We start from the raw sequence: 68,603 nt of genomic DNA, 5'->3' as shown, positions 1-68,603 counted from the left end.
CTTGGGTTTCTCTGCCCTCCACTTTTCCTCATCTCCTTTCTGTCTTTTGCTTTTGCCTCCTTTTTGTTTCCCTCTGTCTCCCTGCATTGGTTCCCATCCCCCTGCCATATTAGTTTAACTCCTCCCCAACAGCACTAGCAAACACTCCCCCTAGGACATTGGTTCCAGTCCTGCCCAGGTGCAGACCGTCCGGTTTGTACTGGTCCCACCTCCCCCAGAACCGGTTCCAATGCCCCAGGAATTTGAATCCCTCCCTGCTGCACCACTGCTCAAGCCACGTATTCATCTGCGCTATCCTGCGATTCCTACTCTGACTAGCACGTGGCACTGGTAGCAATCCCGAGATTACTACTTTTGAGGTCCTACTTTTTAATTTAGCTCCTAGCTCCTTAAATTCGTTTCGTAGGACCTCCTCCCTTTTTTTACCTATGTCGTTGGTACCAATGTGCACCACGACAACTGGCTGATCTCCCTCCCTTTTTAGAATGTCCTGCACCCGCTCCGAGACATCCTTGACCCTTGCACCAGGGAGGCAACATACCATCCTGGAGTCTCGGTTGCGGCCGCAGAAACGCCTGTCTATTCCCCTTACAATTGAATCCACTATCGCTCTCCCACTCTTTTTCCTGCCCTCCTGTGCAACAGAGCCAGCCACGGTGCCATGAACTTGGCTGCTGCTGCCCTCCCCTGATGAGTCATCCCCCTCAACAGCACTCAAAGCAGTGTATCTGTTTTGCAGGGGGATGACCACAGGGGACTCCTGCACTACCTTCCTTGCACTGCTCTTCCTGCTGGTCTTCCATTCCCTATCTGGCTGTGGACCCTTTCCCTGCGGTACGACCAACTCGCTACACGTGATACTCACGTCATTCTCAGCATCGTGGATGCTCCAGAGTGAATCCACCCTCAGCTCCAACTCCGCAACACGGTCTGTCAGGAGCTGGAGGTGGATACACTTCCCGCACACATAGTCGTCAGGGACACTGGAGTCGTCCCTGAGTTCCCACATGGTACAGGAGGAGCATAACACCCGACCGAGCTCTCCTGCCATGACTTAACCCTTAGATACACTTAAATTGGCAACAACAATGTTAAAGTTTACTCACTGTTATAGAAGAGAAAAAAGAAAAACTACTCACCAATCACCAGCCAATCACTTACCCCCTTGGCTGTGACGTCACCTTTTGATTTCTTTCTACTTCTTTTTTGCCTTCTCTCCCCGCTGCAGCTCACCGGTACGCCTCTCGGACTGCCGCCGCCTTTATAGGCCTCACCAACGCCAGGAACTGTTATATATGTAAACCTGTAAATACCTTATTTAACCACCAGAGGGCTCATCCCCTGGAGGCCCAAGGGATCCCACAATCCCTTGGGAGCACCTGTATATAAGGAGGCCTCACAGGCTGGAGAGGCACTCTGGAGACCTGTAATAAAGGATTACAGTCACACATTGCTTTGAGCTTACAGTATCTGGTCAGATTCTTTATTCAAGACATAATATAATCGATACCTGTTAACTTCCTGCATGTGTTTTTTTTTAAATGGCATTAATTTCCACATAAGGACTTGGTTTTGTTTTGGTTGCAAACATGAACGAGATGGTTAAAATCAGCTGGGGTTGTCCCTCCTCACCTGTCCAGTGAATTATCCTACATCCGGGCCAGGGTGTCTTTGGAGATGGAGCACGCAGTGTCCACCGGTACGCTCGCGGCCTTCCGCGAGAGGTGGGCGCCAGAGGGACTGGAGTGCATCATCACCCCTGGCAACCAAATTTTAATTTGATTTTATGTTTTAAAGTTTAATTTGTTTTAATTGCCGGGTTTTAGTGTCCCCCTCCCCTTTTATAGGGGGCACTTGTAAATTATATGATTTTAATGCCCAAAAAAAATCACAAAAGGAAAAAAAAACACAAAAACCCCCCAAAAACCCCCCAAAAAAACAACAAAAAAAAAGAGGGCAGTTATAAGTGTCTGGAGTGTCCCCCAGATCGGGGGGGCACTCGATCTAATGTTTATTTTGTACTCCCCAAAAGAGTTGTCCAGTGAATTATTCTATAAATTAGTTGGCTTAAAAGCTACTGATTGTGCACACAGCATGTACTCACTGCAGAGCCTGCCTTCAGCTAATGGTTACTACTCTGGGTAAAAATACTGAGTTGAAGTATAGGATTTTGGGAGAGAAGAGACTCTCAAATAAAAACTTTGATGAAGGTATTAAAAGAGACAAATAATTCAAATGATGCCGCAGGGCTCAGTGCTGGGACCCCAGCTATTTACAATATACATTAATGATTTGGATGAGGGAATTGAATGTAATATCTCCCAAGTTTGCAGATGACACAAAGCTGGGTGGCAGTGTGAGCTGTGAGGAGGACGCTAAAAGGCTGCAGGGTGACTTGGACAGGTTAAGTGAGAGGGCAAATGCATGGCAAATGAAGTACAATGTGGATAAATGTGAGGTTATCCACTTTTGTGGCAAAAACACGAGGGCAGAATATTATCTGAATGGCAGCAGATTAGGAAAAGGGGAGGTGCAATGAGACCTGGGTGTCATGGTTTATCAGTCATTGAAGTTTGGCATGCAGGTAACAGCAGGCAGTGAAGAAAGCAAATGGTATGTTGGCCTTCATAGTTAGGGGATTTGAGTATAGGAGCAGGGAGGTCTTACTGCAGTTGTACAGGGCCTTAGTGAGGCCTCACCTGGAATATTGTGTTCAGTTTTAGTCTCCTAATCTGAGGAAGGACGTTCTTGCTATTGAGGGAGTGCAGCGAAGGTTCACCAGACTGATTCCCGGGATGGCGGGACTGACATATGAGGAGAGGCTGGATCGATTGGGCCTGTATTCACTGGAGTTTAGAAGGGTGAGAGGGGATCTCATAGAAACATATAAAATTCTGACCGGGATTGGACAGGATAGATGCAGGAAGAATGTTCCCGATGTTGGGGAAGTCCAGAACCAGGGGTCACAGTCTAAGGATAAGGGGTAAGCCATTTAGGACTGAGATGAGGAGAAACTTCTTCACTCAGAGAGTTGTTAACCTGTGGAATTCCCTGCCGCAGAGAGTTGTTGATGGCAGTTCATTAGATATATTCAAGAGGGAGTTAGATATGGCCTTTACGGCTAAAGGGATCAACGGGTATGGAGAGAAAGCAGGGAAGGGGTATTGAGGTGAATGATCAGCCATGATCTTATTGAATGGTGGTGCAGGTTCGAAGGGCTGAATGGCCTACTCCTGCACCTATTTTCTATGTTTCTAGGTTTCTATTTATCCCCTTGCTTTCCGAAAAGAGGGATATCAGTGGCTTATGGTCAGTTTCCAATTCAAATTTGAGCCGAAATAGATATTGATGCATTTTCTTTACCCCATAAACACACGCGAACACTTCTTTTTCAATCATGCTGTAGGCTCTCTCAGCCGTAGACAGACTTCTGGATGCATAAGCAACCGGTTGCAATTTCCTAGATTCATTAGCTTGTTGCAATACACACCCGACACCGTATGATGACGCATCACATGCTAGTACCAAACGCTTACATGGATCATACAATACAAGCAATTTATTTGAGCATAACAGTTTTCTAGCTTTTACAAAGGCATTTTCTTGGCTTTTACCCCATACCCATTTGTCTCCTTGACACAGTAAAGCGTGCAGTGGTTCTAACAGTGTGCTGAGACCCGATAAGAAGTTACCAAAGTAGTTCAGGAGTCCTAGAAACGACCGTAGCTCCATCACGTTCTGTGGCCTCGGTGCGTTCTTGATTGCCTCTGTCTTCGAATCGGTGGGCCTGATGCCGTCCGCCGCGATTCTTCTCCCCAGGAACTTCACTTCAGGTGCCAGAAAAACGCACTTGGAGCGTTTTAACCTGAGCCCCACGCAATTAAGCGGCCAAAGAATCTCCTCCAGGTCCTGCAGATGCTCGACTGTGTCCCGACCTGTAACCAAGATGTCGTCCTGGAAGACCACGGTGCGTGGGACCGACTTCAGTAAGCTTTCCATGTTTCTCTGGAATATCGCCGCGGCTGATCGAATCCCAAACAGGCATCTGTTGTAAATGAAGAGACCTTGATGCAGGTGAGACCCTTCGATGATTCCTCCAGCTCCTGCGTCATGTAGGCCGAGGTCAAGTCCAGCTTCGAGAATGTCTTTCCTCCCGTCAGCGTCGCAAAAAGGTCATCTGTCTTTGGTAATGGGTATTGATCCTGCAGGGAGAAACGATTGATAGTTACTTTGTAATCACCACAGATTCTGACGGTGCCGCCTCCCTTGAGGACTGGAACAATCGGACTGGCCCATTCGTTGAATTCGATCGGCGAAATGATGCCCTCTTGTTGCAGCCGATCCAGCTCGATCTCCACCCTCTCATCATGTACGGTACCGCTCTCGCCTTGTGATGGATGGATTGCGCCCCCAGAATCAGGTGGATCTGCACTTTTGCTCCTTGGAACTTCCTGATGCCTGGTTCGAACAGCAAGGGGAACTTGTTTAGGACCTGGGCACACGAAGTGTCGTCGATGGGCGAGAGCGCTCGGCCATCGTCCCAGTTCCAGTGTGTCTTTCCCAGCCAGCTCCTGCCGAGCAGCGTGGGGCCATCGCTCGGTATCACCCAGAATGGTAACTTCTGCACCGCTCCATCGTAGGAGACCTTTACAGTAGCACTGCCGATTACGGGAATCAGTTCCTTTGTGGAAGTTCTCAGTTTAGTGCGAATGGGAGTCAGGACTGGCCTTGAGGCCTTGCTGCACCACAATTTATCGAAAGTCTTTTTGCTCATAATGGACTGGCTCGCGCCCGTGTCCAGCTCCATTGATACTGAGAGTCCATTTAATTCAACCTTCAGCATTATCGTGGGACACTTTGTGGTAAATGTGTGCACCCGATATACCTCTGCCTCCTCGGTCTGAGGTTCTGGTTTGTCGTGATCCACCATGGATATGTTCTCCTCTGCAACATGGTGGTTTTCAGGATTAGCAGGGTTTGCAGCTCGCCTGCACATATGTTGGAGATGTCCCATTGTTCCACAGCCCTTGCAAACATATCCTTTGAAGCGGCATGAATGGAAATTGTTGTGTATCTATAAAGCATGCACTCCTATATTCCGCCACCAGGGAGCTCATCCCCTGAAGTCCCAAGGGATCCCAGCATCCCTTGGGAGCACTGTATATAAGCCGCCCCTAAGGCCTGTTCCTCACTCTGGAGTGTCTTATTAAAGACTGAGGTCACTGTTACTTTAACCTCCCTGTGTGCAGTCTCATCTGTGTTAGAACACAATAGAAAAGATGATCACCCCCGCAGCGCCAACAAGGTGTTAATGGCCTAGCATTCATCACCCTTGATGGTGGACTCTGAGACATCTGTGGACGTGTAGCTGCAGGCATGTGAGGCCTGCCCTGTACATTACAATTCGAAAACAACATTACTTTGTTCACAGTACTTGTAGCAGCACTTGTGTGCTGAGAGATTTGCTTCGTATTGTCACTGGTGGCAATGAACACCTGGGCTATCGCTATGGCCTTACTCAAGATTGGGGTCTCTACAGTCAAAAGTTTGCGAAGTATTACTTCATGGCCAATGCCAAGTACAAAGAAGTCCCTGAGCATGTGCTCCAAATGTCCTTCAAATTCGCAATGTCCTGTAAGGCCTCTTAGCTCGGCGACATAGCTCACCACTTCTTACACATGTAGAACCGGCACCTCGCCATCAGAACGCTTTCCATCGGGTTAAGATGCTCCTGGACCAGTGTGCACAAATCATCATATGATTTCTCTGTGGGTTTCGCTGGAGCGAGCAGATTTTTCCTGAGGCTATACGTTGGTGCCCCACAAACGGTGAGGAGGATCGCCCTTCGTTTGGCAGCGTTCGCTTCTCCTTCCAGCTCGTTGGTCACGAAGTATTGGTCGAGTCACTCCACTAAGGTTTCCCAATCATCTCCCTCCGAAAATTTCTCCAGGATGCCCACTGTTCTCTGCATCGTTGCGGTGAGGTTCTATATCTGTATCTCGTTGCCAGTTGTAGTGTATGAATAAATAGTCTGACCAGATACTGTGAGCTCAAAGTAAAGTGTGACTTTAGTCTTTTACTCTCCAGAGTACCTCTCCAGCATGTGAGGCCTCCTTAAGTACAGGTGCTCCCAAGGGATTGTGGGATCCCTTGGGACTCCAGGGGATGAGCCCTCTGGTGGTTGAACAAGGTATTTACAGGTTTATATATATAACAAAACCAAAGACCAAACAGGTACTGATGCATCTTTTTAACCCCATACACACAGGCTAGTGCTTCTTTCTCCACCATGCTGTAGGCTCTTCCCGCTTTAGACAAACTTTTTGCAGCATACGCGACTAGTTAAAGTTTACCTGACACATTAGCTTGTTGGAGTACACAACCAATTCCCTACAACGAAGCATCACAGGCCAATACTAAACGTTTACATGGGTCATAATGTACCAGCAGCTTGTTAGAACAAAGCGGATTAGTGGCTTTCTCAAAAGCTCTGTCTTGAGACTCTCCCCACACCCAGTTGTCGCTTTTTCTTAACAGCATGTGCAGTGGTTCTAATAAGGTGCTCAATTTAGGTAGGAAGTTGCCGAAGTAATTGAGTAGACCCAGGATCGAACACAGCTCCATCACATTCTGCGGCTTGGGTGCATTCTTGATGGCCTTGGTTTTCGCGTCCGTGGGCCTAATTCCTCCTCAGGAATTCGAACTCTGGTAACGGGTACTGATTCTGTTTCGAAATCTGTAGTCTCCACAGATTCTGACTGTGCCATCACTTTTCAGCACAGGAACAATGGGGCTGGCCCATTCATTAACTTCAACCGGTGATATGATCCCTTCATGCTAGAGTCTGTCCAGTTTGATTTCGACCTTCTCCCTCATATACGGAACTGCCCGAGCTTTATGATGGACGGGTCTTGCATCCGAGACCACGTGGATCTGCAAATGCCGTGAAGTTGCCATTGCCTGGTTCGAACAGCGAGGGGAACTTGTTCAGTATTTGGGCACATGTATCTTTCTCCGACGACAACGCCTTGATGTCGTTCCGATCACATCTGATTTTTCAAGCCAGTTCCTGCCATTGCTTGGGACAATCCATAGCAGTAACTCGTGAACCGCACTGTCATACGACACTTTAATTGTGGCACTGCCAATCATCGTTATGAGTTCTTTGGTGTATGTACGCAACTTGGCATTGACTGGACTCAGCTTAGGCCTCACAGCCTTAGTATCCCACAGCTTGTCGAATGCCCTCTGGCTCATTATCGATTGGCTCGCCTCCCCGTGTCCAGTTCCATCGATACCGGCACCCTATTAAATTTCACATTGATCATTATCAGTTTGCTCTTAGTTAGAAAAGAGTACAGTCCATACACTTCCTCCTCTGATATCTCAGATTGCGAATCCGGATCCGCACTAGTCTGACCATCATCCTCCATGTGGTGTGTCGCGGCACGCTTGCTCATCTGCGGACACTTGTGCTGGAGATGGCCCACTCTCAGACAGCCTTTGCAACTATATTGCTTAAATGTGCTGATGATTTCCCCCACAACGCCAACACGGAGAAATCGGATGCATTCCCACTGGCGGACTTTGGGCAGCCACAGGTTTCGCGTACACAGTCGGGTAGGCCCTGCCATGTGCCGCTCTGCCGAACGCCAGTTCAATTTACAGTACTTTCCGAGTTTCGATTTTTCACTGATATCTGCTTTAGACTTTTATCCGTCGTCATGCATGACTGAGCGATCGTGATGGCCCTGTTCAAGTCCAACGTCTCCACCGGCAGTAGCTTACGCTGGATCACCTCATGGTTGATGACGATGACAAAGAAGTCCCGCAGCATGTCTGCCAACACCGCCCCGAACTTACACGGTCCCGCTAGACATCTCAGGTCGGCAACGAATTCCGCCGCATTCTGGCCCTCTGAGCGAATGTGCGTGTAAAATCTGTATCTCGAGATGATGATGCCTTCGTCTGGCTTAAGGTGGTCCTGTACCAGGGTACACAATTCTTCATACGTCTTCTCTGTTGGACTCACAGGCAGGAGTAGATTCTTTATCTGACCATAAATTTTTGGACCGCAGACCGTGAGGAACAGCGCCCGGCGCCGATCTGCGTCGCCGACCTCCTCCATTTTGTTGGCCACGAAGAACTGGCTCAAACGGCTCACAAAGTCTGCCCAATCTTCTCCTTCCACAAATCGCTCCAACAATCCAATTGTGCTCATTTTTGTGCAAAGGTTCTTGTTGCCGCGTCACCAAATGTTATGTATGCAATAACTGTTAGACTGAGTACTGTTTAACTCCAAGAGGCATGACCTTGGCTCTGCTTTATTAAGGCCCAAAGTGACTAATGTACAAAATGGCTGGCCTTTTATACTTGGGTTGCACACACGTGCGTGCAGCCCAATGGCCTCCAACAGTGACGCCATCTAGTGGCTAGTGATCCCAAAAGTACATACATGACACTAACGTCTCTCTGAACGACCTTTTTAAGGTTATGTCCCTTTGTCTTAGACTCCTCCACCAGCTAAAAAAGTATCTCTCTCTCTCTCTCTATACCCAATGAATACCTTTCAAAATCCTGAAAACTTCGATCAAATCACCTCTTAACCTTCTATATTTCAGAGAATTTCAAGCCTTGTGTGTGTAATCTCTCCTCATAATCTAACGCTTGTGGCCCTGGTTTCATTCTGGTGAATTTTCACTGCACTCCTTCCAAGGCCAGTACTGCATATCCTTTCGAAGGTGAGGTGCCCAGATTCTGCACAGTGCTCCGGGTGTGGTCTAACCAGGGCTTTGTATAGCTGCAGCATAACTACCTCCCATTATATTCGAGTCCTCTGGATATAAAGGCCAGCATTCCATTAGCCTTTTCAATTATTTTTCACTGGCTACTACACATTAGTGATCTGAGCACATGGCCCCCTAAATCTCTTTGGATCTCCCTTGTTTTTCCTAGCTTTTCACCATTTAAAAAGTACTCTGATCTATTCTTTTTAGGTCCAAAATGGATTGACCTCACACATACCTGCCTTGAAATCCATTTGCCACAGTTTAGTTTACTCACTTAGTTTACCAATGTCTCTTTGTAGTTTTATGCTCCTGTCTATGCCACTTACTCTGCCACCAATGTTTAACAGTGCATACGTTACAGAATGTGCATTTTGTAAAGTCCTGACCCTGCAGTACAGACTCACACGAGGCACATGTTGAAGTCAAGGTCACTCAGGACCTGCACCTTTATTACACAGCACTCGAATGCCGCACTTGCCTGAGACCTGTCTTTATATACCTGTGTGGGACAGGTATGGAGTGTCTCCTGCAAGTGCACCCCTGATGGTAAGGTAAGCTAGTGGTTACAGGTCATATCTAGTTACAGTCATGTATAGCATGGTAAGATACAATTGTGTACAGTAATGTGAGATACATGACACATTTCAACCAGTTATGTCTCGAATAAAGCAATGTGATTGAGTACTGTAGACGTGAGTAAGTGTGACCTGGAAGAGGGGACAGAGTTTAGTGTAACAAAATTTGCAGATGACACAAAGATTAGTGGGAAAGCGGGTTGTGTAGAGGACACAGAGAGGCTGCAAAGAGATTTAGATAGGTTAAGCGAATGGGCTAAGGTTTGGCAGATGGAATACAATGTCAGAAAGTGTGAGGTCATCCACCTTGGGGGGAAAAAAAGTAAAAGGGAATATTATTTGAATGGGGAGAAATTACAACATGCTGAGGTACAGAGGGACCTGGGGTCCTTGTGCATGAATCCCAAAAAGTTAGTTTGCAGGTGCAGCAGGTAATCAGGAAGGTGAATGGAATATTGGCCTTCATTGCGAGAGGGATGGAGTATAAAAGCAGGGAGGTCCTGCTGCAACTGTACAGGGTATTGGTGAGGCCGCACCTGGAGTACTGCGTGCAGTTTTGGTCACCTTACTTAAGGAAGGATATACTGGCTTTGGAGGGGGTACAGAGATGATTCACTAGGCTGATTCCGGAGATGAGGGGGTTACCTTATGATGATAGATTGAGTAGACTGGGTCTTTACTCGTTGGAGTTCAGAAGGATGAGGGGTGATCTTATAGAAACATTTAAAATAATGAAAGGGATAGAGAAGATAGAGGCAGAGAGGTTGTTTCCACTGGTAGGGGAGACTAGAACTAGGGGGCACAGCCTCAAAATACGGGGGAGCCAATTTAAAACCGAGTTGAGAAGGAATTTCTTCTCCCAGAGGGTTGTGAATCTGTGGAATTCTCTGCCCAAGGAAGCAGTTGAGGCTAGCTCATTGAATGTATTCAACTCACAGATAGATAGATTTTTAAACAATAAGGGAATTAAGGGTTACAGGGAGCGGGCGGGTAAGTGGAGCTGAGTCCACAGCCAGATCAGCCATGATCTTGTTGAATGGCGGAGCAGGCTCGAGGGGCTAGATGGCCTACTCCTGTTCCTAATTCTTATGTTCTTATGTTATGTTCTTAGTCTCTTTATTCTAACTCCATAGTGCTGGTACAGCATGGGAGGCCTGCTTATATACCGTGCTCCCAAGGGATCCCTTGGGACTCCAACAGATGCGCCCTCTGGTGGCAGTAGAATGCTGGTTACATAGTGTTGCATACATAACACACCCTTTGAGCCAGCTGAATGATCATTGCGTTGGCTATTGCAGGGGTCATTGCACTCTGCATTATGGCTTCTGCATCACACTTCATGGCAGTGTGTGTAGCACACTCACCTCTGAGTCAGAAGGTTGTGTGTTCAAGTCCTTGTGACGTTTCCGTTGCCCACCTTTGGCTCGTTTGCCGTGAAGGAGCTCCGCGTAGAGCACTTGCTTTGGGAGTCTCGTGTCTGGCAAGCCTCCCGAATAAAGTGCAACATCCCCACCGACACCTGGGAGTCCCTGGCCAAAGATCGCCCTAAGTGGAGAAAGTGCATCCGGGAGGGCGCTGAGCACCTCAAGTCTCGTTGCCGAGAGCATGCAGAAATCAAGCGCAGGCAGCGGAAGGAGCGTGCGGCAAACCAGTCCCACCCTCCCTTTCCTTCAACCACTGTCTGTCGTACCTGTGACAGGGACTGTGGTTCTCGTATTGGACTGTTCAACCACCAAAGAACTCACTTCAGGAGTGGAAGCAAGTCTTCCTCGAATCCGAGGGACTGCCTATGATGATGATGGGTTCAAGTCCCACTCCAGGAACTTGAGCACATACAATCTAGGCTGACACTCCAGTGCAGTGCTGAGGGAGTACTGCACGGTCGGAGGTGCTGTCTTTCGGATGAGACGTTAAAGCAAGGCCCCATCTGCTTTCTTGGGTGGACGTAAAAGATCCCATGGCGACTATTTCGAAGAAGAACAGGCGAGTTATCCGTAGTGACCTGACCAATATTTATCCCTCAATCAACATAACAAAAACAGATGATCTGGTCATTAACACATTGCTGTTTGTGGGAACTTGCTGTGTACAAGTTGGCTGTCGGGTTTCCCACATTACAACAGTGACTACGCTTCAAAAGTGCTTCATTGGCTGTAAAGCGCTTTGCAATGCCCAGTGGTCGTGAAAGGCGCTATAAAAATGCAAGTATTTTTCTTTTCAAACTGGGACATTAAAGCACTTTCTTGTGACCTAAAAATGTTGCCAATCATCCTCAATAAACAACAACAGCAACAACTGTTATTTATATAGCGCCTTTAATGTAGTAAAACATCCCAAGGCGCTTCACAGGAGCGATTATCAAACAAAATTTGACACCGAGCCACATAAGGAGAAATTAGGGCGGCTGACCAAAAGCTTGGTCAAAGAGGAAGGTTTTATGGTGCGCCTTAAAGGAGGAGAGAGAGGTCGAGGGATTTAGGGAGGGGGTGCAGTGCTTGGGGCCTAGACAAGGCCGCCAATGATGGAGCAAAATAAAATTGGGGGTGCGTACCAGGCCAGAATGGGAACAGTGCAGAGATCTCGGAATGCCGTGGGGCTGAAGGAGGGGATTGAGATTGGGAGTGGCGGATGGTTGGATTTGAACACAAGGATGAGAATTTTTAAATCGAGTTGTTGCTGGACCGGGAGCCAATGTAGGTCAGCGAGCACAGAATAAAGGGTATATGAGGATAGGTTGAGCAGGTTGGGCCTCTACTCATTGGAATTCAGAAGAATGAGAGGTGATCTTATCGAAATGTGTAAGATTATGAGGGGGCTTGACAAGGTGGATGCAGAGAGGATGTTTCCACTGATGGGGGAGACTAGAACTAGAGGGCATGATCTTAGAATAAGGGGCCGCCCATTTAAAACTGAGACGAGGAGGAATTTCTTCTCTCTGAGGGTTGTAAATCTGTGGAATTCACTGCTTCAGAGAGCTGTGGCAGCTGGGACATTGAATATATTTAAGACAGAGATAGACAGTTTCTTAACCGATAAGGGAATAAGGGGGCGGGCAGGGAAGTGGACCTGAGTCCATGATCGGATCAGCCATGATCGTATTGAATGGCGGAGCAGGCTCGAGGGCCCGTATGGCCTACTCCTGCTCCTATTTCTTAGGTTCTAAAACAAAGAACTTGCATTTATATAGCACCATTGGTCACCTCCGCCCATCCATCCACCATGGACGTTTAAGGTGGTGGGTGGGCTGTCAATCAAACGGGCTGCTTTGTCCTGGAGGGTGTCGAGCCTCTTGAGTGTTGTTGGAGCTGCACTCCTCCAGGCAAGTGGAGAGTATTCCATTACACTCCTGATTTGTACCTTGTAGATAGTCAAGGCTTTGCGGAGTGCGGGGAGCGGGGGAGGGGGGATGTCGGGGGGGGGACATCAGGAGGTGTGCTGCTGGCTACAGAATACCCAGCCTCTGACATTTATGTTGCTGTTCCAGTTGAGTTTCCCGTCAAATGTGACCTTCAGACTTTGATGGTGGGCATTCGGCGATGGGTAGACTCTCTCTCTTGTTGGAGGGGATCATTGCCTGGCACTTGTGTGGTGCGAATGTTACTTGCTACTTATCAGCCCAAGCCTGGATGTTGTCCAGGTCTTGCTGCATGCGGGCAAGGACTGCTTCATGATCTGAGGAGTTGTGAATGGAACTGAACACTGTGCAGTCATCAGCGAACATCCCCACTTCTGACCTTATGATGGAGGGAAGGTCATTGATGAAGCAGCTGAAGATGGTTGGGTCCAGGACACTGCCCTGAGGAACTCCTGCAGCAATGTCCTGGGGCTTGGATAATTGACCCCCAACAACCCCAACCATCTTCCTTTGTGCTGGGTATGACTCGAGCCAGTGGAGAGTTTTCCCCCTGATCACCATTGACTTCAGTTTTACTCGGGCTCCTTGATGCCACACTCGGTCAAATGCTGCCTTGATGTCAAGGGCCGTCACTCTCACCTCACCTCTGGAATTCAGCTCTTTTGTCCATGTTTGGACCAAGGCTGCAATGAGGTCTGGAGCCGAGTGGTCCTGCCGGAAACCAAACTGAGCATCAGTGAGCAGGTTATTGGTGAGTAAGTGGAGCTTGATAGCACTGTCGATGACACCTTCTATAACTTTGCTGATAATTGAGAGTAGACTGATGGGGCGGAAAGGTCAGAGGCTGGGCATTCTGCGGCGAGTGTCTCACCTCCTGACTCCCCAAAGCCTTTCTATTACACTCATAATAAAGGGTGAGACTCAGTATTGTGTAATGAGCAAGTGTGGCCTTAGCTCCTTTAATCAGATTCCAGAGTGCAGGTACCTCGTGGGTGGCCTGCTTATATACTGTGCTCCCAAGGGATGCTGGGATCCCTTGGGACTCCCAATAGGTGGGCCCTCTGGTGGTCAGGTGTCATGCAGGTTACAAGGGGTTAAATACATAACATCAATCCCCCATGAAGTCAATAGTACACTTATTTACAGGGTGACATGATCTGGGGCTTTATGCTCCCTTGTCGATCGTCTCGGTACAAATGTGGGTGTGGGTGAGTTGGTCAGTTCTTCACTGAGCTGTTGGGCAGCTGGCCTTACCGGGCAGCTGGGGATGGTGAGTTCGGCTTCGTGGTCAACCATGATGTCAGTTGCCACTTGTGTGTGTGTTGGAGGGTCAAAGTTGGTGGTGTCTTCTTCGGGTTGTTCGTAGCTGTTGGTCCAAATGTTTTCTGTGCGTTTGTCCATTGGCCAATTTGACTTGAAACACCCTACTCCCCTCTTTGGCTGTGACCGTGCCAGCGAGCCATATGGGATCATGTCCATAATTGAGCACAAACACGGGGTCATTGACCTCAATGTCGCATGACAAATTTGCGTGGTCATGGTACACACTTTGTTGATGCCGCTTCCCCGCCACGTGATCATGGAGATCAGGGTGGACAATAGAGAGCCTTGTTTTAAGTGTCCTTTTCATGAGCAGCTCGGCTGGGGGAACCCCGGTGAGTGAGTGGGGTCTGGTGCGGTAGTTGAGCAGCACTCGGGACAACCAGGTCTGCAGGGAGCCTTCCGACACACGTTTCAAGCTTTGCTTGATGGTCTGAACTGCCCGTTCTGCCTGGTTGTTGGATGCGGGCTTGAACGTTACAGATGTGATGTGTTTGATCCCATTGCGGGTCATGAATTCCTTGAATTCAGCACTGGTTGAAGCACGGCCCATTGTCGCTGACTAGGACATCAGGCAACCCGTGCGTGGCAAACATGGCTCGTAGGCTTTCAATGGTGGCTGTGGACGTGCTTACAGACATTATCGCACATTCAATCCATTTTGAGTAAGTGTCCACGACAACCAAAAACATTTTGCCGAGAAATGGGCCCATAGTCCACGTGGATCCTCGACCACGGTTTGGAGGGCCATGACCACAAACTTATCGGTGCCTCTCTGGGTGCATTGCTCAGCTGAGAGCAAGTGTTGCACTGGTGCACGCATGACTCTAAACCTGAGTCGATGCCGGGCCACCACACGTGGGATCTGGCTATGGCTTTCATCATTACAATGCCTGGGTGGGGGTTGTGTAGTTCACAAATGAACGTGTCTCTGCCTTTCTTGGGCAAGACCACGCGATTGCCCCACAACAGACAGTCCGCCTGCAGGGACAACTCGTCTTTGCGAACGGCTTAATCGCCTCCTGCATCTCCACTGTGACACCAGACCAGCTCCCATGGAGGACACAGTTTTTTACCAAGGACAGTAAAGGCTCCTGGTTGGTCCTGGTCCTGATCTGGCGGCTCGTGACGGGGGACTTCTCGTTCTCAAATGCTTCCATAACCATGAGCAAGTCCGCTGACTGTGCCATTTCCACCCCGTGGTGGGCAATGGCAGCCGACTGAGAGCATCTGTGCAGTTCTCTGTGCCCGGTCTGTGGCGGATTACATAGTTGTATGCTGACAGCGTGAGCGCCCATCTTTGGATGCAGGCAGAGGCATTGGTATTAATCCCTTTGCTCTCAGAGAACAGCGATATGAGCAGCTTGTGGTCAGTTTCAAGCTCAAACTTGAGACCAAATAAGTACTGGTGCATTTTCTTTACCCTGTAAACGCACGCCAGAGCTTCTTTTTCAATCACGCTGTAGGCCCTTTCGGTCTTGGACAAACTCCTGGACGCATAAGCGACCGGTTGCAAAATCCCCGATTCATTAGCCTGTTGTAACACACACCCGACCCCGTATGACAACGCATCGCAAGCTAGCACTAATCGTTTACAAGGGTTATACAGGACAAGCAGTTTGTTAGAACACAACAGATTACAGGCTTTCTTAAAGGCAGCCTCTTGTGAATTCCCCCATACCCAGTCGTCTCCCTTGCGCAGTAGCGCATGTAGAGGTTCTAGCAGGGTGCTTAACCCAGGTAGAAAATTACCGAAATAGTTAAGGAGTCCCAGGAACGACTGCAGCTCCGTCACGTTCTGGCATCGTGGCGTATTCTTGATGGCCTCCATTTTGGCGTCAGTGGGTCTGATGCCATCTGCTGCGATTCTCCTTCCCAGGAATTTGACGTCCTGTGCCAGAAAACACACTTTGAGCGTTTCAACCTGAGCCCGACGCGATCCAACCGACTAAGAACCTCCTCCAGATTCTTCAAGTGCTCCATGGTGTCCCGACCTGTAACCAATATGTCGTCCTGGAAGACCAGTGTACAAGGAACCGACTATAGCAGGCTCTCCATGTTCCGTTGGAAGATTGCCGCGGCCAACCGAATCCCGAACGGGCACTGGTTGTAGATGAACAGACCTTTGTGCGTGTTGATGCAGATGAGGCTTTTCGAAGACTCCTCCAGCTCCTGTGTCACGTAGGCCGAGGTCAGGTCCAGCTTGGTGAATGTCTTCCCTCCAGCCAGGGTCGCAAATAGGTTGTCTGCCTTGGGTAGCGGGTACTGGTCCTGCAGCGAGAAACGGTTAATCGTTACTTTATAGGCCCCACAAATTCTAACCGTGCCGTCCTCTTTAAGTACCGGGACAATCGGACTGGCCCACTCGTTGAATTCCACCAGCGCGATGATGCCTTCACGTTGCAGCCTGTCCAGCTCAATTTCCACTTTCTCACGCATCACGTACGGTAGCGCCCGAGCCTTGTGGTGGATGGGTCGCGTACCGGGAACCAAATGGATCTGCACTTTCGCCCCCGAGAAGCTTCCAATGCCTAGCTCGAACAACGATGGGAACTTGCTCAGAACCTGGGTACATGAGGCATCGTTGATGGACAAGAGCGCTCGGATGTCGTCCCAGTTCCAGCGGATTTTTCCCAGCCTGCTTCTGCCATCCCCTGGCACAATCCACAGCGGGAGTTCGTGTACTGCTCCATCGTAGGAGACTTTGACTTCTGCCAATTACAGGGATTAATTCCTTGGTGTAAGTCCTTAGTTTGGTGTGAATGGGGCTGAGCTTGGGCCTGTGTGCCTTATTTCCCCACAGCCTGTCGAAGGCCTTTTTACTCATTATGGACTGACTCGCCCCCGTGTCTAGCTCCATAGATATTGGAATACCGTTCAGTTCAACTTTCAACATTATTGGTGGGCATTTCGTCGTGAATGTGTGTACCCCGTACACTTCTGCCTCCTCAGTATGAATCTCCAATTCAGCCTGATCCACTGTGGATCGATCTTCCTCTGCAACATGGTGGTTTGCAGGATTTGCAGCTCGCCTGCACATTCGCTGGAGGTGTCCCATTGTTCTGCAACCATTGCACGCAGAGTGCTTGAAGCGGCATTGATGGGGCCGATGATTGGTCCACAGCGCCAACAGGGTGTTAACTGCCTCGCATTAACAGATGATGGCGGACTCTGGGTCAATTGAGGTCAGGCCACATCAGCCGGCGTGTACGTTCTGCCTTGTACATTCCTGCTCAAAACCGACGTTACTTTATGCACAGTACTGGCCGAAGCTTCTTTGTTCTGCGAAATCCGCTTGGTGTTGTCGCTGGTGGACAGAAATGGCTGGGCTATCGTTATGGCTTTACTTAGATTCGGAGTTTCTACAGTCAACAGTTTGTGAAGGATTGTCTCATGTCCAATGCCCAGTGCAAAAAAGTATCTGAGAATTTGTTCTCGGAATCCCTCAAACTCACATTGTCCTGCGAGACGCCTTAGTTCAGCGACATAGCTCGCCACTTCCTGGCCCTCCGATCGTTGACACGTGTAGAACCGATACCTCGTCATCAAAACGCTTTCCTTAGGATTTAGATGCTCCCGGACCAGCGTACACAATGCTTCATAGGATTTCTCTGTTGGTTTTGCCGGAGCTAGGAGATTCTTCATGAGGCCATAGGTTGTCGCCCCACAGACAGTGAGGAGGATCGCCCTTCGTTTGGCAGCGTTCTCGTCCCCTTCTGGCTCATTGGCCACGAAGTATTGGTCGAGTCTCTCCATGAAGGCCTCCCAATCGTCCCCTTCTGAGAACTTCTCCAGGATGCCGACTATTCTTTGCATTTTCACGCGGTTGTTTGTTACCTCGTCGCTAATTATTACACTCATAATAAAGGGTGAGACTGAGTACTGTGTGTAATGAGCAAATGTGACCTTAGCTTTCTTTAATAAGATTCCAAAGTGCAGGTACCTCGTGGGTGACCTGCTTATATACTGTGCTCCCAAGGGATGCTGGGATCCCTTGGGACTCCAACAGGTAGGCCCTCTAGTGGTCAGGTGTCATGCAGGTTACAAAGGGTTAAACACATAACACTTTCCACCATCTACAAGGCACAAGTCAGGAGTGTGATGGAACACTCTCCACTTGCCTGGACGAGTGCAGCTCCAAAACACACTCGAGAAGCTCGACACAATCCAGGACAAAGCAGCCGCTTGATCGGCACGCTACCCACCACCTTCAACACTCACTCCCTCCACCACCGGCGCCCCCTGGCTACAGTGTGCACCGTCTACAAGACGCACTGCAGCAACTCGCCAAGGCTTCTTCGGCAGCACCTCCCAAACCCGCGACCTCTACCGCCTAGAAGGACAAGGGCAGCAGGCGCATGGGAACACCACCACCTCCACGTTCCCCTCCCAGTCACACACCATCCTGACTTGGAAATATATCGGCCGTTCCTTCATCATCGCTGGGTCAAAATCCTGGAACCCCCTCCCTAACAGCACTGTGTGGGAGCACCTTCACCACACGGACTGCAGCGGTTCAAGAAGGCGACTCACCACCACCTTCTCGAGGGGCAATTAGGAATGGGCAATAAATGCCGGCCTTGCCAGCGACGCCCACATCACAGGAATGAATTTTTAAAAAATTGAACGGTTTGGATTTCTACAGCATTTTGTGGTTAGGACATAACTGGACAATTTTCCACATTGTCACTTGTATTACGCATAAAAAAACACGTGACCCAATTTCTCTGCAGCAAATAAAAACCCAACCGTTAAGAATATCTTCACAGCTCAATAATATTATGATAGACATCATTCTTGTTTCCCTAAACAGTCTGAGCAATGTAGTTCTGTTTGCTTTGGCCCGACACCTTATATTGTGGTAGAACTTTTAAGGAGTGGTCAATATTACTCCCAAGTCTCTCTCCTTCCCAGCGACCTTTAACCTACTCACCTACTATCCACTTAGGTGCGTAATACTATAGCCGTCGTCACTAACGGCAGTTTGCCAATCTTGGGGCTACTTCCCCAATTTTAACAGATCCATTTGTAATATATTTCCCTCTTCTTAGAAGCTGAGTTTACCGCACAATATGCTACCATCTGAACATTTAATGGCTGTACTATCCACCTCCTCTAGAGGAGTAAAAGAAAGAAAGACTTGCATTTATATAGTGCCTTACATGACCACCGGACATCTCAAAGCGCTTTGGAGCTAATGAAGTACTTTTGGAGTGTAGTCACTGTTGTAATACATAGAAAACTTAGAAAATAGGTGCAGGAGTAGGCCATTCAGCCCTTCGAGCTTGCATCACCATTCAATATGATCATGGCTGATCATGAAACTTCAGTACCCCACTCCTGCCTTCTCTCCATACCCCCTGATCCCTTTAGCCGTAAGGGTCACACCTAACCCACTTTTGAATCTATCCAACGAACTGGCCTCAACAACTTTCTGCGGTAGAGAATTCCACAGGTTCACAATTCTCTGGGTGAAAAAGTTTCTCCTCATTTCGCTCCTATATGGCTTACCCCTTATCATTAGACTTTGTCCCCTGGTTCTGGACTTCCCCAACATCGGGAACATTCTTCCTGCATCTAACCTGTCCAGTCCTGTCAGAATTTTATATGTTTCTATGAGATCCCCTCTCATTCTTCTAAAATCCAGTGAATATAAGCCTAGTCGATCCATTCTTTCTTCATATGTCAGTCCTGCCGTCCCGGGAATCAGTCTGGTGAACCTTTGCTGCACTCTCTCAATAGCAAGAATGTCCTTCCTCAGATGAGGAGACCAAAACTGCACACAGTATTCAAGGTGTGGCCTCACCAAGGCCCTGTACAACTGCAGCAAGACCTCCCTGCTCCTATAATCAAATCCAATCACTATGAAGGCCAACATGCCATTTGCTTTCTTAACTGCCTGCTGTACCTGCATGCCAAACTTCAATGACTGATGTACCATAACACCCAGGTCTCGTTGCACCTTCCCTTTTACTAATCTGTCACCATTCAGATAATAATCTGACTTCCTGTTTTTGCCACCAAAGTGGACAACCTCACATTTATTCACAATGCATGTGCCATGCATTTGCCCACTCACCTAACCTGTCCAAGTCACCCGGTAGCCTCTTAGCATCCTCCTCACAGCTCACGCTGCAATGTGGGAAATGCCGCAGCTAATTTGCACGCAGCAAGCTTCCACAAACAGCAATGTGATAATGATCCAGATCATCTGTTTTTTTAGTAAATATAACCAGAAGGATTGATTCGCACTGAATTGTTCAGCCATGAACTCATTGAATGGCGGTGCAGGCTAGAAGGGCTGAATGGCCTGCTCCTGCACCTATTTTCTATGTTTCTATGTTTCTATGTCTGTCTTCAATGAGTTCTGCTTGTGAGCCATGCGTAGTGAGTGTATGGTGAGTGCCAACCGTGGCTCAGTGGGCAGCACCCTCGCCTCTGAGTCAGAAGGCTGTGGGTTCAAGTCCCACTCCAGTGACCTTGCATATTATTTAGGCCGACACTCCCACTGCATTGCTGAGGGAGTGCCACACTGTCGGAGGTGCCGTCTTTCAAATGAGATGTTAAACCGAGGCTCTGTCTGCTCTCTCAGGCGGGCGTAAAAGATCCTACGGCACTATTTCGAAGAATGGTATTGGGGGTAATGTACTGACGTGGATAGATAACTGGTTGGCAGACAGGAAGCAGAGAGTCGGAATAAACGGGTCCTTTTCAGAATGGCAGGCAGTGACTAGTGGGGTGCCGCAGGGTTCAGTGCTGGGACCCCAGCTCTTTACAATATACATCAATGATTTAGATGAAGGAATTGAATGTAATATCTCCAGGTTTGCAGATGACACTAAGCTGGGTGGCGGTGTGAGCTGTGAGGAGGATGCTAAGAGACTGCAAGGTGACTTGGATAGGTTAGGTGAATGGGCAGATGCAGTAGAATGTGGATAAATGTGAGGTTATCCACTTTGGTGGCAAAAACAGGAAGTGGCGACAGATTAGGAAAAGGGGAGGTGCAACGAGACCTGGGTGTCATGGTACATCAGTCATTGAAAGTTGGCATGCAGGTACAGCAGGCGGTGAAGAAGGCAAATGGCATGTTGGCCTTCATAGCTAGGGGATTTGAGTATCAGAGCAGGGAGGTCTTACTGCAGTTGTACAGGATCTTGGTGAGGCCACACCTGGAATATTGTGTTCAGTTTTGGTCTCCTAATCTGAAGAAGGACGTTCTTGCTATTGAGGGAGTGCAGCGAAGGTTCACCAGACTGATTCCCCGGATGGCAGGACTGACATATGAGGAGAGACTGGATCAACTGGGCTTGTATCCACTGGAGTTTAGAAGAATGAGAGGGGATCTCATAGGAACATATAAAATTGTGACAGGATTGGACAGGTTAGAGGCAGGAAGAATGTTCCCGTTGCTGGGGAGTTTCAGAACCAGGGGTCACAGTCTAAGAATAAGGGGTAAGCCATTTAGGACCGAGATGAGGAGAAACTTCTTCACTCAGAGAATTGTGAACCTGTGGAATTCTCTACCACAGAAAGTTGTTGAGGCCAGTTCGTTAGATATATTCAAGAGGGAGTTAGATGTGGCCCTTACAGCTAAAGGGATCAAGGGGTATGGAGAGAAAGCAGGAATGGGGTACTGAGGTTGAATGATCAGCCATGATCATATTGAATGGTGGTGCAGGTTGGAAGGGCCGAATGGCCTGCTCCTGCACCTATTTTCTATGTTTCTATGTTATCCCTGGTGTCCTTGGGCCAATATTTATCCCTCAATCAACATCACTAAAACAGATGATCTGGTCATTATCATATTGCTGTTTGTGGGAGCGTGCTGTGCACAAATTGGCTGCTGTGTTTCCCACATTACAACAGTGACTGCACTTGCATTGGATGAGTTGTGTTTGGCAAGTCGTGTTAAAATGAGTTACATTGGATATGTTTTTTTTTATTCGTTCATGGGATGTGGGTGTTGCTGACAAGGCCAACATTGGAGTTGCATTGAATGAATTGCGTTAGGCGAGTGCTGCTATAAGAAAGAAAGACTTGCATTTATACAGAGCCTTTCACAGGGTCCCAAAGCGCTTTAAAACCAACAAACTACTTTTTTTGAAGTGTAGGCATTGTCGTAATGTAAGAGAAAATGGCAGCCAACTTGCGCACAGCAAGCTCCCACAAATAGCAATGTGATAATGACCGGATAATCTGTTTCTGTTATGTTGATTGAGGGATAAATATTGGCCCCAGGACACCGGGGATAACTCCCCTGCTCTTCTTCGAAATAGTGCCACGGGATCTTTTTTGTTCACTTGAAAGAGAGCAGACGGGGCCTCGGTTTAACGTCTCATCCGAAAGACGGCACCTCCGGCAGTGCGGCGCTCCCTCAGCAATGCACTGGGAGTGCCAGCCTAGAATTATGTGCTCAAGTCTCTGGAGTTGGACTTGAACCCACGACCTTCTGACTCAGATATAAGGCTGCTGCCCACTGAGCCACGGCTGACACTTAATGACTATAATGTTGTAATTAACGATTATAATTTGCCAAAGACTGCACGGAAAGTGAACACAGACTCAATGAGAATGAGCAGCTAGGGCCTCAGTTTAACATCTCATCCAAAAGACAACACAGCACTCCCTCGGCATTACACTCGATTTTTGTGCTCAGGCCCCTGGAATGGGACTTGAACCCACACCCTTCTGACTCAGAGGCAAGAGTGCTGCCCACTGAGCCACGGCTGACATAAGTACTGATGAAATGGCACCAAGCTTAAATATGGTAGGATGAGCTGTGTTGGGTGCATTGTGTCGCATTATGTTGGACGTCTGTGTTTGATGAGATACATTGAGTGATCTGTGTCAGGTGAGCTGTATTGAGTAAGTTGCGGTCACTAAATTACACTGAATAAGTTGCATTGAGTAATTTCTGTTTGGCAAGGTGTGTTGAATGAGTTCTGTTGGGTAATCTCTCCCTCCGTGTAAACTCACCAACCCATATTCACAACCACCCCCTCGACCTTGCCATCGCTCATGGCCTCGCTACTCCCATCGCGTCAATCACGGATAAGGCCATCTCTGACCACTTCCTCGTATCGCTCTCCACCCACATCCCCCTTCCCCCAAACCTACCTCCTTCTGTGCCTGCCCCTGGAAAAAACTCTCAATGCTCTGACAACTGCACATGAACTTCCAACTGCCCAGCGTCTGGCCCTCCATTCACCATGGCATTTCTGCAGCCACCAATCTACTCAATCACACCCTCACCACCACCTTTGATGCCCTCGTCCCTGTTAAAACCATTACTCTCTCTGACCATGGCCGTTCCCCCTGGTACAGCCCTGATCTTCGGTCCCTGAAGTCCAAGAGATACAGACTTGAACGGCTATGGCGGACAACCGGTTTAGCCATTCACCGCCAGATCTGGCCAGACCACATAAAGCATCATCGGGTCCTGCTCTCGTCTGCCCAAATCGTTCATTATTCCAGAATCACTCTGGAATGTAAGGATAAACCCCAGCTTCTATTCTCCACTGCAAACCGCCTTGTTAAACTCCTCTCCCCAGTCTCCGCCCTCACCTCCGACAATAAGTGCGAGGAGCCCATAGATTACTTTGTCTCTAAGGTTGAGACCATCCATTCGGCTTGTCTCTCTCTTCTTTCCCTCCCCTAGCCCACCGGGCCAAACTTCCTCTGAGGGTCCCCCCTGCCCTAGCCCTGACCTCACATCTTTCTCCAGTTTCTCTCCGATCTCCCCTCATGATCTCTCCGAGCTCATCCTGTCCATGAGACCCACTTCCTGCTCCCTTGACCCTATTCCCACCAAACTGCTGACCATCCAACTTCCTTTCCTGGCTCCCATGTTAGCCGACATTGTTAACGGTTCTCCCTCCTCAGGTACTGTCTCCCTCTCCCTCAAATCTGCCGTCATCGCCCCTCTCCTCCAAAACCAACCCTCGACCCCTCCGTCCTTGCAAACTACCGCCCCATCTCCAACCTCCCTTTCCTCTCCAAAGTCCTTGAATGTGCTGCCACCTCCCAAATCCGTGCCCATCTTTCCCACTATCCCATGTTTGAATCCCTACAATCAGGTTTCCGTCCCTGCCACAGTACCGAAACAAAGTACAAATGACATGCTCTGTGACTGTGACACAGGTAAACTATCCCTCCTCGTCCTTCTGGACCTGTCTGCAACCTTTGACACTTTGACCACTCCATCCTCCTCCAACGCCTCTCCACCATCGTCCAGCTGGGTGGGACCGCACTCGCCTGGTTCCATTCTTATCCATCTCATCGTAGGCCGAGAATCACCTGCAACGTCTTCTCTTCCCGCCCCCGCATCGTTACCCCTGGTGTCCCCCAAGGACCTACCCTTGGCCCCCTCCTATTCCCCATCTACAGGCTGCCCCTTGGCGACATCATCCGGAAACACAGCGTCAGTTTCCACATGTACGCAGCCGACACCCAGCTCTACCTCACCACCACTTCTCTCGACCCCTCCTCGGTCTCTAAATTGTCAGACTGCTTGTCCCACATCCAGTTCTGGATGAGCAGAAATTTTCTCCAATTGACTATTGGGAAGGCCGAAGCCATTGTTTTCAGTCCCCGCCACAAACTCCGTTCCCTAGCCACTGACTCCATCCCTCTCATCTGACTGAGACCGAACCAGTCTGCTCGCAACCTTGGGGTCATATTTGACCCTGAAATGAGCTTCCGACCACATATCTGCAGCATAACTAAAACCACCTATTTCCACCTCCGTAACATCGCCCGTCTCCGCCCTTGCCTCAGCTCATCTGCTCATCTAGACTTGACCATTCCAACTCACTCCTGGCTGGCCTCCCACATTTTACCCTACATAAACTAGAGGTGATCCAAAACTCGGCTGCCCCGTGTCCTAACTCACATCAAATCCCGCTCACCCATCACCCCCTGTGTTCGCTGACCTACATTGGCTTCCGGTTAAGCAACGCCTCGATTTCAAAATTCTCATCCTTATTTTCAAATCCCTCCATGGCCCTCGCCCCCTCCCTATTTCAACCATCGGTGGCCGTGCCTTCTGTTGCCTGGGCCCCAAGCTCTGGAACTCCCTCCCTAAACCTCTCCGCCTCTCTCTGGCCTTGTTCAAGACGCTCCTTAAAACCGACCTCTGCTTTTGGTCACCTGCGCTAATTTCTACGTTTGCGGCTTGGTGCCAAATTTTTATCTCATAACGCTCCTGTGAATCGCCCTGGGACGATTCACTACGCTAAAGGTGCTATATAAATACAAGTTGTTGTTGTAAGTCGGAGGTATTGTTTTTGATGAATTGTATTTGGTGAGATGGGCGCAATCCATTGGCGGAGTTGAGCTGGGTGAGTTGCTTTGGGCTAGACATTCAGTTGCAGGGTTCCGAAGGTGTGAATATCGGGCGGGCACTAAAAGCGGCAGAAGGTTTTTAGCGCCGGGCCCAGCAAAATTCAGTTTCAGCACCCTGAGAGCGAAGTGGAGCGCGAAGGCAAGTGTTCCACACCTCTCTCAGGGCACAAGGCCGGGTGCACAACTGAAAATCCTGAGCTAAAGAGCCGGCCGGCTTTGGAGCGCCCCAAGAGAGACGGAGGGAGGTAGGGAGCGAGGAAGGGAGGGGAGGGAAGAGAGGGAGGGTGTGAGAAAGGGAGGGAGAGAGGGAGGGTGTGAAAGGGGGGAGGGAGGGAGCGAGAGAGGGAGGGAGGGTGAGAGAGAGGGAGGGAGGGAGGAAGGGAGGGGAGGGGAGAGAGGGAGGGTGTGAGAAAGGGAGGGAGAGAGGGAGGGTGTGAAAGGGGGAGGGAGGGAGCGAGAGAGGGAGGGAGGGTGAGAGAGAGGGAGGGAGGGAGGAAGGGAGGGGAGGGGAGAGAGGGAGGGTGTGAGAAAGGGAGGGAGAGAGGGAGGGTGTGAAAGGGGGAGGGAGGGAGCGAGAGAGGGAGGGAGGGTGAGAGAGAGGGAGGGAGGGAGGAAGGGAGGGGAGGGGAGAGAGGGAGGGTGTGAGAAAGGGAGGGAGAGAGGGAGGGTGTGAAAGGGGGAGGGAGGGAGCGAGAGAGGGAGGGAGGGTGAGAGAGAGGGAGGGAGGGCGAGAGAGAGAGGGAGGGAGGGCGAGAGAGAGGGAGGGAGCGAGAGAGGGAGGGTGGGAGGGAGCGAGGGAGGGAGGGGAGGGGAGAGAGGGAGGATGTGAGAAAGGGAGGGAGAGAGGGAGGGTGTGAAAGGGGGAGGGAGGGAGCGAGAGAGGGAGGGAGGGTGAGAGAGAGGGAGGGAGGGCGAGAGAGAGGGAGGGAGCGAGAGAGGGAGGGAGAGAAGGAGGGAGGGAGCGAGAGAGGGAGGGAGGGAGCGAGAGAGGGAGGGTGCGAGAGAGGGAGGGAGGGAGCGAGAGAGGGAGGGAGGGAGCGAGAGAGGGAGGGTGCGAGAGAGGGAGGGTGGGAGGGAGGGAGAGATAATGGGAGAGAGAGAGGGAGGGAGGGAGCGAGAGAGGGAGGGAGAGAAGGAGGGAGGGAGCGAGAGAGGGAGGGAGGGAGCGAGAGAGGGAGGGTGCGAGAGAGGGAGGGAGGGAGCGAGAGAGGGAGGGAGCGAGAGAGGGAGGGTGCGAGAGAGGGAGGGTGGGAGGGAGGGAGAGATAATGGGAGAGAGGGAGGGTGGGATGGAGCGAGAGAGGGAGGCAGGAAGGAAGGAAATAAGTTTATATGGAGCCTTTCACGACCACCGGATGTCCCAAAGCGCTTTACAATGAACTCTGTTGTAATGTGGGAAACATGGCAGCAACTTGCACACAACAGGCTCCCACAAGCAGCAATGTGATAATGACCAGATAATCGTTTTTTTAGTAATAAATGTGGGCAGGCAATGGAGGGGGGCATGAGGCTTGGGGGGGCTGTGGGGGAAACTTCCCTGCTCTTCTTCGAAATAGTGCCCTGGGATCTTTTACGTCCACCTGAGAGAGCAGGGAGGGGGGACCTCGGTTTAACGTCTCATCCGAAAGACGGCACCTCCGACAGTGCGGCACTCCCTCAGTACTGCACTGGGAGTGTCAGCCTGGATTTTTGTGCTCAATTCCCTGGAGTGGGACTTGAACTCACGACCTTCTGACTCAGACATGAAAAGGCTACCCACTGAGCCACAGGGAAAAGAAGGGGTGGGGCATGGGAATAACTGGGTTGCTGTTCGAAAAAGCCGGTGCAGACTCGATGGGCCGAATGGCCTCCTTCTGTGCCGTATTATCCTGTGATTCCTGCTCCCAAACTTCCCCCAATTCTAATCTGGGACTGCCGGCTCGGCTAACAGACGGTAACTCTCCCTGTGATCCCCGCTGGCTATAGTAAAGTGGTTGGTCTTGTCTTGGTAAGTCCCCACACTATACAGTTGAAATTGTGACAATGTTAAACCGAGGCCCTGTCTGCCCTCTCAGGTGGACATAAAAAATCCCATGACCAATTAAGTACTTTTTTTAAAGTGTAGTTACTGTTATGTGGGAAATGCAGCAGCCAATTTGTTCACAGCAAGTTCCCACACACAGCAATGTGATAATGACCCAGATAATCTGCTTTTGTGATGTGGATTGAGGGATAAATATTGGCCCCAGGACATCTGGGGGTAACTCCCCCTGCTCTTCTTCGAAATAGTGCCGTGGGATTTTTACGCCCACCTGAGAGAGCAGACGGGGCCTCGGTTTAACATCTCACCCGAAAGACGACACCTCCGACAGCGCAGCGCGCCCTATTTTGAGGAAGAGCAGGGGTGTCCTGGGGCCAATATTGATCCCTCAACTCACACCTAAAAACAGATTATCCGGTCATTATCACATTGCTGTGTGTGGGAGCTTGCTGTGCAAAAATTGGCTGCTGCGTTTGCGACATTACAACAGCGACTGCACTCCAAAAAGTATTTCATTGGCTGTAAAGCGCTTTGGAACGTTCGGAGGTAGTGAAAGGTGCTATATAAATGCTCATTCTCAAGTTTGTGCTGTGCTGTTCCTCTGCCAGTAGAGGGCGGTGCTGTGATTGTTTTTGCAAACGGCTTTGTGTAAAATCCGAAACCCCAACTCGAAACAGAAAATGCTGGCAACGCTCAGGAAGTCAAGCAGCATCTGTGGAGAGAGAAAGAGAGTTAACGTTTCAGGCCGGTGACCTCGCGTCAGAAACGTTGGCCCAGAAAACCCGGCCTTCCCGGGTCGGTACCGGGTGTGGACGGGGTGTGTGCGGAGTGTGTACGCGGTGTGCATGGAGTATGTACAGACTGTGTATGATGTGTGTACGGAGTGTGTACGGAGTATGTATGGAGCGTGCACTGAGCATGTACGGGGCATGTATGTGGCGTGTACGGAGTATGTACAGACTGTGTATGGTGTGTGTACAGGATGTGTACGGAGCATGTACGTGGCGTGTACGGGGTGCGTAAGGGGTGTGTATGGTGTGTGTACGGAGTGTGTACACGGTTTGTACAGGGTGCGTACAGGGTGCGTACGGAGCATGTACAGACTGTGTACGGGGTGTGTACGGAATATGTACAGACTGTACTGGGTGTGTACGGGATGTGTATGGGGCATGTACGGGGCGTGTACAGGGCGTGTACGGAGCGTGTACAGGGCATGTATGGATTGTGTATGGATTGTGTACGGGGTGTGTACGGGGTGTGCACGGAATGGAGCGTGTACGGGGCATGTAAGGGGTGTGTACGGGGTGTGTACGGAACGGAGTGTGTAAGGGGTGTGTACAGAGTGTGTGTATGGGGTGTGTACGGGGTGTGTACGGAACGGAGTGTGTACGGGGTGTGTAAGGGGTGTGTGTACGGGGCGTATACGGAGCGTGTACGGGGTGTGTACAGGGTTTATACGGGGTGTGTACGGGGTGCATACGGGGTATGTACAGACTGTGTACGGGGTATGTACGGAGTATGTACAGACTGTACGGGATGTGTACGGAGTATGTACTGACTGTGTATGGAGAGTGTACGGAGAGTGTACGGGGTGTGTACAAGGTGTGTACGGAGTGTGTACGGGTTGTATACAGAGTGTGTGTACGGGGCGTGTATGGGGTGTGTACAGAGTGTGTGTATGGGGTCCGTACAGGGTGTGTATGGTACGGAGCGTGTACGGAGCATGTACGGAGTGTGTAAGGGGTGCGTACGGAGTGTTACTGGGTGTGTGCGGAGTGCGTACGGAGTATGTACAGATTGTGTATGGTGTGTTTACGGGGTGTGTACGGGGCGTGTACGGGGCGTGGACAGGGCATGTAAGGGCTGCGTACGGGGTGCGTACGGAGTGTGTACAGAGTGTGTATAAGGTGAGTACAGAGTGTGTACGGGGTGTGTACAGGGTGCGTACTGGGTATGTACGGGGCGTGTACGGAGCGTGTATGGAACGTGTAGGGGGAGTGTACGGGGTGTGTAAGGGGTATTATGGAGTGTGTACGGGGTGTGTACAGAGTGTGTATACAGGGTCCGTGAGGGGTGTGTACAGAACGGAGTGTGTACGGGGCATGTACGGGGCATGTACAGAGCGTGTACGGGGTGTGTGCGGAGTGCGTACGGAGTATGTACAGACTGTGTAGGTGTGTTTACGAGGTGTGTACGTAGTGTGTACGGAGTGTGTACAGGGGGTGTGTACAGGGGGTGTGTACAGGGGTTGTGTACGGGGGTGTACGGAGAGTGTACTGAGCGTGTAAGGGGAGTGTACGGATCGTGTACGGATCATGTACGGGGTGTATACGGGGTGTGTACAGAGTGTGTGTATGGGGCGTGTACGGAGCATGTACGGGTTGTGTACGGGGTGTGTACGGAGTGTGTACGGTGCATGTAAGGGGTGTGTACAGATTGCGTAAGGGGTGTGCACGGAGTGTGTACGGGGCATGTATGGGGTGTGTACGGGGTGTGTAAGGGGTGCGTACCGAGTGCTTATGGGGTGCGTACGGGGTGCATACGGAGTATGTACAGACTGTTATAGGGTGTGTACGGAGTGTGTACAGACTGTACGGAGTGTGTACAGGGGTGTGTACGGGGGTGTACGGAGAGTGTACTGAGCGTGTAAGGGGAGTGTACGGATCGTGTACGGATCATGTACGGGGTGTATACGGGATGTGTACAGAGTGTGTGTATGGGGCGTGTACGGGGTGTGTACGGAGTGTGTACGGTGCATGTACGGGGTATGTACAGTGTGTGTATGGGGCGTGTACGGGGCATGTAAGGGCTACGTACGGGCTGCGTAAGGGCTGCAAACGGGGTGCATACGGAGTATGTACAGACTGTTATAGGGTGTGTACGGGGTGTGTACGGCGTGTGTACAGACTGTACGTAGTGTGTACGGGGTGTGTACGGAACTGAGTGTGTACGGGTTGTGTACAGAGTCTGTGTACGGAGTGTGTACGGGGTGTGTACGGAGTGTGTACGGGGTGTGTACGGGGCGTGTACGGGGCATGTACGGAGTGTGTACGGAGCGTGTAAGGGGAGTGTACGGATTGTGTATGGGGTGTGTAAGGGGTGTCTACGGAGTGTGTACGGGGTGTGTATACGGGGTCCGTTTGGGGTGTATACGGAATGGAGTGTGTACGGGGCGTGTACAGAATGTGTACGGGGTGTGTGCGGAGTGTGTACGGAGTAGGTGCAGGCTGTGTATGTTGTGTTTACGAGGTGTGTATGGAGTGTGTACGGGGTGTATACCGCGTGTGTACGGGGTGTGTACGGGGTGTACATGGATTGTGTACAGAGTCTGTGTATGGGGTGTGTATGGGTTGTGTACAGAGTGTGTATACGGGGTGTGTGCGGGATGTGTATGGGGTGTATACGGGGTGTGTACGGAGTGTGTACAAGGTGTGTACGGGGCATGTACGGAACGTGTAAGGGGTGTGTACGGGGAGTGTACGGATTGTGTATGGGGTGTGTACGGAGTGTGTAAGGGGTGTGTACAAGATGAGTACAGAGTGTGTACGGGGTGTGTACGGGGCATGTACGGGGCGTGTACGGAGCGTGTACTGAGCGTGTAAGGGGAGTGTACGGGGTGTGTACAGAGTGTGTGTACGGGGTGTGCACGGTGTGTGTACGGGGTGTGTACGGAGTGCTTATGGGGTGCGTCTGGAGTGTGTACAGAGTGTGTACAGGGCATGTACGCGGTGTGTACGGAGTATGTACAGACTGTGTACGGTATGTGTACTGGCGTATACGGGGCATGTACGCGGTGTGTACGGCGTATGTACAGACCGTGTACGGTGTGTGTACTGGGCGTATACAGGGCGTGTACGGGACATGTACGGATCGTGTATAGGGTGTGTACGGGGTGTGTACAAGGTGTGTACCACATGTATACGGGGTGCCTACGGGGTGTGTACTGGATGCGTATGGGCTGTGTGCGGAGTGCGTACGCGGTGTGTACGGAGTTTGTACAGACTGTGTACGGTGTGTGTGCAGGGTGTTACGGGGTGTGTGCGTAGTCCGTATGGAGTATATACAGATTGTGTATGGTGTGTTTACGGGGTGTGTACGGAGTAGGTACAGATTGTGTATGGTGTGTTTTACGGGGTATTTACAGGGTGTGTACGGGGTGTGCACGGGGTGCGTAAGGGGTGTGTACAAGGTGTGTACGGAGTGCGTATGGGGTGTGTACGGAGTGTGTACAAGGTGTGTACGGGATGTGTGCGGTGTGTACAGAATATGTACAGACTGTGTATGGTGTGTGTACGGGGTGTGTACAGAGTGTGTACGGGGCATGTACAACGCGTGTACGGGACGTGTACGGGGTGTATACGGGGTGTGTACAGAGTGTGTACGGGGCGTGTACGGTGCATGTAAGGGGTGCATACGGGTTGCGTAAGGGGTGTGCACGGAGTGTGTACGGGGCGTGTACGGGTCATGTACGGGGCATGTACAGGGCATGTAAGGGCTGCATACGGGCTGCGTACGGGGTGCGAACGGGGTGCATACGGAGTATGTACAGACTGTGTATAGGGTGTGTACGGAGTGTGTACGGGGTGTGTACAGACTGGACTGAGTGTGTACGGGGTGTGTACGGAGTGTGTACAAGGTGTGTACATAGTGTGTACGGAGTGTGTACAAGGTGAGTACAGAGTGTGTATGGGGTGCGTACAGGGTATGTACGGGGCGTGTACAGAGCGTGTAAGGGGAGTCTACGGATTGTCTACGGGATATGTAAGGGGTGTCTACGGAGTGTGTACGGGGTGTGTATATGGGGTCCGTATGGGGCGTGTACGGAGTGTCTACGGGGTGTGTACAGAATGTGTACGGGGTGTGTGCGGAGTGCTTACGGAGTATGTACAGACTGTGTATGGTGTGTTTACGAGGTGTGCACAGAGTGTGTACGGGGTGTGTACGGATTGTGTACAGAGTCTGTGTACGGGGCGTATACAGGGCGTGTAAGGGGTGTGCATGGTGTGTGTATGGTGTGTGTACAGTGTGCATAAGGGGTGCATACAAGGTGTGTACGGAGCGCGTATGGGGTGTGTAAGAAGTGCGTATGGGATGTATACGGAGTGCGTACGGGTTGTATACGAAGTGTGTACAAGGTGTGTACGGGATGTGTGCAGAGTACGTACGCGGTGTGTACAGAGTATGTACAGACTGTGTATGGTGTGTGTACGGGGTGTGTACAGAGTGTGTACGGGGCATGTACAAGGCGTGTACGGGACGTGTACGGGGTGTATACTGAACGGAGTGTGTAAGGGGTGTGTACAGAGTGTGTGTATAGGGCGTGTACGGGGTGCGTACGGAGTGTGTACGGAGTGTGTACGGGGCGTGTACGGTGCATGTAAGGGGTGCGTACGGGTTGCATAAGGGGTGTGCATACAGAGTGCTTATGGGGTGCGTACAGAGTGTGTATGGGGTGTGTACGGGGCGTGTACAGGGCCTGTAAGAGCTGCGTAAGGGCTGCGTACAGGGTGCGAACGGGGTGCATACGGAGTATGTACAGGCTGTGTATAGGGTGTGTACAGAGTGTGTACGGAGTGTGTACAGACTGTACGGAGTGTGTACGGGGTGTGTACGGAGTGTGTACAAGGTGTGTACGGAGTGTGTATGGGGTGTGTACGGAACTGAGTGTGTACGGGTTGTGTACAGAGTCTGTGTACGGGGTGTGTACGGCGTGTGTACAAGGTGAGTACAGAGTGTGTACGAGGTGTGTACAGGGTATGTACGGGGTGTGTATGGGGTATGTACAGAGCATGTAAGGATTGTGTACGGGGTGTGTAAGGGGTGTCTACGGAGTGTGTACGGGGTGTGTATACAGGGTCCGTACGGGGTGTGTACGGAACGAAGCGTGTACGGAGTGTGTACAGAATGTGCACGGGGTGTGTGCGGAGTGCGTACGGAGTCTGTACAGACTGTGTATGGTGTGTTTACGAGGTGTGTACAGAGTGTGTACGGGGTGTATATCGCATGTGTACGGGATGTGTACGGGTTGTGTACAGAGTCAGTGTACAGGGTGTGTACTGGGTGTGTACGGGTTGTGTACAGAGTGTGTGTATGGGGTGTGTACGGGATATGTATGGGGTGTATACGGGGTGTGTACGGAGTGTTTACAAGGTGTGTACGGGGCATGTACGGGCGTGTACGGAGCGTGTAAGGGGTGTGTACGGGGAGTGTACGGATTGTGTATGGGGTGTGTACGGGGTGTCTAAGGGGTATGTACAAGGTGAGTACAGAGTGTGTACAGAGTGTGTACGGGGTGTGTACAGGGTGTGTACGGGGCGTGTACGGAGTGTGTACTGAGCGTGTAAGGGGAGTGTACGGATCGTGTACAGGGTGTGTATGGGGTGTGTGCAGAGTGTGTGCAGAGTGTGTGTATGGGGTGTGTACGGAGCGTGTACGGAGCGTGTACGGGGTGTGTACGGGATGTGTACAGAGCGTGTACGGGGTGTGTACGGAGTGTGTAAGGGGTATGCGCGAAGTGCGTACGGAGTCTGTACAGACTATGTATGGTTTGTTTACGGGGTGTGTACGGGGTGTGTACGGTGCGTGTAAGGGGTGCGTACGGGTTGCGTAAGGGGTCTGCACCTGGGCAGGACCAGAACCAATGTCCTAGGGGGAGTGTTTGCTAGTGCTGTTGGGGAGGATTTAAACTGATATGGCAGGGGGATGGGAACCAATGCAGGGAGACAGAGGGAAACAAAAAGGAGGCAAAAGCAAAAGATAGAAAGGAGATGAGGAAAAGTGGAGGGCAGAGAAACCCAAGGCAAAGAACAAAAAGGGCCACTGTACAGCAAAATTCTAAAAGGACAAAGGGTGTTAAAAGAACAAGCCTGAAGGCTTTGTGTCTTAATGCAAGGAGTATCCGCAATAAAGTGGATGAATTAACTGTGCAAATAGATGTTAACAAATATGATGTGATTGGGATTACGGAGACGTGGCTCCAGGATGATCAGGGCTGGGAACTCAACATCCAGGGGTATTCAACATTCAGCAAAGATAGAATAAAAGGAAAAGGAGGTGGGGTAGCATTGCTGGTTAAGGAGCAAATTAAGGCAATAGTTCGGAAGGACATTAGCTTGGATGATGTGGAATCTATATGGGTAGAGCTGCAGAATACCAAAGGACAAAAAACGTTAGTGGGAGTTGTGTACAGACCTCCAAACAGTAGTAGTGATGTTGGGGAGGGCATCAAACATGAATTTAGGGGTGCGTGCAATAAAGGTGCAGCAGTTATAATGGGTGACTTTAATATGCACATAGATTGGGTTAACCAAACTGGAAGCAATACGGTAGAGGAGGATTTCCTGGAGTGCATAAGGGATGGTCTTTTAGACCAATATGTCGAGGAACCAACTAGGGGGGAGGCCATCTTAGACTGGGTGTTGTGTAATGAGAGAGGATTAATTAGCAATCTCGTTGTGCGAGGCCCCTTGGGGAAGAGTGACCATAATATGGTGGAATTCTGCATTAGGATGGAGAATGAAACAGTTAATTCAGAGACCATGGTCCAGAACTTAAAGAAGGGTAACTTTGAAGGTATGAGGCGTGAATTGGCTAGGATAGATTGGCGAATGATACTGAAGGGGTTGACTGTGGATGGGCAATGGCAGACATTTAGAGACCGCATGGATGAACTACAACAATTGTACATTCCTGTCTGTCGTAAAAATAAAAAAGGGAAGGTGGCTCAACCGTGGCTATCAAGGGAAATCAGGGATAGCATTAAAGCCAAGGAAGTGGCATACAAATTGGCCAGAAATAGCAGAGAACCCGGGGATTGGGAGAAATTTAGAACTCAGCAGAGGAGGACAAAGGGTTTGATTAGGGCAGGGAAAATGGAGTACGAGAAGAAGCTTGCAGGGAACATTAAGACGGATTGCAAAAGTTTCTATAGATATGTAAAGAGAAAAAGGTTAGTAAAGACAAACGTAGGTCCCCTGCAGTCAGAATCAGGGGAAGTCATAACGGGGAACAAAGAAATGGCGGACCAATTGAACAAGTACTTTGGTTCGGTATTCACTGAGGAGGACACAAACAACCTTCCGGATATAAAAGGGGTCGGAGGGTCTAGTAAGGAGGAGGAACTGAGGGAAATCCTTATTAGTCGGGAAATTGTGTTGGGGAAATTGATGGGATTGAAGGCCGATAAATCCCCAGGGCCTGATGGACTGCATCCCAGAGTACTTAAGGAGGTGGCCTTGGAAATAGTGGATGCATTGACAGTCATTTTCCAACATTCCATTGACTCTGGATCAGTTCCTATGGAGTGGAGGGTAGCCAATGTAACCCCACTTTTTAAAAAAGGAGGGAGAGAGAAAACAGGGAATTACAGACCGGTCAGCCTGACATCGGTAGTGGGTAAAATGATGGAATCAATTATTAAGGATGTCATCGCAGTGCATTTGGAAAGAGGTAATATGATAGGTCCAAGTCAGCATGGATTTGTGAAAGGGAAATCATGCTTGACAAATCTTCTGGAATTTTTTGAGGATGTTTCCAGTAGAGTGGACAAGGGAGAACCAGTTGATGTGGTATATTTGGACTTTCAGAAGGCTTTCGACAAGGTCCCACACAAGAGATTAATGTGCAAAGTTAAAGCACATGGGATTGGGGGTAGTGTGCTGACGTGGATTGAGAACTGGTTGTCAGACAGGAAGCAAAGAGTAGGAGTAAATGGGGACTTTTCAGAATGGCAGGCAGTGACTAGTGGGGTACCGCAAGGTTCTGTGCTGGGGCCCCAGCTGTTTACACTGTACATTAATGATTTAGACGAGGGGATTAAATGTAGTATCTCCAAATTTGCGGATGACACTAAGTTGGGTGGCAGTGTGAGCTGCAAGGAGGATTCTATGAGGCTGCAGAGCGACTTGGATAGGTTAGGTGAGTGGGCAAATGCATGGCAGATGAAGTATAATGTGGATAAATGTGAGGTTATCCACTTTGGTGGTAAAAACAGAGAGACAGACTATTATCTGAATGGTGACAGATTAGGAAAAGGGCAGGTGCAAAGAGACCTGGGTGTCATGGTACATCAGTCATTGAATGTTGGCATGCAGGTACAGCAGGCGGTTAAGAAAGCAAATGGCATGTTGGCCTTCATAGCGAGGGGATTTGAGTACAAGGGCAGGGAGGTGTTGCTACAATTGTACAGGGCCTTGGTGAGGCCACACCTGGAGTATTGTGTACAGTTTTGGTCTCCTAACCTGAGGAAGGACATTCTTGCTATTGAGGGAGTGCAGCGAAGGTTCACCAGACTGATTCCCGGGATGGCGGGACTGACCTATCAAGAAAGACTGGATCAACTGGGCTTGTATTCACTGGAGTTCAGAAGAATGAGAGGGGACCTCATAGAAACGTTTAAAATTCTGACGGGGTTAGACAGGTTAGATGCAGGAAGAATGTTCCCAATGTTGGGGAAGTCCAGAACCAGGGGACACAGTCTAAGGATAAGGGGGAAGCCATTTAGGACTGAGATGAGGAGGAATTTCTTCACCCAGAGAGTGGTGAACCTGTGGAATTCTCTACCACAGAAAGTTGTTGAGGCCAATTCACTAAATATATTCAAAAAGGAGTTAGATGAAGTCCATACTACTAGGGGAATCAAGGGGTATGGTGAGAAAGCAGGAATGGGGTACTGAAATTGCATGTTCAGCCATGAACTCATTGAATGGCGGTGCAGGCTAGAAGGGCCGAATGGCCTACTCCTGCACCTATTTTCTATGTTTCTATGTCTATGTGCACGGAGTATGTATGGGGCGTGTACGGGGTATGTAAGGGGTGCGTACGGCGTGCTTATGGGATGCGTACGGGGTGTGTACAGAGTGTGTACGGGGTGTGTACGTGGTGTGTATGGTGTGTGTACTGGACGTATACAGGGCGTGTACGGATCGTGTATGGGGTGTGTACGAGGTGTGTACGGAGTGTGTACGGGTTGTGTATACGGGGTGTGTACGGAACGGAGTGTGTACGGAGCGTGTAAGGGGTATGTACAGGGAGTGTACGGGGTGTGTACGGAGAGTGTACTGGGTGCGTACGGGCTGTGTGCAGGGTGTGCGGAGTGCATACGTAGTATGTACAGATTGTGTATGGTGTGTTTACGGGGTGTGTACGGAGTATGTACAGATTGTGTATGGTGTGTTTACGGCGTTTGTACGGGGTGTGCACAGTGTGTGTACGGGGTGTGTACGGAGTGCTTATGGGGTGCGTACAGAGTGTGTATGGGGCGTGTACGCGGTGTGTACGGAGTATGTACAGACTGTGTACGGTGTGTGTACTGGGCGTATACGGGGCGTGTACGCGGTGTGTACGGAGTATGTACAGACTGTGTACGGTGTGTGTACTGGGCATATACGGGGCCTGTACGCGGTGTGTGTACGGGGTGCGTAAGGGGTGCGAACAAGGTGTGTACGGAGTGCATACGGGGTGTGTATGGAGTGCGTACGCGGTGTGTACGGAGTGTGTACAAGGTGTGTATCGGGTGAGTATGGGGTGCGTACGGAGTGCGTATGGAATGCGTACAGAGTGTGTGCCGGGTGTATACGGAGTGTATACGGGGTATGTACAGGGTGCGCACGGGATGCATACGGGGTGTGTACAGAGTATGTACGGAGTATGTGCGGAGTGCGTACGCGGTGTGTACAGACTGTGTACGGTATGTGTATGGGGTGTGAACGGGGCGTGTACGGGGCGGGTATGGAACGGAGTGTGTACGGGGTGTGCACGGAGAGTGCACGGAGTGTGTACGGAGTGTGTACGGGGTGTGTACGGAACGCAATGTGTATGTGGTGTGTACGTGTTGTGTACGGGGTGCGTATGGAGTGTGTACAAGGTGTGTACCGGATGTATACGGAGTGTGTACAAGGTGTGTATGGGTTGCATACGGGTTGTATAAGGGGTGCGTACGGAGTGTGTGCGGGGCGTGTACGGGACGTGTAAGGGGCGTGTACGGGTCGCGTATGGAGCGCGTCGGGCGTGTGTACGGAGTGTGTGTACAAGGTGTGTACAGGGTGTGTACGGAGTGTGTATAAGGTGTGTACCGGGTGTGTACCGGGTGTGTACCGAGTGTGTACCGGGTGTGCATGGAGTGTGTGCGGGGCGTGTGCGGGGTGTGTGCGGGGCGCATACGGGATGCGTAAGGGGTGCGTACAAGGTGTGTACGGGGTGTGTACGGGGTGAGTACAGAGTGTGTACGGAGTGTGTACAAGGTGTGTACCGAGTGTGTACGGAATGTGTACAAGGTGTGTACGGGGTGCGTACAGGGTGTGTACGGGGTGCGTGCGGAGTGTGTACCGAGTATGTACTGACTGTGTATGGCGTGTTATGGGGCGTGTACAGAGTATGTACGGGATGTGTACGGGTGGTGTATGGGGTATGTAAGTGGTGCGTACGGGTTGCCTACGGGTTGCGTACGGAGTGCATACGGGGTGCGTACGGAGAGCGTACGGGGTGCGTACAGAGTGTGAGTATGGAGTGTGTGTACGGGTGTGCACGGATCCAGGAAGGCACCGTAAAAGCCGGTTTTCAGTGCACAATGCACATGCGCTGAAAACCGGCTTTTCCGATCCATCAAGCTGGAGCTTGATACCCATATCTTGCCCAGCAAATGTCCTCAAAACTCTTGCACCCGATAAAAGCAGGTGCATAGCCTACTGTTACAGGCGTAAGATTTAAAATACACATTTTATTGTTAAAAACCCTGTCCACTAAGGTAAGTTTATTTTTAAACCTAATTACAAAAATTTGGAAAAATATATATTTTTTCTCAGGCATTTATTAACTTTAATTTCAATTAATTTTAATGATGTGAGTTGTGTTTTTTTTTATTATGGTGCTTCGTGTGTTTGGGTTTTTTTTTTCCCCATTAATAGCAATGAGAACTGGTAGATACGGAGTTCCCGTTGCTATTAATGGGAAAGCTGTGGAATACTGTACCTGATTGGCTGAGCAGTCACACGTGACTGCACCGTCTCCGTGGGAACCGCGAGGACGGGAGCGCGCTCGGCAGCGCGGGAAGAGAAGGCCTCCCCACCGGAATCCCACGTTCCTCCCGGACCACCCGGTACTTTCATAGAAATATTTCAGGTCGGAGGCGTTTGCCCGCGGGAAGCCTCCGACTGCAATTTCAGGGCCGCTAGCTTTGTGTGACACTTGTCTTATCTGCATTCATGATTGCACCTCAATGCTGCAGTATCCTGTGTGATCATCATCATAGGCTGTCCCTCGTGTCGAGGATGACTTGCTTCCATGCCAAAAAACGATGAGTTCCCAGGTGTTTCAATGAAGGACCTAATATTCCAGGTCTCGAACTACACCCTGAAGGGTGGAAGATGCCTGTGGGTGGATTTTTTTAACGTGGGGTGGCCGTTGCACACCAGCCACCACATGGGGCTTGACAGAGCGAGGTCTTGGTCCAGTGGCAAGGGTTAACCAAGACGACTGGAGACCAGCTCTGCTGCACGGACCTAGTGCGCGCACATATTGCACAGTGTGGGCTGGGCCCGTGCTGCCCCCTGGGCCCTCGCCTCATCTGGCCCCGAACTCTCCTGGGCCCCAAGCACACCCCTTCTACAATCTCTCGCCGCTCCTTCGTCTCTCCTGCTGTGCCTGCCCGCACTGCAATACTGAGCCACACACAGCAGGAGGGTTCAGGGTTCCATCCCTGGGATGAATAGCTCATTGCGACTTATTGTCCACTGTCAGCCGGGGCTCAGTGGGCAGCACACTTGCTTCTGGGTCAAAAGGTCATGGGTTCAAGTCCCACTCCAGAGACTTGAGCACAAAAATCTAGGCTAACACTCCCAGTGCAGTGCTGAGGGAGCACCGCACTGTCAGAGGTGCCGTCTTTCAGATGAGACGTTAAACCGAGGCCTGTCTGCTCTCTCAAGTGGATGTAAAAGATCCCACGACACTATTTTTGAAGAAGAGCAGGGGAGTTCTCCCCGGCGTCCTGGGGCCAATATTTATCCCTCAATCAACATAACAGAAACAGATTATCTGGGTCATTATCACATTGCTGTTTGTGGGAACTTGCTGTGCGCAAATTGACTGCTGCGTTTCCCACATTACAACAGTGACTACACTCCAAAAGTACTTCATTGGCTGTAAAGCGCTTTGGGACGTCCGGTGGTCGTGAAAGGCGTTGTAAAGAAAGACTTGCATTTACATAGCGCCTTTAACGACCACCGGACGTCTCAAAGCGCTTTACATCCAATGAAGTACTTTTGGAGTATAGTCACTGTTGTAATATGGGAATCGCGGCTTTGGGGGAGGAATGGAGGGACAAAGAGGAATGGGAAATCTGGTCCGGCGGGCGCTAAGCGGCCTGCACCATCGGCAATTCTCCGTTTACGTCACCTGCCGAGGGAGGTGCGCGGTGGAGGGGAATGACCCAGCAGAGAAAGCTCTGTGCAGGTCCCCTAATCCTGTCGGTGATGGAAAGCCAAACCAGGTTTCCTTATTCAGCCGCACGTCTTACACACAGAACAATCCCAATGGTCCCAGGGGCAGATGAGCTTTGAGCAACACACTGAATACTGGGGCAAAGCGCCTTTCACGACCACCGGACGTCCCAACAGCCAAGGAAGTACTTTTGGAGTGTAGTCACTGTTGTAATGTGGGAAAAGCGGCAGCCAATTTGCGCACAGCAAGCTCCCACACACAGCAATGTGATAATGATCCAGATAATCTGGTTTTTTTGTTATGTCGATTGAGGGATAAATATTGGTCCAGGACACCGGGGAGAACTCCCCTGCTCTTCTTCGAAATAGTGGCCGTGGGACCTTTTACATGCACCTGAGAGAGCAGACGGGGCCTCGGTTTAACGTCTCACCCGAAAGACTGCACCTCCGACAGTGCGGCGCTCCCTCAGCACTGCAGTTAGGGTGTCAGCCTAGATTTATGTGCTCAAAGTCTCTGGAGTGGGACTCGAACCCACGACCTTCTGCCCCAGACGCGAGAGCGCTGCCCACTGAGCCACGACTGACACCAAATCTCCATTGTCTGTCTCCTCCGGCCTGACGCTAGAGTTCTCCTGGCCTTCAGGCCTGCTGCGCTCCCGAGGTGGAGTGAGGGGAGGGGGGGGGGGGCGGTGGGGTGTGTCGTAGATGCTGCCTGGATCTCTCTCCGCTCATCCTCCCAGCTCCCGCACTCTCTCCTGCCTTTATGAGAACATAAGAATTAGGAACAGGAGTAGGCCATCGAGCCCCTCGAGCCTGCTCCGCCACTCAACAAGATCATGGCTGATCGACTATTTCTGGCTCTTTACCTTCACCGTTGCGGAATCATCGTCCCCTCCCTCTCTCCGTTTGGACCCCCCCCCCCACTTCCACTTCTTTCGCTGCCACTTCTTTTGTCCTCTTGCCCTTAAACCCTCTCCCTTCCCCCAGCCTCCCCTTTACGGCTGTGATTCAGCAACATTCTCCCCCCCCCCCCCCCCATGAGAGCTGGCTGTATGTGTGTGTGTGTTGTGTGTGTGTCAGAAGCAGCTTCGGTGTGAGAGCTGTTCACTGTGACGTGAGACAATGCAGGGAGCAAACGCCCCTCTCCGCTCCCCCACACCCTCCCTCGAACGATGGTCATGACTCAGTCGGCTAAGCCCGCACCTCAGGATCGTCTGTACCAGGACTCCAGCTGAATGGGCCTGCACCGCTTGGGACAGGTGATGGGACAGGTGTTGGGCTTTTCACACTGCAGTACGTTTGGGCTCCATTTTCTTTTGTCATTTCAGTCGGCGACACAGGGGGAGATTGCATGCAAGGAAGCCAGCGTACAGGAGCCCCACCCCGCGGGCAGCGGCGCGGCGCTTCACTTCCAATCCAGCTGCGAGCGTCTGTTCAGCAGGACAAAGAGGCCGTGTGGGGTTGGGGCAGCTCTGACAGTGCGGGAGGTTGCATGCAACGAATGAATGAATGGAGGCGGACAGTGTTTACCGCGGCCTGCTGATGTCTCCCTCCCTCTCTCTCTGTCGTTCAGTGTCCGAGCCGAACAGATCAGAAATGCTCCGCAAATGTGTGTGTGTATTTAAACGGGCAGTTTTGCTGCTGGTCCCCTTTGACCCTTGCTGCTCTCCCACCCCCCGGGACCGCTCTCTGCAGTGTGCTGTTCTACAACACTGCTGGAGTCGGACCGGACCCTCACCGGGCTCACTCACACACTCACACGCACTCACCCACACACACACACATGCACTCACACGCTCACACTTACATACACTCAAACACACATACTCTCACTCACTCACACATGCTCACACACATAGGCACACGCACTGACTAACATTCGCGCAATCTCACTCACACACAATCTCAAATCACTCTCACACACACACACACACTCGCACACACACCCACACTCTCGCACATACACTTTTTCGCGCACACACTCTTACATACACACACACACTTGCGCTCTCACGCATGCTCTCTCATGCATACACAATCTCAGACACACACACTCTCACATGCACTCTCTCACATGCATGCTCACTCATACACACACTCACATACATTATCTCATACACCCACACTCTCACACACATTCTCTCTCACACACAATATCTCACAGATGCACATTCTTGCACATACACTCACGCGCACACACACATTCTCTCAGACACATATACTATCTCACAGAACCACACACACATACTTTCTCTCACAAACACTCTCGGACACACACACTCTCTTGCGCACACAAACACATGCTATCTCACAAATATACTCATAACTCTCACACACACACACACTAACTCATACATACTGACTAACTCACACACACACTGACTAACTCTCACACAAACTGATTCTCACACACACACATACAATGATTAACTCTCACACACACACTGACTAACTCTCACACAAACTGATTCTCACACACACACATACAATGATTAACTCTCACACACACATACATGACTAAGTCTCTCTCTCTCACACACACGCACGACTAAGTCTCTTACACACACACAGTTGGTATATTCTCTACAACATCACAAACATACCCTTACAAGATGGCTCTTAACACAGGAACTTGTCAAGTAACCTGTCACGTGATGCCTTTATTGTATTTACAGCAATGACTGCATTACCACAGTAGACCACTAGATGGAGTTATATATTACACTTCTCCCTCCTTAATGAAAAAGTAATTATAACAAATAATCATCATACATAACTTGCATGGTTATACATAACAAAAGATATGGACTTATTTTGCCATATTTACAAATCAAACTTAACCACTTGTTTTCTGTTTTGAAGAGGATACCTTCACTCTCGAACAGAACTTTCCAAACATGGTGTCGAACTTAGACTCATTCTAGGCTGATCCTGAGGAAAGTTTTCTTCCAAGGGATGCCTTTGATTTACATTTGAACTCTCTACAACCTCAGACTGTTTGTCTGCCTGACTTGGACTCAGATTTCAATTTTTACTTTCTCGTGGACTTGTTTCTGATACATTTAATGTGGGATATGCTACTGGTACTGTACTTGTAACAAGACTATCTGATGAGTCCTTCCACGTCTGTAGGTAAAATATGATCAATGTGAACAAACCTAACCTGTCCATGATCAAATATCTTGACTAAATATGTGCGAGGACCATATATCTTCACCACTCTTCCTAGTAACCACTTTAACCATTTATCGTGATGGTTCTTCACTCTCACCTTCTGGTTTAATTTCACACTTCCACCTCTATCATGATTCTCTTTCTGTCTTAATTGTTTCTCTTCTACAGACTGTGCCAAGTTTGGCTTTAACAACAAGAACCTAGTTTGTGGCTGCTGTTTGAGAAACAAGTCTGCTGGTGTTCTACCAGTAGTTGTGTGAGGAGTATTACAATACGTAATTAGAAAATTTGCCAGTTTGTGTCCCAACGACAACTGCTGTTTCTTTGGATTGGGATCCAACATTTGTTTGATGAGGGCACGTTTTACAATTTGTACTGTGCGCTCTACTGCACCATTCGAAGCAGGGTGGTATGGTGGAACCTTGGTATGTTTCACACCATTTTTACTCATGAACTGTGCAAATTCTTCTGAACAAAATTGTGGTCTGTTATCAGACACAATTTCTTCTGGGAGACCATATGAAGAAAATAATTTTTGCAAATGTTTTACTTGTTATTTTCCACATCAGAAACACCTCTATCCACTTCGAATGGCTATCAATCACAATGAACAATTGTTGTCCTTCCAGCTCAGCAAAATCTATATGTAACCTTTGCCACACCCTGGGAGGCCATTTCCATGGCTGTAATGGTACTGATGGTGGTTACTTGCTTACCGATTGACATGTTGTGCACTGACTAAAGATATACTCTATATCTTTATCGAGACCTGGCCACCATAAGTAACTACGTGCAAAACTCTTGGTCAAGCACATTCCCAGGTGCTGGTCATGAAGGTCTCCTAATAATTTGGACCTGAATTTATTTGGAATAAACACTCTTGCACTCCACATGATACAATCTTTATCCACTGACAATTCATTCCTACGAATGAAATATGGATGAATGTCTTTCTCTGATACCTGGTTGGGCCAGCCATTTGTGACGTAATCACACACCTTTAACATAACTGGTAACATTTGGTTGCTCTACCAATCTCTTCAGCTGTGACTGATAGTTGATCAATATATGAAAAATAGAACACTTCTTTCCTATCGGGTGTAACTTGTGATGGGGATGGCAATCTAGACATAGCATCAGCATTACTGTGATCAGCTGATCGTCTGTATTCAATATCATATGTATATGCTGACAAAATCAAAGCCCATCTCTGCATTCGGGCTGCAGCTAATATTGGAACTGGGCACTTTGGATGGAGGATTGCTGACATGGGCTTATGGTTCGTAACAATGGTAAACTTACGACCATACAAGTATTTGTGGAACTTTTTGACTCCAAAAATTAATGCCAAAGCTTCCCTTTCGATTTGCGCCTAATTACTCTCACTGGCACTGAGAGTGCATGAAGCAAAAGCAATTGGTCTCTCCTCCCCACTATGTAGTACATGAGAGATTACTGCCCCAACGAAGAGATGTCACATGCTAACTTGATCTCCTTAGATATGTCATAGTGAACTAACATTGTGCTTTTTACTAACTGACTTTTACACTCCTTGAATGCTGTGTCACAGTCTTCTAACCACTTCCAATGGACCTGTTTTTTCAGCAGCTCATTCAGTGGATGTAACACTGTAGCCAATTTCGGTAGGAACTTCCCATAATAGTTCAAAAGACCCAAAAATGATCGAAGTTCAGAGACATTCTTGGGAGTGGGTGTATTTCTAATTGCATCCAGCTTTCCCTTGGTTGGATGTAAACCATCTTTGTCTACTCTGTGCCCTAAGTACTCCACTGAGTTTTGAAATAACTCACACTTGCGAGCAGTCACTCGTACTCTGTGCTTCTCTAGCCGTTTGAGCACTTCATTCAATACGTTATTATGGATTTGCCTGTTTGGTGTTGAAATGAGTATGTCATCCAAATAACATACGACCCCTTCAAGGTCTTGCAAAATTTGGTTCATCACCCCTTGGAATATGGCAGGGGCGGCAGACACTCCAAACGGTAGCCTATTAAATTGATATAGGCCGAGATGAGTATTTATAGTCAAGCATGACTTGGACTCCTCATCTAGTTCAAGCTGTAAGTAGGCATTCGTAAGATCCAACTCTGAGAAGATCTGACCACCTGTCAAGTGTTGTGAACAAATCTACAGTTGGCAATGTATTGGGCAAATTACCCTCTAGAACCTGGTTTACGGTTACTTTATAATCACCACACAACCTTATCTTACTATCTGACTTGGGTACAACAACAATGGGTGTAGCCCAATTACATAGATCTATCTTAGAGATAATGTTCTCAGTCTCTAGTCTTTTGAGTTCTTACTCAACTCGCTCCTTGAGTGCATATGGTACGGGACGTGGCTTGCAGTAAACTGGTCTCGCATTCTTCTGTACCCTGACACTCGCCTTGAAGCCTTGGATTGGACTGCCCGTTTCACAGAACACCTTCGGATACTTCTTGATGACATCATCTTTCAATGCAAATCTCGTTTCAACACAAAAGATCTAATTCCAATTCAGCTTCAGTGATCCCAACCAATTTCTACCGAGTCAGACAGGCTTGTCTCCTGCCACTACTAAGAGAGGCAAGCTCTTGTATTTTACCGGTATGATGATATGGCCTACCACAGGAATTTGCTCTCCTGAGTAGCCTCGCAGCTCTATGATTTCTCCAATGGGAAATCACGCAATTTGACGAGATATAGCGATTCCGGTACTACACTCACGGATGCACCATTGTCGATTTCCATGGGTATCTTGGATCCTGCAACTTGGATGATACTTTTCGAATCGCTGTTAGATATCCTCGTGCTCCTGATGATGTGTATCTCTTCGTCGTTTTGCTTTTCTTCCATGCTATGCAGTCTCTGGGGATTTCTACTTAGAGCCTGGAAAGTTGGTTTACCCTTCAGTCGGCATGCCTTTGCAGGATGCCCAGTTTTCCTGAAGAAGAAACACTCTGCCTTCACATATGGACAACTTTGAACAAAGTGTTGTCCCAGACACCGATAGCATGACTTCAATGTACCTTGGCCAGTTCCTGAGGCCTTGGGGCCCAATTGCCTTTTACTTTTAACCTGCAGGCGATTCACCGCGGTTGTCTGACGACTGGAAATGGTACGAAATTCTGGGGATTATTGATCGGCCCTGTCCATTGACATAACTGTCTGACAAGCTAAATCAGAAGTCTAGTTAGGGGTTGTCAACAACTTTCTTTTGATCGTTCCATTTTTCTACCCACAAACAAAGCGGTCACGCAATGCTCGGTCCAGAAAGTTTCTGAAATGACAGTGATTAGATAGCTTTTTTAATCTACAATGTACTCACTGATACTCTCGTCAGGTAATTGATTTTGTATTCTGAAACGATAACTTCCAGCAATTTCCAGGGGCTCAGGACTGTAGTGCTGTTCTAACTTGCTTAGAATCTCTGTAAGTGATGTGTCCTTTGGCTTGACGGGGACAAGCACATTTTTCAGGGTTTCATACACCTCAGGGCCTGCTTCAGTCAGGAAAATAGCCCATTTTTTTTCTAAAACCAGCCGGTTACGGTTTTCATAATTGGGGACTTCGATGATATTTGCGGTGAAAAGTATTTCTAGTGGCTCCACATACGCTCAGAAAGTCTCTCGGTCACGTTGAAACTCACCCAAGTGTCCTAGTATTCCCATTGGTGCGACCATCTGGACTCTTCAGTTCAGCCATATGTGCTTGTAATTTACCTTGGTGTTTGAGTTGTTCTGCAACACAAAGGACCTCTCTTGTCTCTGTTGTTTGGCTGGAATCATCCAACAACAACAATTTCAGCTTGGGTACCCAGGAATCTGATCCTTCATCGCCAATGTGGTATATTCTCTACAACATCACAACACACACCCTTACAAGATGGCTGTCAACACAGGAACTTGTCAGGTGACCTGTCACCTGATGCCTTTATTGTATTTACAGCAATGACTGCATTACCACAATAGTAAGTAGGTAATGCAATCTTTGCTCGGTGGAGCTATATATTACAACACACGACTAACTCTCACACACATACACAACTAACTCTCTCTCACACATACACACAATGACTCTCACACACAATGACACACTCTCTCTCACACACACAGTGACGAACTCTCTCTCACACACACAATGACTAACTCTCTCACACACACACACACACACACACACACAGTGACTAACTCTCTCTCACACACACAATGACTAACTCTCACACATACAAACAACTAACTTTCACACATACACACAACTACTCTCTCACACAAAGTGACTAACTCTCTCACACACACACACACACGACTCTCGCTCATGCACAATGACTAACTCTCCACACACACACACAATGACTAACTCTCTCACACACACACAACTAACTCTCTCACTCACATACTGACTAACTAACTCTCACACACACACACACACACACACAAACACTGGCACTGTATAAATGGTAGTCTATCTTTTTGTTCCACCCATTGGCTCTACAGGTATGGAGTTGAGGTTTGTGCCTCTGCTCGCTGTGTTCCGAGTGTCCCTGGAGCTGTGTGGTGGGTACTGGGTGGAGTCACTGCAGTGCAGGTGAGGGAGCATGTGGCCAGGTAGGGTCTGGTGCTCAGTTACAGCTGGGAGTGGGGCGGGGACTGTTTGCCGATTTGATGTGATCGCACTTTGCTTTCTCCGTTAGAGGAATCTGCCTCGACTGTCTCCACCACTCCAGATTCCACCCCTTCCTCGACAGAAGGTAAGCCATGCGCATTGACCTTTTCAGTGTCTATTGCTTCCGAGCGACTGCTCCCTGGTTTTAATGATGTTTCCTTTTTGAATTATGGAATAAAGTGTTAGATGTGGCTCAGTGGGCAGCACCCTTGCCTCTGAGTCAGAAGGTCGTGGGTTCAAATCCCACTCCAGGGACTTGAGCACAAAAATCCAGGCTGACACTCCCAGTGCAGTGCTGAGGGAGCGCAGTGCTGAGGGAGCGCCGCACTGTCGGAGGTGCCGTCTTTCAGATAAGACATTAAACCGAGGCCCCGTCTGCTCTCTCAGGTGGATGTAAAATATCCCGTGGCTCTATTTCGAAGAAGAGCAGGGGAGTTATCCCCGGTGTCCTGGGGCCAATATTCATCTTTCAATCAACATAACAAAAACAGATGATCTGGTCATTATCACGTTGCTGTTTGTGGGAGCTTGCTGTGCGCAAATTGGCTGCCGCGTTTCCCACATTACAACAGTGACTACACTCCAAAAAACGACTTCATTGGCTGCAAAGTGCTTTGAGATGTCCAATGATAGTCAATTTTAAATTACTTGGGAAGGACATAAAATTTCACGGTGTAAACGGTCAAGGGACAAGCAGCCCAGCTTCTGCAGAGCGAAGGGATTGGGATATGGGGAGAAGGTGAGATTAGGGATAGGAGCATCGGAACAGGAGGAGGTCACTCAGCCCCTCGAGCCTGTTCCGCCATTCAATGAGATCATGACTGATCTGCGACCTAACTCCATATACCTTCCTTTGTCCTATATCCCTTAATACCTTTGGTTAACAAAAGCTATTAATCTCCGGTTTAAAATGAACAATTGACCGAGCATCAATTGCTGTTTGCGGAAGAGAGTTCCAAACTTCTACCACCTTTGTGTGTAGAAGTGTTTCCTAATTTCACTCCTGAAAGGTCTGGTTCTCATTTTCAGACTCTGTCCCTAGTCCTAGACTCCCCAACCAGCGGGAATAGTTTATCTCTATCTACCCTATCTGTTCCCCTTAGTATCCTGAAAACTTCGATCAGGTCACCCCGTAACCTTCTAAATTCTAGGGGACACAGTGACAAGGTGGGATTGGGGCATATAAGAACATAAGAAATAGGAGCAGGAGTCGGCCATTCGGCCCCTCGAGCCTGCTCCGCCATTCAATAAGATCACGGCTGATCTGATCTTGGCCTCAGCTCCACGTCCCTGCCCGCTCCCCATAATCCTTCACTCCCTTATCGCTCAAAAATCTCTCTATCTCTGCCTTAAATATATTCAAAGATCCAGCCTCCACAGCTCTCTGGGGCAGAGAATTCCAAAGATCCACGACCCTCTGAGAGAAGAATTTCCTCCTCATTTTGGTTTTAAATGGGCTTGTTCTAAGATTATGCCCCCAGTTCTAGATTCCCCACGAGGGGAAACATCCTCTCTGCATCTACCCTGTCAAGCCCCCTCATTATCTTATATGTTTCAATAAGATCACCTCTCATTCTTCTAAACTCCAATGAGTATAGACCCAACCTGCTCAACCTTTCTTCATAAGTCAACCCCCTCATCCCCAGAATCAACCCCGTGAACCTTCTCTGAACAGCCTCCAATGCAAATAGATCCTTCCTTAAATGAGGAAGCCAATACTATATGCAGTACTCCAGGTGTGGTCCTACCAACAGTTGTAGCAGGACTTCCCTACTTTTATACTCCATCCCCTTGCAATAAAGGCCAGCATTCCATTTGCCTTCCTTATCACTTGCTGTACCTGCAGGCCAACTTTTTGCGTTTCGTGCACAAGAACCCCCAGGTCCCTCTGTACCACAGCATTTTGTAATCACTCCCCATTTAAATAATAATTTGCTTTTTTATTTTTCCTACCAAAGTGGATAATCTCACATTTTCCCACATTATAGTCCATCTGCTAATTTTTTGCCCACTCACTGAGCCTTTGTAGATTCTTCGGGGAGAAGGTGGGGTTAGGGGATATGGGGAGATGGTGGGGTTTGGGAGATGGGGGTAGGTTGGGTTGGGGAGATGGGGGTAGGTTGGGTTGGGGAGATGGGGGTAGGTGGGGTTGGGGAGATGGGAAGATGGTGGGTAGGTGGGGTTGGGGAGATGGGGAGATGTGGGTAGGTGGGGTTGGGGAGATGGGGAGATGTGGGTAGGTGGGGTTGGGGAGATGTGGGTAGGTGGGGTTGGGGAGATGTGGGTAGATGGGGTTGGGGAGATGTGGGTAGGTGGGGTTGGGGAGATGTGGGTAGGTGGGGTTGGGGAGATGTGGGTAGGTGGGGTTGGGGAGATGTGGGTAGGTGGGGTTGGGGAGATGTGGGTAGGTGGGGTTGGGGAGATGTGGGTAGATGGGGTTGGGGAGATGGGGGTAGGTGGGGTTGTGGAGATGTGGGTAGGTGGGGTTGGGGAGATGGGGGTAGGTGGGGTTGGGGAGATGTGGGTAGGTGGGGTTGGGGAGATGTGGGTAGGTGGGGTTGGGGAGATGTGGGTAGGTGGGGTTGGGGAGATGTGGGTATGTGGGGTTGGGGAGATGTGGGTAGGTGGGGTTGGGGAGATGTGGGTAGGTGGGGTTGGGGAGATGGGAAGATGGTGGGTAGGTGGGGTTGGGGATACTGGGAGATGGTGGGTAGGTGGGGTTGGGGAGATGGGTAGGTGGGTAGGTGGGGTTGGGGAGATGGGGGTAGGTGGGGTTGGGGAGATGTGGGTCGGTGGGGTTGGGGAGATGTGGGTCGGTGGGGTTGGGGAGATGTGGGTTGGGGAGATGTGGGTAGGTGGGGTTGGGGAGATGTGGGTAGGTGGGGTTGGGGAGATGTGGGGTTGGGGAGCTGGGGGTAGGTGGGGTTGGGGAGATGGGGAGATGTGGGTAGGTGGGGTTGGGGAGATGGGGGTAGGTGGGGTTGGGGAGATGTGGGTAGGTGGGGTTGGGGAGATGGGGATAGGTGGGTAGGTGGGGTTGGGGAGATGGGGAGATGGGGGTAGGTGGGGTTGGGGAGATGGGGGTAGGTGGGGTTGGGGAGATGTGGGTAGGTGGGGTTGGGGAGATGTGGGTAGGTGGGGTTGGGGAGATGGGGATAGGTGGGTAGGTGGGGTTGGGGAGATGGGGAGATGGTGGGTAAGTGGGGTTGGGTGTACAGTGAGAAGGTGGGTAGGTGAGTCAATCTATTACTGGAGTGATGGGTTTGCTTTTTCGGCCATTTGCTGTTCCTGTTCTCCTTTCCTACGCTCTGACTGAATACTGAGGGGTGACCTTGCTTTGCCGCCCGGCCACAGGTGTCAGCGAGGAGAGCGATTTCTTGGAACCCCAGACCGCACAGGAACACTCTGACGACGACGACGATCGGACAGACAGCTCCCTGTACTGGGGCACCCCCCGGCAGATGTCCCTGGAGTCGACCCTGTCGGGCGGGACTCCCCTCGTTCAGGCTCCATGCTTCCCGGCGGTCTTCCCATCCGGCAGCCCCCCGAAGCCCGCGGTCAGCGGCTCGGGCGAGGGAAGCGACGGCCCCGGGGGAAAGAGGCCCTCGGAGAGCGCCGCGGCCCATAGAACTAGAGAGAGGAGCTCGGCGCCGAGGGGGCTGGTCCGGACTGAGACAATCGAGACCTTTTTAGCAGAAGAGGACGACGAGCCGGAGGACTATTATTTGAATCTGTCGGAAGCGACTGACCGTCACAGGGACAGTGCAGGGCGGGAGCCGGAACACGGACCCGCCTGGGACCCCGCAGAGTCCGCCTCCGCAGGAAGCGCGCTGAGCCACCGGGACGGCGAGGGGCCCGGATCGAAAAGGAGCCCAGCCGAGACGGAGCCGACGTCGGAGGGGCTCTCGGAGCTCCAGCTCCGGTTGGCGGGGGAATCCCGAGTCTTGTGCCGCCACGGGGTCCCCGAGGGGCCGGCGCCTGAGCAGGAGGCCCAGGCTGCCGAAGGAAGGCCCAACGAGGACGACGCCGCCTCCAGCCGGGTTGCCGCGGTGACGAGGCCGAGCTCCGAGGCCGGTCCAGGGCCGCTGAGGGAACGGGAGGCCGCCTCTTCAGACCCCTCTCTCCCACCTGTGACAGGTAGACGCGCCAGGGTCAGCGGGGTCCATTGCTGCACTGTTTCCGTGGGGGGGAAGGGGGGGGGAATCTGTCGCCCTGGGGAAGGAAGGAAAATATATGGACGTGGTTATTTGCACTAGCAAAATGCTCTGCTTGTCTCTCCATGATCACTCGTCTTGGAGGATAAGCCACACCCAGAAGTTTCTCTGGAATGTGTCATTGGAACCGCCCAGCCTACGTTCTGAGTGACTTTGCAAAGTGTAATTCGAGCCATTCTGACTTCAGACTCCAGACAGGACAGAGCCCCTTATTCCACCAAAAGTTCCTGACAACCCCAGCCCACATTCATGCCCCCAGCCTACGTTCATGCCCCCCCAACCCAAGTTCCTTACGCCGCCCCAACCCAAGTTCCTTACCCCCCCAACCCAAGTTCATGCCCCCAACCCAAGTTCATGCCCCCAGCCCAAGTTCCTTATGCCCCCAGCCCAAGTTCATCCCCCCCCCCACCCCCAGCTCAAGTTCCTTACTCCGCCCGCCTCCCCCCAGCCTAGAGAGTCATTGTGCCTTCAAACATAAACCTGGCTTATAAACAGCAAGTCACATGGGCGCAGGTAGTGGTGGTGTGTCCGTCACTTGACGCAGTGGAGGGCGGGCCAGCCCAAGGCCCACTGCAGTGTGAAAGCCCTGGACTAAAACCTCACCCCATTTCACGTGAATTGTCTCCGGTGCGGGGAGCAACGCAGGAGGAGAGTTCGAGTTACCGGCACAGAACGCGCGCACACACAGAGCACCATCTCACGGGTGGGACTCCGCTCAAGGATGGCGGAGGATGCGTCGCCACAGACAGCTTCCCGTCTAAGCTGCACCCAAACCAGGGGCAGGGGTCGAGTGAGGGGAGGGGTTAGGCTAGGGGCAGCATGCAGGGTCAGAGAGCGAGGACAAGGGGCAAGGGTCACGTGAGTCTCAGGGTCAGAGAGCGGGGATAAAGGGCAGGGGTCAGACATGGGGAAGGGTGCAGGGTCAGAGTGCTGGGACAAGGGGCAGGGGTCAGGTGAGGGGAACAGATCGGTGCGGGGGCGGGGGGGGGGGGGGGTGCGACGTCACCCAGTGTCCCGCACTTGTTGGCGGTTGGTCACTGGAGGGGGAACAGGATTGGGGGAAACCATGGCCGATTTTCCCCTCTGCGGGGAAAGGAAATCTGCCGCCCTTACCCGGTCTGGCCGAAATGTGACTCCAGACCCACAGCAATGTAGTTGGCTCTTATCTGCTCTCTGAAATGGCCCAGCAAGCCACTCAGTTGTATAAGAATTAGGAGCAGGAGTCAGCCATTCGGCCCCTCGAGCCATACAATAAGATCACGGCTGATCTTCGACCTCAACTCCACTTTCCCGCCCGATCCCCATATCCCTCGATTCCCTTAAGATCCAAAAATCTATTGAACTCTGTCTTGAATACACTCAACGACTGAGCCTCCACAGCCCTCTGGGGGAGAGAATTCCAAAGATTCACCACCCTCTTGAGTGAAGAAATTTCTCCTCATCTCAGTCCTAAATGGCCGACCCCTGATTCTGAGACTGTGACGCTTATTCAAGAAGGCGGCTCACCACCACCTTCTCGAGGGGCAATTAGGGACGGGCAATAAATGCCGGCCTTGCCAGCGACGCCCACATCCCGAGAACGAATTAAGAAAAAGCTCACTCTGGCACAGTCGCACACACACCCATCATCATCGTCATCATAGGCAGTCCCTCGGAATCGAGGAAGACTTGCTTCCACTCTTAACATGAGTCCTTAGGTGGCTGAACAGTCCAATACAGGAATTACAGTCTCTGTCACAGACAGTGGTGGGAGGAAAGGGTGGGTGGGACTGGTTTGCCGCACGCTCCTTCCGCTGCCTGCGCTTGCTTTCTGCACGCTCTCGGCGACGAGGCTCGAGGTGCTCAGCGCCCTCCCGGATGCACTTCCTCCACTTCGGGCGTTCTGGTCTTTGGCCAGGGACTCCCAGGTGTCGGTGGGGATGTTGCACTTTATCAGGGAGGCTTTGAGGGTGGTCCCTTGTAACGTTTCCTCTGCCCACCTTTGGCTCGTTTGCCGTGAAGGAGTTCCGAACACACACACACACACACACACACACACACACCCACAAGCTCGCTCGCTGGCTCACACTCACTCCATCGGTCGCACGCGCGCGCACTTGGCACACTCGCTGTCCCGTACACGAGTGCACGTGCGCACGGGCCTCCTGTTGGGAGCCGCGCTGTCTCACCGCGGATGACGAGTACTGTTCGTTTCACTTACAGAAGCCGCGGGAATGGCGGGCAAGGTGGAGGTACCGGGTTCAATGGGCATGGCGGTGCCCCCAGCGGGGGTGGGCACTGTGGACGTCGTGTTGCCCGGACGATGCAGCTGCTGCGTTTACACGAGTAACGACACAGGCTGCCAACACTCACTTGCCCTGGTCACTGCGCCCGATGCTTACCAAACTCAGGAGTTGACGGACGATTGTACGCCCGCAGAGGACTGGCAGTCACCACAGCAACCCAGTGCCTTGGACCAATCAGAGCGTCCCAAAACACAGGGCTTGGAGGCAGCAGACCAATCAGGTAACTCCATTCCCATGGCAGGTACAATATGTGTTAGATACAGAGTAAAGCTGCCTCTACACTGTCCCATCAAACACTCCCAGGGCAGGTACAGCACGGGGTTAGATACAGAGTAAAGCTCCCTCTACACTGTCCCATCAAACACTCCCAGGGCAGGTACAGCACGGGGTTAGATACAGAGTAAAGCTCCCTCTACACTGTCCCATCAAACACTCCAAGGGCAGGTACAGGGGGTTAGATACAGAGTAAAGCTCCCTCTACACTGTCCCATCAAACACTCCCAGGGCAGGTACAGCACGGGGTTAGATACAGAGTAAAGCTCCCTCTACACTGTCCCATCAAACACTCCCAGGGCAGGTACAGCACGGGGTTAGATACAGAGTAAAGCTCCCTCTACACTGTCCCATCAAACACTCCCAGGGCCGGTACAGCACGGGGTTAGATACAGAGTAAAGCTCCCTCTACACTGTCCCATCAAACACTCCCAGGGCAGGTACAGCACGGGGTTAGATACAGAGTAAAGCTCCCTCTACACTGTCCCATCAAACACTCCCAGGGCAGGTACAGCACGGGTTAGATACAGAGTAAAGCTCCCTCTACACTGTCCCATCAAACACTCCCAGGTCAGGTACAGCACGGGGTTAGATACAGAGTAAAGCTCCCTTTACACTGCCCCATCAAACACTCCCAGGTCAGGTACAGCACGGGGTTAGATACAGAGTAAAGCTCCCTCTACACTGTCCCATCAAACACTCCCAGGGCAGGTACAGCACGGGGTTAGATACAGAGTAAAGCTCCCTCTACACTGTCCCATCAAACACTCCCAGGGCCGGTACAGCACGGGGTTAGATACAGAGTAAAGCTCCCTCTACACTGTCCCATCAAACACTCCCAGGTCAGGTACAGCACGGGGTTAGATACAGAGTAAAGCTCCCTCTACACTGCCCCATCAAACACTCCCAGGTCAGGTACAGCACGGGGTTAGATACAGAGTAAAGCTCCCTTTACACTGCCCCACCAAACACTCCCAGGGCAGATATTGTAATGTATTTGCTTCATGGGGTTTTGCTTAAGAATTCATAGCAACACATTGCTATTAAGAACTAGTTGGTTTATTAACAAAGGTTTAACAATCACACGACACATTACCAGTTCATCCACCTGGCTCACAACCACCTGCCCCATCGTGGATCCCCCAAACTCAACTGGCTGGGGTTTTATTGAGTCTTGTGAACATCATGTGACTGGCTAAGCCACTCCCAATTCAACAGCTCCACAAATTTTTTAACATAACTTTTCACCGAGTGTCCCCTTTTGGTAAGGGCACTAGGACCCACAAATTTACAAATCACCGGGAACCTTGCCAAATAAATTAAAATTTGGTTGCCGGGGGTGATGAAGCACTCCTGTCCCTCCAGCGCCCACCTCTCGCGGAAGGCCGCGAGCGTACCGGTGGACACCGCGTGCTCCATCTCCAGGGACACCCCTGGCTCGGATGTAACCGCGGAAGAGAGGCAGGCAGTCGGGCTGAACGACCCCCTCGACCGCCCGCTGCCTGGACCGGCTGATGGCCCCCTTGGCCGTGCCCAGGAGCAGTCCTACGAGGAGGCCCTCCGACCTGCCCGCTCCCCTCCGCACAGGGTGCCCAAAGATCAGGGGTGTGGGACTGAAGTGCAACCAGAATAATGGAAGAGGGGCTGCAACCTCTCACACTGAACATAAACATGGAACACGGACACTTCTAAACCGCAGAAATTACAGGCGGCCTGGGAGTCCGTGAACCGACTTAAAAACCGATTGCACAGGACCGCTCCGTGCAACACCCTCCAGGCCAAGTCTCTAATAAATAAATGGAGGACTCCCGCATAGAGTGCACTCCATCGGGGACCCCCGCCTCCTCCAGACGGAAAGATGGTGCGCCATGGCGTGTCCGGACAGCAGACAAGGATGGCAAAGTGGAGAGTGTGCAGGAGCAGCCCGTACAGGAAACCCCTCCCTCCGCGCAGAACTGAAAGGCGCAGAGGGGATTTTCGACAGCTCTACAAACCTGTCAGACATTACAATACTGAAAGATCACACTGTGTAGAAACAGAGGTCCTGGTACCGAATGGGTCATCGTGTGTTGCTGCAAGGGTCTGGAATTGAATGCGTTACACTGGTTGCTATAAGGGCCGGATCCTGGGGCATAGAGGGCAAAAGCAAGGCAGTTATAGTAAACATAGAAAATAGGTGCAGGAGTAGGCCATTCGGCCCTTCGAGCCTGCACCGCCATTCAACATGATCATGGCTGATCATGCAACTTCAGTACCCCATTCCTGCTTTCTCTCCATACCCCTTGATCCCTTTAGCCATAAGGGCCACATCTAACTCCCTTTTGAATATATCCAACGAACTGGTCTCAACAACTTTCTGTGGGTAGAGAATGCCACAGGTTCACAATTCTCTGAGTGAAGAAGTTTCTCCTCAGCTCGGTCCTAAATGGCTTACCCCTTATCCTTAGACTGTGACCCCTGGTTCTGGACTTCCCCAACATCGGGAACATTCTTGCCTGACAGGGCGGTGGGAGCAGATTCATTAGTAACTTACAAAGGCAATTGGATAAATACCTGAAGGGCAAACATTTGCCGGATTATGGGGAAAGAGCGGAGGGAGTGGGCCTAATTGGAGAGCTCTACCAAAGAGCCGGCACAGGAACGATGGGCCGAATGGCGGCCTCCTGTGCTGAATCATTCTACGGGTGGATTTTCTGGTCCTTTGCGCTCTGTTTGTCGCCCCGGAGCGGCGGCAATGGCGGCGGTGAGGTGTTCCGGGCGGGTGGTCAGCCTCCAGCGCCCCGCGGCGATCCTCGGGTCCGATTCAGCGGCAGCGCGGAGCAGCACCGCCCGGGAGAGCCACGCCCGGCGCGAGTTTTGGCTCCTGCCCGACCCGTCCGCCCCGCAGCATGGCCCGCAGTGACCGCCTGGGAAATCAGGGCGGTCCAACCTATACCGGCGGCAGTGCGGTAAGTAATGCCGTCCACGGGTAAGTCTTAATTTTTTTTTTGCGATTTATGTTGCGGTGGTGTGCGCTATGTATTGGGAATGTTTTTGTGGGGGTTTTCAGTTTGTGTTTCTCCTCCCCGGCTGTCTCCCGGAGCGCTCCCGGCCCGTTTCTTTAGCTCGGGATCTTCCCATGCTCGCGCCCTAAGAGAGGTGTACGACACCTCCCCACACTCAGGGCCCAGATGTCCAGTTTTATTGAGGCGCAAACTGTTCCCGGGCGCTAACTTTACCGCGCCGAAAATCCAGCCCATAATATGCAAGGTTTCCAGCACTGAAAGGGTTACACTGCTGGGAGAAGGGTGTTGCCAGGCAACGCTCCACCTGCGATGCGATTGGCTGTGGAGGATACTGCAGTTACAAAGCTGGCTGGTCCCGCCCGGCTCCATTGGAGCATCAGGCAGGATCTGCTTTAGTGGCCGTGCCAAGCGGACGGGCCAGGATTGAACTGCAGCACCTGAGACAGGCTCGAGATGGAGGTCAGGTCCCAGTGTCCAGGGATGGAGAGCGTCTGGAGCTCCGCCCTCTGCAAAGAAAAGGGTACTGAGCGATGCTTGCTTCACATTGTGGCGAATAACTCGATTAATGCTGCCAGCGGTTTGTGGGGAGAGAGAGAGAGAGAGAGACAATGGGAGAGACAGGCAGAGAGAGACAAAGGCATGGAGCTACAGAGAGAGAGAAAGGGAGTGAGAAAGGCAAAGAGAGAAAGAGGGAGAGGCAAAGAGAGAGAGAGAGAGAGAGAGAGAGGCACGGAGAGAGAAACAAAGGGCGAGACAGAGCGAGAGAGGGACAAAGAGAGGGAGAGAAAGAGGGAAAGGCAAAATGAACGAGAGAGACAAAGAGAAAGAGGGAGAGGCAAAGAGAGAGAGAGAGACAAAGAGAAAGAGGGAGAGGCAAGGAGAGAGAGAGAGAGACAAAGACAAAGAGAGAAAGAGAAAGAAAGGAAGACAAAGGGAGAGAATCAAAGGAAGTATGAGATGGAGAGAGACAAAGAGAGATAAAGGGTGTGACACAAGGAGAGAGAGAGAGGGAGCATTGGTAAAGCAGCAATTTAAATAAAGACGCAGGAAGGGACAGGAAAATTTCCAGCAACAGATATGAGACTGCAACAGGATGTTTGTGAGACTGAGACAGGCAGAGGCTGAGGCGAAATGGAGACAAAGAGGCAAATGGTCAAGCAAAAGCAATCAATGGGGAGAGAACAGAGATAGACACAGAGGTCGGGATAGTCAAATACAGAAACGCTCAGATCACTCAGCAAATGTCTCCTGAGATTGATTGTTTAAGTTCATTTCCTGCAATATGCTTCATTGCTTTTTTCCATCAGGTTTATAGAAAGCCAAATACCAGGGTCAGGCCTCACACTGCCTCCGACCCACTGTGGGCTGGGGATAGGCTTCTCCCTGCCTCGGACCTCACTGTGGGCCGGGGACAGGCCTCTCCCTGCCTCGGACCTCACTGTGGGCTGGGGACAGGCCTCTCCCTGCCTCAGACCTCACTGTGGGCTGGGGACAGGCCTCTCCCTGCCTCAGGCCTCACTGTGTGCTGGGGACAGGCTTCTCCCTGCCTCGGACCTCACTGTGGGCCGGGGACAGGCCTCTCCCTGCCTCGGACCTCACTGTGGGCCGGGGACAGGCCTCTCCCTGCCTCAGGCCTCGCTGTGGGCTGGGGACAGGCCTCTCCCTGCCTCAGGCCTCGCTGTGGGCTGGGGACAGGCCTCTCCCTGCCTCGGACCTCACTATGGGCTGGGGACAAGCCTCTCCCTGCCTCGGACCTCACTGTGGGCCGAGGGGCTGCCGAGATGACAGAGGGACAATGAGTAACGAGAACGAGACAGAAAGAGATAGCGATAGATGGAGAAAGCGAACGGGGGAGGGGAAAAGGGGGGAAAAGAGAGCGTGAAATACAGAAAGAAATGGAAGGAGAAAGAGAGGAAGTAGAGGGGAAGATTGAGGGAGCGAGAAAAAAGAGGGAACAAAAATGAGAGAAAGAGAGAATGAGGAAGAAAAGGTCGAGAGAAGGGAGCAAAGCAAAAAAATGGTGGGAATGAGAGAGTGATAGTAACAGAAAATACCGGAGAGAGAATGAGAGAGTGGGAGAGAGAGAAATAGAGGGAGAAGGGAGGGAAAACAAGAAAAATAGCGAGAGAATGGCAGAAATAGAGAGAAAAGGAAAGAGAATGAGGAAGAGAGAGAGTAGGAGTGTAGAGAAAGATAGCGGTTAAGATGATGGATGGAGAGACATAAAGGAGGGAGAGAGAGAGGGAGAAAGAGATGGAATGCCAGGGGAAAGGAGAAAGAGAGTGCAGGAGGAGAGGAAGACATAGGGGGAGAGAGAGAGAGAGAGAGAGAGAGAGAGAGGAGGGAGTGGAGGGAGTGAAGAAAAAGAGAGGTAGAGGTGAGACGTGTGTGATTATCCGGCTGGAGCGGAGTGTGAGGTTTTGCCCAGGCCCCGGTCAGTATGTGCACGGTCTGTCAGCCTCCGCTAAACCTGAAGTAAATCACAATGAATAATGTTTATTTTGCCGTGGGCTCCAGGTTATTGCCGCGGCAGTGATTCTGCGTCGATGCAAGACCAGCAGAGGGCCAACAATGGTAACTGCGGCCTGGCGGAGACTGGGCGGTAACCAGGTAACCGTGACCTGGCGTATTTATTAACGACTCCGATGATGGGATAGAAAGCCACATATCCAAATTTGCCGATGGTACAAAGATAGGCGGCATTGCAAGCAGTGTCGATGGAAGCATCACATTACAAGGATAGATTAAGTGACTGGGCAAAATTGTGACAGATGGATTTCAAGGTAGGCAAATGTGAGGTCATCCGCTTGGGACCTAAAAAAGACAACAGGGTAGTTTCTCAGTGGTGAAAAGCTAAACACATTAGTGGTCCAAAGGGATTTGGCGGGGAGGGCGGGGGGGGGGCGAAATTGACCCCCCTGCCCAAAACGGGACGCATGCACGCACCGCGTGTCAGTGGTTTTTACCGCCGTGGTGGTCGAGGTCGCCTCTTGAGCGGAATTCCGCTCTTGGTTGTGTGTTTAATTTGGATCCGGAAGTCGCTTTTAACGGGGGCAGCGACTACACGGGAGGGGCGGTGAGTACACGGGAGGGGCGGATACGGGGGGTGAGTACACGGGAGAGGTGGATACGGGGGGTGAGTACACGGGAGAGGTGGATACGGGGGAGTGAGTACACGGGAGAGGTGGATACGGGAGGGGCAGATACAGGGCAGTGAGTACACGGGAGAGGTGGATACGGGGGAGTGAGTACACGGGAGAGGCGGATACAGGGGGTGAGTACACGGGAGGGGCAGATATAGGAGGTGAGTACACGTGAGGGGCGGATACGGGGGTGAGTACACAGGAGGGGCAGATACGGAGCGGTGAGTGGTGAGAGGCAGATAGCAGATACATGTGGTGAGTACACGGGAGGTGCAGATATGGGGGGGTGAGTACACGAGAGGGGCGGATACGGGGGCGGTGAGTACACGAGAGGGGCGGATGCGGGGGCGGTGAGTACACGGGAGGGGCAGATACAGGGGGCGAGTACACGGGAGGGGCGGATATGGGGAAGCGAGTACACGAGAGGGGCAGATACGGGGCGTGAGTATACGGAAGGGGCGGATACAAGGGGTGAGTACACGGGAGGGGCAGATACAGGGGGTGATTACACGGGAGGGGCGGATATGGGGAAGCGAGTACACGAGAGGGGCAGATACGGGGCGTGAGTACACGGGAGGGGCGGATACAAGGGGTGAGTACACGGGAGGGGCAGATACAGGGGGTGAGTACACAGGAGGGGCAGATACGGGGGTGAGTACACGGGAGGGGCAGATACAGGGGGTGAGTACACGGGAGGGGCAGATACAGGGGGTGAGTACACCGGAGGGGCGGATACAGGGGGTGAGTACACGGGAGGGGCAGATACAGGGGGTGAGTACACGGGAGGGGCAGATACGGAGGGTGAGTACACGGGAGGGGCAGATACAGGGGGGTGAGTACACGGGAGGGGCGGATACAAGGGGTGAGTACACGGGAGGGGCAGATACAGGGGGTGAGTACACGGGAGGGGCAGATACGGGAGGTGAGTACACGGGAGGGGCAGATACAGGGGGTGAGTACACGGGAGGGGCGGATACAGGGGGTGAGTACACGCGAGGGGCGGATATAGGGGGTGAGTACACGGGAGGGGCAGATACAGGAGGTGAGTACACGGGAGGGGCAGATACGGGGGGTGAGTACACGGGAGGGGCGGATACAGGAGGTGAGTACACGGGAGGGGCAGATACAGGGGGTGAGTACACGGGAGGGGCAGATACAGGAGGTGAGTACACGGGAGGGGCAGATACGGGGGGAGAGTACACGGGAGGGGCAGAAGTTGGGGGCGATGCGGAGTGACTGCCGCGATGACGTCATCGCGCCACCGCCTCACCACGGCTCACCCCTTCACTTAAAGGGGAGGGCCTCCGCAATCTTCGGGCCACTGGGCCACCAGGGAACGTTTCGGCCGGCCCAGCGTCCTGGCACCCAAGAGGGCGTGCCATGCTGCCTGTTGGCAGCCCGGCCGAACCCGGGGGGGGGGGGGGCATAATTGTCGGCCCAACAAAATAAAAACATGGCAGCCGCGGCAGTGCGCCCTCCCCTTTAAGGGAAGCGTCACCGTCGCTGCAGAAGGCCTCCGCCTCACTGGACCACCGGGCGAAAGCGTGTTTTGGCACCGCCGGGCGGGCCGCAGATTTTCCGAGGGGAATGTCGCCGTCGGGATGGAGGGGGCGGGGTTAGATCGGCGGTGCTCACGGTGATGACGCGCTTACCGCGGATCGGCAGCAGGGGAGCGGTGGGTGGGTGGGGGGGGGAGGAGGGGGGAATCGGGGCACTGCCGGGAAACTTCGGGAGGCTAATTGGACTATCAGCGGCCACTCCATTCCGCAGCATGACCGGCGATTTGCGGCGGTAACAGGCCTTCAGGAGCGGGGCAATTTCGGCCCCGGGAGGTCCAGGTACATCGATCGTTAAAATGTCAAGAACCAGGTACAGAGAATAATCAAAACGGCTAATGGAATGCTGGCCTTTATATCTAGCGGGCTAGAATACAAGGGGGTAGAAGTTATGCTGCAGCTGTACAAAGCCCTGGTTAGACCCCACCTGGAGCACTGTGAGCAGTTCTGGGCTCCACACCTGAGGGAGGGTATATTGGCCTTGGAGGGAGTGTAGCGTGGTTTTACCAGAATGGTACCCAGACTTCAAGGGTTAAGTTACGAGGAGAGATTTCACAAACTCGGCCTGTACTCCCTGGAATTTAGAAAGTTAAGGGCGGTTAAACTGTCGCCCCCATCTCCCCTCTCCGGTGGATGAAAAGATGGCATGTCACTATTTGAAGAGCAGGGGAGTTCTCCCCAGTGGCCCTGGGCCAATATTTGTTCCTGAAACAGCACCACCACAACAGATGATCCAGTCATTATCACATTGCTGTCTGTGGGAGCTTGCTGTGCGCAGATTGGCTGCCGCGTTTCCCGCATTGCAACAGTGACTGCGCTCCAAAAAGTACTTCGTTTGGCTGTAAAGCGCTTTGGGGACGTCCTTGGGTCGCGAGAGGCACTATATAAATGCTTCAAGTGGCTCCGTTGGGCAGGGCCAGACTGTCCTCATGCCAGACACAAGACTCCCAAAGCAAGCGCTCGACTCGGAACTCCTTCACGGCAAACGAGCCAAAATGGGCAGAGGAAACGTTACAGGGACACCCTCAAAGCCTCCCTGATAAAGTGCAACATCCCCACCGACACCTGGGAGTCCCTGGCCAAAGACTGCCCTAAGTGGAGGAAGTGCATCTGGGAGGGCGCTGAGCACCTCGAGTCTCGTCGCCGAGAGCATGCAGAAACCAAGCGCAGGCAGCGGAAGGAGCGTGCGGCAAACCAGTCCCACCCTCTCCTTCCCTCAACCACTGTCTGTCCCACCTGTGACAGGGACTGTGGCTCTCGTATTGGACTGTTCAGCCACCGAAGGACTCATTTTAAGAGTGGAAGCAAGTCTTCCTCGATTCCGAAGGACTGCCCGTGATGATGATGTGCCAATGCGCGGTCGGGGTGAGAGGCTCCTGGCTCCTGGACCTGACTGCCTCTGCTGGCTGCTGGGTGTGCAGCGATGATGCCGAGCTCAGACCAGCAAGGGTTAACCGAGTGCTGGAGCGTGATTGGGGATGACGGGCAGTCCCAGCACCAGAGAGCTGTCAGCCCGAGCCAGCGGCAGGTGCTGTGTGCGGGCGCGAGTGTGTGTGTGTGTGTGTGTCTGTGTCTCTGCTGAAGCTTCTCCCGGCAACTGGGGAAAAAAAACTAGAAGAGAAGAGCGCAAGATGGGATGGAAAGGTAGATCTTACTCTTCCTCGCAGGGCAGGGACAGCAAGGAGCGGTGTGTGCTTCTGTCAGGGGCTGAAATCCCAGGCGTTCAAAGTTTGCAAAAAACACGAGTCTTCACAGTGACAGCTTACAGTCAGAATGAGCCCAGAAACCAGCCTCTGACAGGCACCCGAGGGGAGAAGGGTGTCTCCTAATCAGCTGCTGCTTCTCACGTTTACCGGCTCGGCTCTCGTTAGTTCATTTTCCCTCCCCGCTGAATTTACAGTTTGCTTTTTTTCCCTCCCTGGGCCAGCCCCGAGGGCCTCGCGAAACTTTTTTTTTAATTTGCAATTCGATCTGATCAGCTGTCGCGGGATCTCCCACCCACCCACCGCCTCCAGCTGCTCCCTCATGTCCTCTCGGTGAACAGGCTAATCATAGCACCGGGGAATGCTCGCGCTCCCAAAGCACCGTGCGCTGGGGAGGTGACGAGGGTTGGATTTCAGTGCCCGACGGCACTGCGGGGGGGGGTGGGGGGTGGGGGGGCGGGGTGGCGAGGTTTCCGAGCCTGTCGGGCACACAGAGTTTCCCGGCCGTGTCTTCACCGCATCACAGACAGTCACGGCCCGGGGCTTTAAAATGATGAAAGGTTTTGATGGAGCGGATACAGAGAGAATGTTTCCACTTGTGGGGAAGAGCATAACTAGAGGCCGTCAATATAAGATCGTCACCGAGAAATCTAATGGGGGAATTCAGGAGAAACTTCTTTACCCAGAGAGCGATGAGAATGTGGAACTCGCTGCCACAGGGAGGGGTTGAGGTGAATAGTATCGATGTATTTAAGGGGAGGCTGGACAAGTATATGGGGGAGAAGGGAATAGAGGGTTATGCTGATAGAGTTAGATGAGGAAAGACAGGAGGAGTGGAGCATAAACGCCGGCACGGACTGGTTGGGCTGAATGGCCTGTTTCTGTGCCGTGTATCCTGTGTAATCCTACATAGATATATATTTCTCATCCTTGTTTACAAGTCCCTCCATGGCCCTCCCCCCTCCCTATCTCTGTAATCCCCTCCAGTTCCACAAACCCCCCAGAGATATCTGCGCTCCTCTAATTCTGCCCTCCTGAGCATCCCTGATTATAATCGCTCCACCATCGGTGGCCGTGTCTTCTGTTGCCTGGGCCCCAAGCTCTGGAACTCCCTCCCTAAACCTCTCCACCTCGCTAACTCTCTTTCCTCCTTCAAGACGTTCCTTAAAACCGACCTCTTTGACCAAGCTTTTGGTCACCTGCGCTAATTTCTCCTTATGCGGCTCGGTTTCACGACGTTAAAGGTGCTATATAAATACAAGTTGTTGTTGTAGAAGGCGCCCATTCAGCCCATCCTGTCCGGTGCCTTTCCTTCATTTCTTTAACCACATTCGAAAGAAATCGATCAGCTGGAAACGGACAGCAGGAGTGTATCAGACACGTTTTACACTATGAATGTTTTTTTTTAACCGATCATTAATTGCACATCTTTTCCTGAGATCATTGACTCTCTGAGAAGTGGCGGGAGGGAAGGTCCAATGAGCACCAGCTGCCCTCTCCCGAGGGTGCTGCATCTCGCTGGGGAGACAGGTCCCACTGGTGCTGCATCATTCTGGGCAAGAGGGTCCCGAGGGGCACTGAGTGTCGCGGGGCTACGGAGGGGAACCTGGAGGAGATCATGTTCCCATGCGCTGACTTTCAGAAGGGGAGCCTACATGGGGTCCCCGACCCAGTGCCCTGATTGGGGGGGAGGCGGGGTGTGGGTGGGGTGGGGGGCTGGAGAGAGGAGGTGTGCAATGCAGCTGGGACTGGGGGCTGCCCTGTGGACCCCGAATCCGTGAGGACAGATTGCGGGAATCACAGACTGGGCTGCACTCACACGGAAAATGTTGTTCCGTCTGCAGTTGATTGGGTAAAATCCCCCGTGGCGAATTTTCGACACTGTGTCAATCAACTTTCAGGCTGCTGGAAAAAAAACTCCCCGTCTTATACCTGGCTGAAACCACTCTGAGAATATCCCAAAGGCTAGAGGTCATAAGTCCTGTGTGTTTATCTATATATGGTGTCAGCCATGACTCAGTGGGCAGCACTCTCGCCTCTGAGTCAGAAGGTTGTGGGTTCAAGTCCCACTCCAGGGACTGGAACACATAAATCCAGGCTGACGCTGACACTCCCAGTGCAGTGCTGAGGGAGCGCCGCACTGTCGGAGGTGCCGTCTTTCAGATGAGACGTTAAACCGAGGCCCCGTCTGCTCTCTCAGGTGGACGTAAAAGATCCCAGGGCACTATTTCGAAGAAGAGCAGGGGAGTTCTCCTCGTTGTCCTGGGGCCAATATTTATCCCTCAATCAACATCACTAAAACAGATTATCTGGTCATTATCACATTGCTGTTTGTGGGAGCTTGCTGTGCGCAAATTGGCTGCCGCGTTTCCCACATTACAACAGTGACTACACTCCAAAAGTACATAATTAGCTGTAAAGCGCTTTGAGACATCCGGTGGTCGTGAAAGGCGCTATATAAATGCAAGTCTTTCTTTCTAAATTACCTCCCAAACTTGCGACCTCTACCGCCTAGAAGGACAAGGGCCTTCATCGTCGCTGGGTCAAAATCCTGGAACTCCCTCCCTAACAGCACTGTGGGAGCACCTTCACCTCACGGACTGCAGCGGTTCAAGAAGGCGGCTCACCACCACCTTCTCAAGGGGCAATTAGGGATGGGCAATAAATGTGACAATGAAGGAACGGCCGATATATTTCCAAGTCAGGATGGTGTGTGACTCGGAGGGGAACGTGGAGGTGGTGGTGTTCCCATGCACCTGCTGCCCTTGTCCTTCTAGGGGGTAGAGGTCGCGGGTTTGGGAGGTGCTGCCGAAGAAGACTTGGCGAGTTGCTGCAGTGCATCTTGTAGATGGTGCACACTGCAGCCAGGGGGCGCCGGTGGTGGAGGGAGTGAATGTTGAAGGTGGTGGGTAGCGTGCCGATCAAACGGGCTGCTTTGTCCTGGATGGTGTCGAGCTTCTCGAGTGTTGTTGGAGCTGCAACTCATCCAGGCAAGTGGAGAGTGTTCCAACACACTCCTGACTGGTGCCTTGTAGATGGAAAGGCTTTGGGGAGTCAGGAGGTGAGACACAGCCTCTGACCTGTGCTGATTAAATTATTTGCCTTTCTCTCCTCATCCTCTGTCTCTCTGGTTTGCCCTCAGTGATTGACCTTCTCTACTGGGAGGATGTGAAGAAGACGGGCACCTTGTTTGGTGCCATCGTTCTCATCTTATTCTCCCTCACCCAATTCAGCGGTATCAGCGTACTGGCGTACCTCACCCTGTCCATCCTCTCCGTCACCATCAGCCTCCGATTCTACACCTCCGTCTTACACCTGATCTACAAAACACAGGAGGTGCACCCATTCCAGTGAGTACAAAGGGACCCGAGCAGGAGCCGGCCATTCGGCCCCTTGGGTCTGCTCCGCCATTCAGTGAGATCGTGGCTGATCGGCGAGCTAACTCCATATACCCACCTTGGTTCCGTATCCCTCAACACCCTCCTCCTCACTCTCTCCCCCTCCCTCACTCTCTCTCTCACTCACTCCCCTCACTGCCTCTCTCTCTACCCTCCTCTCCCTCTCACTGTCTCTCACTCTCCCTCCCGCTCTCTCCCCCTCCCGCGCTCCCCCCCCTCCCGCACTCTTCCCCCCTCCCGCTCTCTTCCCCCCTCCCGCTCTCTTCCCCCCTCCCGCTCTCTTCCCCCCTCCCGCTCTCTTCCCCCCTCCCGCTCTCTTCCCCCCTCCCGCTCTCTCCCCCCCTCCCGCT

The 68,603-nt window shown here is 51.4% G+C and overlaps 1 long non-coding RNA gene across 1 annotated transcript; it reads left to right on the top strand.

The window, feature by feature from the left end:
- The first annotated feature begins 42,038 nt into the window (after positions 1-42,038).
- Positions 42,039-52,142, top strand: LOC139256796 (uncharacterized). The gene is made up of 3 exons (XR_011592198.1): positions 42,039-42,127; positions 48,705-48,761; positions 52,031-52,142. It is a non-coding gene; the product is annotated as an uncharacterized lncRNA (long non-coding RNA).
- The last annotated feature ends 16,461 nt before the right edge of the window (positions 52,143-68,603 follow it).

This window comes from Pristiophorus japonicus, unplaced genomic scaffold (assembly GCF_044704955.1).
Source record: "Pristiophorus japonicus isolate sPriJap1 unplaced genomic scaffold, sPriJap1.hap1 HAP1_SCAFFOLD_769, whole genome shotgun sequence".
In the NCBI taxonomy this organism is placed as follows: domain Eukaryota; kingdom Metazoa; phylum Chordata; class Chondrichthyes; family Pristiophoridae; genus Pristiophorus; species Pristiophorus japonicus.
This window is presented reverse-complemented; position numbering and strand designations above follow the sequence as displayed.